The sequence below is a fragment of the Magnolia sinica genome, chromosome 5 (genome assembly GCF_029962835.1).
Source record: "Magnolia sinica isolate HGM2019 chromosome 5, MsV1, whole genome shotgun sequence".
Lineage (NCBI taxonomy): Eukaryota > Viridiplantae > Streptophyta > Magnoliopsida > Magnoliales > Magnoliaceae > Magnolia > Magnolia sinica.
In genome coordinates this window covers 94,186,397-94,258,485 of record NC_080577.1, presented here as the reverse complement: position 1 = coordinate 94,258,485, position 72,089 = coordinate 94,186,397, and the positions used below count along the sequence as shown (strand labels likewise).

The following is a 72,089-nucleotide window of genomic DNA, read 5'->3' as shown; positions in this document are numbered from 1 at the left end:
CATCACCTTTCTCTCTCTCATCTCCCTCTCATTTTTCAAAACTCCATCTCCCAAGCAACTCCAACGTCCATGGCTTCCATGGGGAACCTAGTGTGGCCCACCTTCCTACCTCACATCTCCACCCTCCAAGCCTTATCTCAACTGTTAGATCACATTCTTTGGAGCTATAGAACGCATTGATGGAAGAAGGAAGAAGGGATCTTGAGGTGGGTGATTTTATGTTGTGATTTTATGATTTAAGGGCCCACATATGGTGGGACCCATCTTGATGTATGTATTGTTCAAAGAGGGACCCATAGTGGCGGGTTCCCTCCGCTACTCACGTCTCTCTCTCTCTCTCTCTCTCTCTCTCTCTCTTCATATGTTGTATGCCCCCATCGTCCAAATGTGATTGGTGGGGCCTGCCTTGATGAGGTGTGGCATCCGCACCATCCAAACATGCTGGACGTGGGAGCCCACCATGATGCCTGTGTTTCATCCATGCTATCCACCGTCCCCTGGACGGTGGGACCAGCCATGAGTTATGTGTTTTATCCTAGCCGACCGTGGACCCCACACCAGGTGAGGGGTACACCCAACCATCCATCTGTTCCTGGATGTGGACCCCACACTAGGTGAGGGGTACATTCAAGTCGTCCATCTGTTGTGGGACATTGGAGTTAAAAAAATTATAATAATAATAATAATATAATATTTTAATATAATATAATATATTAGTATTATATGGTGGGCCCACGAGGGACCCACCTCTGTGTATACGGATTGGCTGAGTACCTTCTCACCAGCTATATAGTTGTGGACGTCAATGAGTTTCTATGGGACCCACCTTGATTATATGTGTATTATCCATAGAGCCAATATGTATCGCCAGCTCATGTTAGGTGATGGTCCCAAGATCAACATAAATCTACAGCTAAGACGAGCCACACCATACAGAAAACATGGCATTGAACTCTTAACCATTGAAATTCTCTTGTGGGCCTACCATTATGTACTTGTCATCCGAGCCATCCATTCCATTCTCCAAGTCATTTTAGGATGAAATCCAAAGGACGGACCAGATGTAACCTCAGGTGGGCCATACCATACAAGACAGTGGTCAGGGGCCACCGCCATTCAAATATTCCAGAGCCAATCATAATGCTCATTTGCCACCCAAGGTCATCCAAACTTGTTTTTTTAAAAAAATAATATAATAATAGTAATAATAATAGGAAGAAGGGAGTCAAGGCCTCCAGTGCTGGAGATCCAACGTGATTGTGGGATTCATCCACCGTCCTTGGACCAGTGGAGCACACCCTAATGAATGCTTCATTCTGCTATCCATTCTCTTCAGCTCATTTGTGATGTGGCCCCGCCTTGCTAGTGAACCTGCTCATTGGGCATGGGCCTTAGCTGAAGGAGATTCAAAACTCATGTGGACCACACCATTGAAACCTTCTTAAGACTGCACAATTGTCCGAATGGCCATCTATCTATGGGCCCACTACATTATGTGTATTGGGTTGGGTCATGGACTCGCCTTAGTGTAAAAGTCTTATATTCATGGTTTGGGCCCAACTTCAGAAAAGTGTTGGACTGGTTGTTGGGTCACCCCATTATAATGTATTTGAGGCCCACCGTGATGTATTAGGCCCATGGGTTGTGGCCCATTGTGATGTATATTAGGCCCATATGATGCGGCCCACTTGATGTATTTTTGAACCATTTTGCAAGGCCCATTGTGATATATTTCTGGCCCATTTGGTAAAGCCCAATGAGAAGTATATTCCGGCCAATGTAATGTGACCCAACTGACATATATGGGGCCCATGTATTACGGCCCATTGTGATGTACATGAGGTCCATGAGCGAAGCCCAATGTGATGCATATGCGGCCCATGAGTGAGGCCCATAGTGATGTGTATTAGGTCCTTGTATGAGGCCATGGGCCTACGATTCGTTTAGCTCTATTTGGGCCACTCTGTGGGAATAATGTTGGTTAAATGTCCACATTGATGAGTAATGATGGTTGAATGTCCACATTGTGACCTTCCATTAGGCCTGGTTAAGCACATTCTCGTCATTCTCTTATGGGTTACCCCAAACAATTGGGCCTCATTGATATTACTTGGTCCATCATCGGCTATCCATCCAGGGATCCCGCCCTGCGTAGAGGTTGATTACTGATTCCAATTGTTGAGACCGATTCCGATTGTCGAGACCGATTCCAGTTATCGAAGCCGATTCAGATCGTCAAGGCCAATTTCGATTAGTGAGGCCGATTATTGAGGCCGATTCCTATTCCGATTCTGATTGTAGAGGCCGATTACCAGCTTCAATTATCAAGGCCGATCTCGATTGTTGAGGTCGATTCCGATTCCGATTGTCGAGGCCGATCGTCGAGGCCAATTCCAATTATATAGGCCGATTATCGAGGTCAATTATCGAGGCTGATTCCGATTGTCGAGGCCCAATGTGATGTATATGCGGCTCATATTTGAGGCCCATTTGATGTGTATTCAGCCCGTGTTTAAGGTCCAATGTGATGTATATGAGGCCTATGTGATGAGGCCCGTTGTGATACATTTGAGGGCCAGGCGATGGAGCCCATTATGATGTATGTTAGGCCCATGTGAGAGGCCCATTGTGATAAGTATTAAGCTCTTGAGTGAGGCTCATGGTGTTGCATATTAGGCCCTTGTGTGAGGCCATGGGTGCACTATATGTTAGGCTCTATGAGGGTCATTCATTGGGGGCAATGTTAGTTAAATGTCCACATTGTCGAGGCCGATTGTCGATGCCGGTTATTAATACCGATTATGAGTATGTGATAGCATAGCATCATGATACATGCCCATACACATCATCTACATGTTTGTTATGAGATGTGGTTGACCATTGCATATGTCATTGGGCAGGTTGTTATGAGCCTCCCTGATAGGCGGAGATTGTCTCACATGAGTGCACGATATGCATAGGATTAATGCACGACTGGATTGTATGACTCATGCATCTTGCATTGTGTGTTGTGATCAGTGTACACCCTAGCAACATCAAGGTCATAGCCTCCACAGGCATATCGTGGATGGATAGATGGGACACCAAAAATCTATTCTAGCATCGGGCTACCATAAATGGCCTTGGGCAAAAATTCTTAAACCCTCTTGGTACTAGAGGATGCCCCAACATCGAGACCAAGTGGATATATATGAGCGCATGAGGGCTGTATACCAGTAGGCCGCGTCTCCCACCGTATCATGGTCGGTTGGGAGGGGGTGTGGCCTTATCCGCTTGAGGGAGTAAGCATAACTAGGCTGAGTTTGACCAGCTCGTGAATGAGTCTGCTATCGACGTGTCGAGTTGATATTGGTTGACTACTGGCCTGACAAATAGTGAGGTCTCTTCCACTTACCTAGTTGTGCGCTTGATGGGGCAGAAAGCTGGTGTAGAGTGTACTAGATCCCGATGATGATCCCATAGATGAACAGTACTGATATGTGTACTTATTGAGCAGGAGTTGCATACTCATTCATTCATTCATTCATTCACTATTCACTTGGATTGGTGGTGCGCAACTATTTGTTGTGTACCTTCGTAGTGGCCAAGATTTCTTTTGGGACGCGTGACTAACCTGAGATCAGGAGTTTACCCCATTGAGTCTAACTATCCAAATTAGGTATGGGACTAGTTTGGATAGAAGTCCCTTGTGATGGACCCCATAGCCTGCAATACTACGTACTATCATCCCAACTTCACACTCCAACATGGTCATTCCATTCGACTGCATATTACATTACATCTGCGACATATGGTATTTTGGGTTACTATATTTCTGCATTTGTATAGTCTAGATATGGCTAACAGTATTCGTGAACTCATCAGGAATTGTATATTGCATTGCATCCTTGGCATTTGATAATTGGCACTTTATGGCTCCTCATTTGTATAGCTGATCTGTATTGAGTACGTTGATATTGTTTGATTCATGGACTTGTCAGTATTTCTGATATTATATGATTATGGCATTATATTGAATACTTGGCACTTACCTTATGCACACATTTACACCACCCTCTAAGCTTTCTAAAAGCTTATGCATGATAGATGCGTGCAGGTGATGTTAAGTTGCAGCAGCGTAGAGCTTGGAGCATGTAGCTGACCTTTGGAGCTTTCATTTTGACATTTGTATTTCCCTTTCAGCATTGTATTCAAATATTTTTATTAGTGGATATGTGATGATGATGTTACCTTTGTAATTGGGTAAACTTGTGGTTATACTTATTATGAGTAAATGTACATTGGAAAAAAAAACCTCATTGTATGATCCCAGGATCGGAATCTGGCATATGGACGTTGGGACTGATAATGGGGTACTACGGACGCTGTCAGCATCGAATTTAGTGATCGAAAATTTTGTGAGCCCGGTTTCCGAGTCTGGGGCGTGATAGTAATTGTGAGCGATTTAATTAAAACTTAAGAAATTCAAAGGTGGGAGACTAGGGTTTCTAGGAATCCACTTGTAGCAATTAGGAAACTACCTTATATGATTCAATAGATGTTCACACATCAAGTATAGGGTTGTGATGTAGTAATAATCTCGGTAAGACTGAGGTCAAATCCACAGGGATTGTACCTTGTACATAATCTGAAAGTAACTCGAACTAGAACTAGGCAAAGATGTAATATAAATCAGGTAAATTTAGGAGAATAATGGTGAAACAATTATTTAAAATATGTAACATTCAAAGGTGGGAAACTATAGTTTTCAAAGGATTCACCTGTAGAGATCAGGGAGATATATGCCTCATTCAAGAACACATCTGGACTCAGAGTCCTATCTTCATCTAGATAAAAGATACAATATGAACTTCCTTTGATCCAGTTTTCAAGAGATGTGAGGCATGAGAATTAAACTAATTCCATCACAAAACCATGCTCAAGAGACAAAGTAAACAACAAAATTTAACCAATCCACAACCAATCTGAGAGAGTTATGAACATAAGGAAAGGTTTTGTCATCTAATCATGTCGATGAGACGATTGTGAATAACAGGGTTCCCACGATCATAACTTCTACGTTTGTATAGAAAATACTAGAAGATATCACAGATCCATTGTAATTTAAGTCACAACAAACCATTAAAAACTAAAGGCATTCCTTATAATCAAACTAGAATCAAAATTAGTTCATAAAATAACTTTAAATCAAAGGCATAAAGGAAAGTCTCCTATCTCACTACAAGCTTCACTTCTTAGCCCTAGCTAAGAGGTTTAGCCAGATATGATGAGGCTATAATCTTTAAAAAATTCATAAAAGAAAAGAACTAAAGAAGAAGAATGGAAATTAGAACCCGTCTCCACCCTCGTCTCTCTCTCTCTCTCTCTCTCTCTCTCTCTCTCTCTCCTTGCTCCATGTCCAAAAGATTCCTTTTTCCTCACATCCAACCTTCCTCTTTATAGGCTTTAGGTTGGCTGGAAGGTGCTAGAGTCAGACCAACTCTGTTTCGCAACAAGGTGCGCAACGAAAGCGAAACAACCGCGTTTGGGAGTGATTTGGGACGTGTGATCCACCCATCCGTCGATTCTGGCTTCTTGGCTAGGGTCATGGCCACCTTCTAGACATGTTAGATGGTCTAGATCATGGAAATGCATGATGGATGGGCCCCACTACAGAAAAATGGACGGACAGCATAATATTGAATCCCAGATATACTAACGTGTTCGGTGAGCCCCATATTGATGTTTTCTTTGAAATCTGACCCGTTCATTGGATTCCTGGGAAAAACCTAGTTGAGAAGGAGTTATTTTTGTCAAGTTTTGGTGCGGTCCACTATATAAAATCAAGTCACCGTTAATCTTGCTTTTTTCGACAATCCACATGCGTATACGTGCATGGGGCCAAACAGCCACCTAGGCGAGGGTTGTCCTCCCCCCCAACGCAATAAACAGTCCAGATCGTCCAAATAAGTGATGAGTGGGGCCCACTAAGAAGACCCAACGCCGGACAATGTTAACACTATTATGTTTTGGAAATTCTTAGATTTTTGTCAGTCTACGCCCGCTGACCGACTTTGAGTGCATGGGTGCACGACTGGTGCACGTGCACATTGTGCATATGTAGTGCACATGTGGGGTCCATCATGATGTATGTACAAAATCTCCTCCATTAATCTGGTTCTCCATATAATTTAAGGTGTTGAGACTAAAATTAAGGCAAATCCAGAGATCAGGTGGGCCCTAAATCAAGATTTTAGGGGCTGATCTATCCGTTGGGCCACTTCCACAAAGATCTAATGGCTGAAATTTGACTTGTACGGTTAATTTATGGTCCTTAGGCTATATATAAAGTTTTGAGCCGAACAGATGGTGGAAATCTTATGATCTTGCATTCTAAACAATTTTCGAGCCCGTTTAACGTGAGTGGCCTGATTTTCTCGAATCTCTGGCATGTAATTTTTTCGATCTCGGTCCCCTGGGGTCCATCCCTTGCTTGGTGACTTCAAAGCATCAAATCTATGCTTTTAGTACCCTTTTTCAGTCCACGCCCATAAATTCACCTTGCAACACAAACACGATTAAAATAGGGCATTAAACAGTATCATGTTTATGAAAGTAGGTAATAACTGGCGTTTAATATATAATATCCGACCCTCAACAATAGATCCAACTGGAATCAGAGTCCTATCTTATCCAATTGAATAAATGATAGATTGGTTAGATCTCTGAACTTCTCATGGATCTAATCATCAATGGATAAGAGTTATGAAGATTTGGAAGTGATTCCATTGCCTAATCATGCCTAGGAGACAAGGTAAACCAAAGGATTTACTAATCCCATAACCAATCACAAGATAATTGTGAAGGTTAGGAAGGATTCCATTATCCTACCATGCCCACGGGACGATGGTGAACAGCAGGTCTTACTAATTTCACAATCTCAAATCAGAAAAAGAAGATATTTAAAGCAATTGTAGATCTATTGTAATTTGAGTCACAATAAACCATTAAACACTAAAAATATTTCTTATAATCAAACTAGAATCCAAGAGAGTTTAACAAAACACGAATCAAAACAAATCAAACACCCCAATCACAATACAAGCTTCACCCCTTAGCTTTAGCTAAGGGATCTAGCCAACCATAGACATGATTGAATCTATACTCCTAGAAGAAAGTGTAAAAAAAACTAAGGAGAAGGGAAGAAGAACTCTTGGGTGGCTCCGCCCTTTTGCTTTACTTCTCTAAACCCTAAATATCATAAAAAGACTTAGGAAACCCCTATTTATAGGCAAAGTTCCACAAAATCGCAAAATCGGATCAAATTTACGCAGTCCATGTAAACACTACGTAATCGGTTCAATGTCACCGAACCACCTTCAATGTTATCGAAGGTGTTTAAATCCGGAAGTCGAACCTTTTCTTCTTTCGCACTGCATAAGTCTCTGTGTCATCGAACCATTCTTCGATGTAAGCTTCGATCCATCGAATAAATCTTCGAGTCATCGAGAATGTGTCCAAAATAGTTCAGCGAGTTGCTTCAATTTCTTCAATAAACTCGATGTCATCGAGCACCTTTCTTCGAGTCATCAAACATGTCTTCGATTGATCGAGAAAATGACCCAATACGTCCAGCAACCAACTTTATTCTCTCATAAATTCGATGTCATCGAATGGTTCTTGATGGCACAGTCATTGTAATTTATGCGTCTGTTTCTTGACTTCCTTCCTTTTTCACTTGGTTTTTAGATCTTGGGGTCTTGAAATCTTCAATTTTGGTATCCAAAGATCCATTTTTGCTTTAGCAATTCTTGAGCACTAAATCCATGCTTTTAGCATTCTTTTCAATCCAAGCTCTTAAATTCACCTTGCAACACAAACACATGTAAAATATACCATTAAGCCATATTATGTTTGTAAAATCGAGAAATAAATGGGGGATAATATGCAATATTTGACCCTCAACAATTGCTCACGTAACAACTCTTGAATCGTGGGAATAATAGGAGAATACCACATCAAGTGCATGTCATTGGCACAAATCCCATAAGAAATTTCAGTGGTCTCTTCGGGTTTGAGCATCTCTACTCTTTTCAGTTCCATGCCTTTGAATTTTCGTGTGAGATTGGCCACCATGATTGGTGATGGATATTGAAGGTGGGCCCCACATGATAAACAATAATAATAATAATGGGCTCCACGTGATGGATGACCCATATCATGGAGGGCACCACATGAGGGCAATGCACATTGAAGGCTAACCCCTATTGATGAATGATCCAAATCCAAGGCATGCCCCGCATAATGGACAACCCGCTTCAAAGGTGGGCTTCGCATGATGGACAGTCCACATTAAAGGTGGGCCTCACATGATGGACGACCCACAACCAATATTTGACATGATGGATGGCCTACATCCGAGATAGGCCCTACATTATGGACAACCCACATTGAAGGTGAGCCTCGTAAGATCGATGGTATACATTGAAGGTGGGCTCCACAAGATGGTCAGTTCATATTGAAGATAGGGCCAAGGTGGGCCCAATATACTGAACATTCTATATCAAAGGTTGGCCCCACATTATGGACGGTGGATATTAAGGGTGGATTAAAGAAAATTAAGAGATAAGTAATCATGTGGCGTTGGAAATCAAACATATTTTTTTACTTTTTGGTTGATAAGTATGTCATTTAAGAAATCTACTTTTTGTTAAGTAAGTAAAGATCAAAATAAACTACTTGAGGTATAAATAACTTATGTAAAGTAACTTACGATATTTTCATTGTACCATTATCTCAAGAGTATTTTCTTTCATATGGTAATCTTTTTTATAAGATGCTGTAAAATTTAACATTTTTGGATAGGTTTGTGATTTCCCATGGAGCTCCTCTTGTGAGGGAGAGAAACTATGTGAGACCTGACCCGAGTTTGCATGTGTGTGTGTAAGTATGCATCTCGTGTATTTTGGTCCCGCGGTCCTACTAATCAAATTTCGGCGTCCCGCGACCTTCGGATAGTGATTGCGGTCACCCTCGAGTTTGGTCACATAGACCCGACTCGGATTAACCCAAGACCTATGCCATTGCGACCGCATCATCGCCGCGATTGCAGTGCCGCGTCTCATGCGTAAATCCAGCGTGTCCATCAAAAGTTATGGGCCGCGCATTATTTGGACCGTTGATTGCATTTTTGGTGGGACCCACCTAATTGCACATTTCCCCATGTGCACTATTCCCCATGTAAGCCACCTTTAGCCTAGCAATGATGGCTTCTTTTCTCAAGAAAACCATGATGAGATTGGCTTCTCTAGGCAATGATGAGCCACCCTATCCCATGAGCAATGATTATTTTCTCTTTTCAAAACTCATCTTTTTCTAAGAAAGCAATCATTTCAACTTTAGAAACTCTCTCATCTCCCTCTCTCTTTCTTCATTTCTCTCTTCTCCTCTTTGCAAATGCTCTCCAATGTCCTCCATTGCTGAACTTTTCCAGCCATCTTTCCTCTTCTTTCCCCCTAAATCTAACCATCAAAGATCCATCATCACCATTGAACCTCCTTCCTTGAAGCTTAAGGAGCATGGTGGTTGAAGAATCTTGAAGATCCAACAAGTGGGTGAGCATGTAAGATAGATTGTATGATTCTTATTGTCATAGATCTTTTGTTGCTTCATATGGAGAGTGTAGGACTCACCACATCAATGCTGAAGGTCCACCACTCCTTGGATAAGGTCTTTTTAGTCATCACTTGCATGCATGTGATCTTGATGGGGCCATTCTCCATGGACCCCATCTTGATGAGATTTCCTTTCTTCTTCTCTTCTTCACTTTCTATGGTTTGGATGTAATGATTATGTGGCCCACCTGATGTACCATGCAACCAGAATTTTTAAATTTTGGGACATCCAGGCCCAAGTTGTTGGACACCCAGGCCCAACTGTGCTGCCTAGTTTTGCTGCTTGATTTGGAAAGCCTTTGGGCCTGATTTTATGGATTTTCTTGGGGAGGTGCTGGGCTTGGGAGTTGTGTGACACATCAGGGTGGACCCCACCTTGTGGAATCTATGATTTATTTCCCATTTATTAAATTTTTGGGCTGATCTAGACAGCAACATGTTGCTGTCCAGATTGCTGGAATTTTTTTATGCTGTAATGTATGTGTTGTAGGCCTTGTTTGTGGTCTCCTTTTTCCTGATTTCTTAGACTTCTATTTGAGGTATGGACCCCACCTAAAAGTATGCTAAACCTCAGCTTCAAATGTCCCTATTTGATCACCCAAAAGGGTGGGCCAAGGAGGGTGGACGGTCCAGATTTTTCTGGACTGTCCAGCTACACTGTTTGCTGGAAACTCATAAATATCAGCCTGATTTTGAAATGGTAGGCCACCTTTGTGGACCCCACCTTACTGTATACTTGTATAGGAAGGTTGGTCTTGCATTTTTCTAAATTTACATAGACCTGGGCCCACTCAAATGGGGTGCTAAAGTCAGGGACAGCAGCATTGCTGCAGCAGGAAAATAAAAATCTGGACCTTGCTGTCCATGAATTTCATGAGTTAAATAAAATATTTCTACTATCCCAAAAATCCTAAATTTTTGTAGGGAGGTGTCTATGGTAGGACCTATCCACATAATTTCAGGGCCAAGGAATCCTATTTGGGCATCCAAAAGGGGGGGCCAACATACTGGACTGCCAGAAATTTCTGCTGTGCAGTCCAGCAGCATAGTCCCATAAAAATAATATTAAAAAAATAATTTCTAAGAAGGTGGGCCATATTTCTGGATGCCAACTTGTTTTAGGCTTGATGAGGGACCTTGGGTCCAAATTTCAGGAATTTTGGAGGCCCAGAACCCACCCATTGGATGGCCCAAATTCAGGACAGTTATATTCCAGCAATATTTCACCCTGGATAGATTGTATTATTTAGATTAATTTAAATACTTTTGAGTATCCTAAAATTATGAAAATTTACATGGAGGTGGTCCACCTATGGTGGGACTCACCTACAAATTTTTGGGGCCAATGGAGCCCTGTGTACACCGTGACAAGTGCTGGAATGGCTCACCACGTTAAGGTGTCCCGATTCACTAGATTTTCTTGATGGTTTGTATTATTTAAATTAATTAAAATACTTCTGACTGTCCAAAAATTACAAAAATTTTAAGATTCGTGGTCCACCTATGGGAGGACCATCTTGTAAATTTTCATGGCCATCGGGCCCCTGTACTGATCGTGGTGTGGCCTGCAAACTTGGGTCAGTTTTGGGCCAGATACTCAGGCCCGTAGGACTACCCATCATGGGACGCCCCTACCTTGGGCTGTTGTTGGGCCTGTATTCCAGCGGCATGGCCCACTTCTAATATGTGTTGTGCATTCCCCTCTCATCTGGTGGGACCCACTGTGATATGTGTGGGTCACCATGGGCTAGTAACCCATCTGAATTACATAAATTTCTGGATTCCAGCAGGCCCAGGAAGTGGGTGGGCTGAAATTCCAGTAAGGGGCCCAAATTTACTCCATAGTTGATTGTTTTGGAGCTGTTGTGGCCCACCAGATTTAAGGGAGTATTGCACACACTCCTTACCTTATTTCCTTAAACACTTTTGGGCATAATTAGTTCCTCTTAAGGTCCACCTTTGTGGTGATGCTGGGGGTTAGCCTTAACCAGATTTTTGGTAGTTTATAAGCCCAATGGGCTGGGAACCTATTTCTTGAGCCCAAGATCGTGTAGGGCTTGACCTTATTGTTTCACGGGCCCAACAGGCCGTCTACAGGCTGACCGTGTGTATTTATTAGTCGTGATGCCCTCATGAAATGCTTAATTATGGGCTGACTTGCGGGGCCCACATAAATGTATAGTGTGGAGGGCCTTGCTAAGTCTTTGGGCTGATGTGGTAAGGCCCACACTGTCAGTATATGCCTTGCATATGTGTATTCTTGGGTTTATGGGCTGCCCTCAAGCCCACCATAATGTATGAATTTGATGACTTTTGTTTTGGGCAATTCCTTAGGGCCCATTATGTGATATAGTATATGCATGTTTGTGTTAGCAAGTAGGCCTTGTGGACTCAGTTCTTTTGGATAGGCCCATTGATCTTGGGCCTATACTCTCCTATCGATTGTGATGGGCTTAGGGGCAATGATACACAAGAAGTCGGGCCCTTGGCTGCCCACTAAACTGACCTTGTACTTAGGCCAAAAGTGAGGCCCAACTCACTTGTGTTAAATGTGAAACTTGCCCATGTAAATGAATTACTGGGCTGCCCATGAAGCCCACCACAATATGTGGAATTATGACCTTTGTGGTTGGGCCCAAACCTTACTTGAGGGCCCACTATATGGCTTATGAGTTGGGCTTAGTGTATGGCCTACTAGTCCACACATTGCTTAGGCCTTAGATCTTTCATTATATGGGTAGTGGTGAGCTACCTCTTGGAAACCAGTTGAGGTTGGATGTCCTCCTGGGTGATCCTAAGGTAAGCTCATAGGTTTCTCTATGGGTGGTTAAAGGCCCACCATAGACCTTAGGCTATTTATTTAAGGCTCAATGTGCATGTATGTAGAACCTACCTTAATGCATGTTTGGTCCAGGCCGTCCAAGCCTTGGATCGCCCGATTGTGGAAGCACTCTCTGCCTTGGGTTGCTGCTGGACTCACAATCCAGTAGTAGGCCCACTTGATCTTTTTATGATATATACACACTCTCCATCTGGTGGGGTTCCCCAGTGAGTATAGTTGGCCTTCATGAGGTTATTTCCACATACTCAACTAATTTCTGGACCTTAACAGGCCCAAGAAGTTAAACGGGCCAAAAGTTTATCAAAGGGCCTTCGATGTACAATTTTATGGTTACAACTTTATTTGGCTGTGGGGCTCACCATATTAAGAACTTGTGTACGTGTTACATACTTATGCTTTCTTATAATCTTTGGGCTTAATCAGTGCATTCTTTGGGTCACTTTTAGTGATCTTATGAGGACCCCATCTTAAGATCAGAATTTTGGGACATCCAGTGAGCCCAGATTGGGCAGGGACATCCCAGCTTGGCCTAACCATACATTGGGATGACTTCCACCATTTTGATGGACTTGTGGACCGAGGTAAGGATAGTATTGGGCCCTCGGTTGCCTACTTAAATTGCTAATTATTGGGCTGATGTAGTGGGGCCCATTTCATCCAAACTTAAACCTATTTTTGGGCCGTATATTGTGTACGCGGGCTACCCACCAAGTCCAACTTAATGCATGGATTCTATGGCCATTGGGAATTGGGCCTTGGGCCTTAATTCCCCTCTTAGAGCCATGTTGTTAAAAGTGGTATTATATCTTTTTATGGCCTATTATGAGGAATATATGTATGTGGTTACTTTTATTTTTATCTTAAATGTAGGCCTTGAGCCTTTTATCTATATAGTTCATGGTAGATATGCCTTTTTGGGGAATGGTGGTTAAATGTCCCCATTATGGACCCCTCTAGGTCTGATTGTATTTAAAAGTGATTGGATACTTATCTTAGACAGTTGCTAGGCTCATTTTCTATATTACGTAGACCCGTAGTTGTATGCTTAATCTCGTGGGCTACCCCAAGTAAATGGGCCCCCACTAGAGGTGGGATTCCTTATGGATATTGTCTAAGTACCTAGTCTTGATTCCTTCTTGGATAAGAGGAATGTAATTTACTTTGTATCACCGCATAATGCGCCTAGACCCATCTTCATGGCTCATGTGCATCATTGTATGCTTGGATGACACTGTGTGTGTGGTTATGATTGTGACATTGGGCATTGCATGCTGTCTTCCCGAGGAACGTAATATTCCCTCTTAAGCATGTTGGATGCTTGGAATTGATGCATAGTTGATTGTGTGATTCATGCATCTGGCATTGCATAATATGAGCATTATCACCCCTGCTTCATCAGGGTTGTAGCCTCCACAGATACATCGTGGATGGCCATGTTTGGACACCGAAAATGTTACTTGAGCATACCGGGTGCATAGGATGCCCATGGGTGAAAATTTCAAAACTTCCATGGTACCAAGGATCTGCTCCAATGCCGTGACCGGGTGGAATATATGAGCGCACGAGGGCCTATACCATTAGGCTGCGACTCCCACTGTCGTGTAGTCGGTTGGATAGGGGTGTGGCCTTACTCGCCTGATGTAAGAGGGCATTGCTAGGCTGAGTCTGACCAGCTCGTGAATGAGTCCGCTACCGTCAGGCCTTGTTGGTGATTGGTTGTCCACAGGCGGGTAGTGAGGTCTTTTACGCTCGTTTGACTGTGCGGGGTCTGTAGAGCGGCAGTCATCCAGCAGTGTAATGGACCCCGGTGATTTTCTTATAATTGGAAATATACTTGACATATGGTTTGGTTATGAGCACTGGCATTACTTGCATCGCATTAGTATTGGCTATGTAAGCCCTTCATGCATTGCCTTGGTATGGCGTCCAGTACTCATTGCATCATATTCATGATAAGCCTTGGTAAGGCTAGTGATATTCTCATTGAGCATGTCTCCTTCCTGTATCTCCTATTATTCTTCTGTGCACTATTATCATACACTTACACCACCCTCTAAGCTTCTATAAGCTTATGCACGATTGATGCGTGCAGGAGATCCTAGGCAGGTGTCGCAGTGGCAGAGTTTGGATTAGAGCTGAGCTTGAGGACCCAGTATTGCATCCTTCCTTTCTTTCTTCTATTATCTTATGTATGTCCTTTTGGACCTTATGTACACTTGTAAAAGTTCAAATTCATAGTGGATTTTGTGATATGTGCCTTTTTTTATTCTCAGATTTACTTGTTATGATCTTGGGTATGCTCGTATTGGAAATGGTTATATTGTTATGGAAATCCTCCTTGTAGGATCCCAGGATCGGAACCTGCTTCAGGAGCCGAGAATGGGGTACTACGGAGGCTGTTACGGCTAGAACCGGCCATCGGGTTCCTTGTGAATCCGGTTACCGAGTCTGGGGCGTAACAAACTATTATTAGATCAACTATCCCACGTCACATTGAACAAGGTATATTGTAAACATGTCGTGGACAAAAAATAATATTGCTCTGCTGACCAATAAAGAGACCGTTCAAATCAATATTTGATGAGCTTACTAACCTATCGTTGGTATACTCAATGTTCCCGTGTGTTCTATCAAATGTATTGCTAAAACCAAAATAAGCTACTAGAGGTAAAGTAGCTCATGTAAAGTAATTTTTGTTGTATCATGATCTCAAGGAAAATCTCTAATTTCACATGGCAATCTATTTTGTAAGATGTTGACAAATTTAGTATTTTTAGTCAGGTTTGTGGTTTCAGGGGTAGCTTATAGAGAGAGAGAGAGAGAGAGAGAGAGAGAGAGAGAGAGAGAGAGAGAGAGGGGGTATTATTAGATCAATTGTCCGATATAACATTGAGCGGGTACATTGTAAACATTCCATGGACAAAAATAATATTAGTTTGCTGACCGATAAAGAGACGGTTCAATTAAATGAGCATGTAAACTCATTTGATGAGCCTACTAATCTATGATCAGTACTATACTTAATGTTCCAATGCAATCTATCAATTGGATGGATGTGCAATCTGATTTGAAAATCAGTTGTGCATGGGAGTTGTTATGAAGGCCTGTATTCTATAAAAGTCATTTTAAGTATTCACCTTAGGTCACATATAGCAACAATATAATTAGTACTCTTGGAAGATCTCCGTCTGAGTTAAACTTGTCCCAGCTTATTGTTGATGTAGTTTTCTGTTGGTTCCTGCTGGTTGTTGGTCCGACCTTCTCTCATGGATCAGCCCATTTTTCCCTTAACACTTATCATGATTATTTCATGGGCATGATGCTTGGATTAACTATTATTATATATTCTCCTCACTAGGTCAAGCACTTGAAATAAAGAAGGATTATTTATCACCTGCCATTTGCATGTTGAAAACTTGGAAATGTGGCATGTGCATGGCACTCATAAATTGCCAATGGCACACGTGGCACATGCAGGGTATTAGAAGATGTATAGTGCCACATATAGCACATATGGCACTTGATGATGCATTGTGACAAATACAACATGCACATCTTGACACATGTGGCCACTTAATAACTTAGCACATATGACAAATGCAACATATAAAAGCACATTTAAAGGTTGAACATATCGCATTTACAACACTTGAAAATGAATGACAATTATGTAGCATAATTTTTTGAAAGCATACATGCCACACCATTTTCTTTTGTGGTTGAATGCGAATAATTAGGGAGTGTTTCAATTGTAAGTTACATTAAATAAGCTACTTATGCCATAAGTAGCTTATCTTGGTTTATACTAAATCAGTAGATAAGTATGTTTGGTAAATAATATACTTATCATTCAAAAAGTAGAAAAGCATATATAATTCTCAACATCATAAGTTATTATTCCAAAAGTTTGTTTGGTCTCCCTCACATCCACAAACCATCATGTGAGGCAAACCTTTGACATGGATCATTCATTGTGTAGGCCCTACCTTAGTTACTGGTCGTCCGTCATACAAGGCCTACCTTCGTTGTGGGCGATTCATCATTAAGAGCTGACCTTTAATGTGTTGTGGGCCATTCATCATTAAGAGCCGACCTTTAATGTGTACAGTACATTAGGTAGGGGCCACCTTTGATGTTAGTCATCCATCATGTGGAGACTATCTTCAATATCCATTGCCCATCATGTGGAACTCACATTTTATGAGGACTATCCATCATGTGGGCCCACCTCCGATGTGAGTCGTCCATCAAGGGGGACCCGCCTTGGATATGGGCCACTCATCGTAGGCCGACCTTTGATGTGGACTATCCATCATGTGGGGCCCACCTTGATGTGAATCATCCATCTTTGGGGCCTGTCATTATTAATTTCCCATCATGTGGAGCCCAACATTGTGTAGGTTGCCCATCATGTGGGTCCCACCTTCAATGTGGGTTGCCCATCATGTAGGGCTCACCTTGGATGTGGGCCATATTATGGGCGGACCTTTAATGCAGATCATCCATCATGGGGGGCCACCTCAATATGAACCATCATCATGTGGGACACACTAGATCATCTACCCATTGGTTGGATGATTTTCTAATATCATGAACTTATGAATGATTCATAGCCATAGGGAGCATATTTCTTTAAATGATTTCTTAAGTTATTGTAATACCAATGAAAATGAAATAAATAAGTTATTTTTCAAAGTTGAAAAGTAATAAAAATTAACCAATACAAACAAATTAATTTTTCTAAAAAGCTACTTATTTTAATTTTATAACCAAGCTAAATTATTTAAGAAAAATAACTCATTAACTTACGTAAGTAAAAAAAATAATAAAAAAATAAAATAAAATAAAATAAAATAATACTTATTTGGTAGTATCCAAATGGGCCCATATTGTATTTTCTACATATAAGAACCAAATATTCCTTAATAGCAAGGTTTAAAGAGTTGTCCAAAATCAATACGTATTTCTCGATGGTACTAGTATCACTCATGAAGTATATAGGTGTATCAGCATCGTGTCAGCTGAAACAACAGAGCAATTAGGGCGATGCATAACGATGTGAGTGGTGAATGGTACACTGCCTAACATTTCAAACCTTGCGTCGTAGTGCTTCCCGAGCCAACTATGGAATAAGGTCTCGAGTATTTTGAGAACTATAAAGTTGGATTAGAAATCAAAATATTCTCTCTTCACTTTAGTGGGTAGAAAAATATCAGACAAACCATGACCTTCTGGTTACTGCCTGGCTTATCATTTGCTACTGCCACCCCTTGGCCTAACATATTTTCTCACTTTTAAAAAGAGGAGATTAAACAGCTGTCACCAGCCAACTCTTGATGCTTTTCACGCGTTTTTCTTTCCCCTTGATACGTAAAATCGATTTCATTGTTTTGAAACTCGGACCAGAACAGATGCTTTTCACGCGTTTTTCTTTCCCCTTTGATACGTATAATCGATTTCATTGTTTTGAAACTCAGACCAGACCTGATGATTAGACCGGCTCGGACCAGAACCGCCAATAAAACGTGTCCCTCATTGTGCCGGATTTGACACAAACCAGCCCGGATTGGACGGGATTTGCGGATCCAAATGCGAACCGTTCTCACTATGGCCAGTTTAGCGTACACCGCCGAGTGCAATTAATTAATTTATTATTTTTTAAGTAATTTTGGATCAAGCTGATATTTGTGTTTTCCCTTCATCCATGTCTTTGTGATCTTATGAATGGGTTGGATGACAAGTAAACATCACTGTGGGCCCTAGCAAGGTTTCAACGGTAGAAGTCGTAATTCCAAATGTTTCCTTTAGTGTGGTCCACTTGACATTTGGGCATATATATATTTAGGAATCAACCACAAAAATGAGCTGGAAAAAAGGATGGACCGCGTGGATAAACCACAAACATTCATAGTAGGCCCACCTGAGTTTACTTGGTACGATAAAAGTGAACTGGGCAACTCAGTACGCAATCCGATTTCACTCCTGCATGCTCTGTGTGGTCCACCTTGATGTTTAGCTCCATCCAAACCGTCCATTGTATCTTTCCTCAAATTCAAGACCGAGATTTTTCCTTGGCCATTCATTTGTTTTGATACGCTGTGGTCCATCTGAGTCCTAAAATGACCTGAATTTTACGCCAGAAGATCCAAAGGGTGCAGCTAGCTCACCTGATGTTAAGTTCAAATCTTACACGTATGGCATTGTGCGCATTCCATGGGTGTGAATATCTAGAGCTTCCACACCCGTCACCCGTGCGTCGTTTGCTAACACCTGTCCATACATGTGGGCTCCATGATCTCGTGATCAAGATCTCTAATACTAGCATGCATCATGGTTGGATCATGCACAAAAAGTAAAATCCTACCCATTTAATCCTCCCTTCAATATAACTGTTGCTTTATTTTTTCAACCGTCCAAAGGAAACACCTGTCATTGAATGCCCACCATTAAAACCTTCTGCGGCCCACCGTAATGTTTATTTTCCATCCAACCTGTTGATAAGGTCACACAGATCTGGGTGAAAGGAAAATACAAATATCAGCTTGATACAAAACTTTTGTGGCCGAAGAAAAGCTTTTAATCTTGAACGACCACTGTTTTCCTGTGCTGTGGTCCGCTTAAGATTTGGATTTTCTTCTTTTATGAGACCAGGTCCTGACATGATATGAAAAGCTGATGAACGGCCTAGATATGCAACAGATACAACAAGGTGGGCCCCACAGACAGGGAAATACTTGAACACGGTGTTCACTTGATCGGCTACCAGTCATGCGGTTATCTGACAGGCTCCACGTATTTAGGTAGCCACCTTCAAAAAAAGAAAAAAAGTAGCCACCACGTGACCTAACCGGACTGATTTTTCCATGAAGCAAAGCATGTAAGGGCAACTAAATGATGAACGCCCCAGATCTAGGGGATATAGTATACTCTTTCGCTATCAAGCCCCTCCTTTTTTTTTTTTCCTTGGCTTAAACTTTTGAATAATTTCAGTTCTTCTTATAGCCTTTCCATCCTTCTAATTTTTAATTAAAATATATAGCTGTTGGACGCATGGTCTGTTTTCAGTCATGTGAAGCGTGTGTTTGCCAGAATCCAAAAAGCGGCTCCATCCAAAGTGATCAACTTTAACCTCAAACGTGAAAATAAGCACATAAAAATGTCCGTTATTCAACTAAGGCAACCCATCTTAGTATTAAGATAAGTTGCTTTGTGCTTTAAACAAGAAAAGACTTTTAAAATACCAACGCAATGTAAGAAAAGGAAAACCCTATTATTAATCATCAGGAGAAATTGCAAGAATATGTCGATTAAAAGAATTGCATGATATTGGATAGAGAACAAATTCAGTGTATGAGCTTGATATTGGATATATAACAAATCCACCATATGAGCATAGATTTGGATTATTACCACTGCTCCAAAGATAAGATTAGTTAAAAGATAAATTGATAAATTTGTTTGGTTGTTGTGTTTGTCTTTGTTAGATTCTTCTAATATTTGTAGAGTTCTGTTGCAACTTATTCTTCCATATCATTCTTTCATCACTACAATGGTTGTACTAGTTAAAATGCCTTTCTAGATCCTTCTCTTGTTCAGATCTATTATCACATTTCTTTCTATGACGGTTCCTCTTATGTTGGCTAAACTTTGTTCATCTTAGTGGCCTCTTGGCCACTCGTTCCATTTCTAAAAGTCTCTCAGTTGCTCTTTTTTTCTTTTGTATTCCTCTCGTTTGCTTATTCCAATTCCATACGCCTCTCATCTGTTAGTTTCATTTCTGGATGTCTCTCAGCTACTCAGTTTGCTTTTGAACACCTGTCGGCCACTTTCTGCATGCCTCTTGACCACTTGGTTTACTTTTAAATACTTCTTGGTTGCTCCTTGCCTTTCATCTTGTCAACTGTAATTTTATAAAAAGCACTCTAAGTATCATTGAGTATCTTTAGCATGCTATATGTCTCCCTTGCTATAACACGTGTCATTTCCAATTGAGTTTTCTAAGAACAATTAGAAATAAGGAACAATATTGCCCCCATGTTACTTCACCTTTGGTAAAAGATGAATACAATGTTGATTCGTTGTTTAACACAATAAATGTGACTACTCGGGCGTGTCAAAACATCAATTTCGGCCATCTTGCTCAAATTTTGCCATTTTGATTGGAAAATATTAAAGTCGACTGACTTGGCCGAACTTAGTCATCTTGGTTGAATTCGACAGTTTTGGTCGGAAAACATCAAATTAGGCTATCTTGGTTGACCTCAACCATCTTGGTTAAAAAACATAGAATTTGGTCTTTCTATTCGAACTCGACCATCTGGGTAAGAAATATTAAATTCGGTCATCGTGGTCAAACTCTGCCATCTTGATCGAGATACGACAATTTCAATCTTCTTATGTCGAACTCAACTATCTTGATCGTTAACGGAAAATCCGACCATCTTGGTTGAACTCGACTATCTTGATCAAGAGACGAAAAATTCGATTGTCTTAGTTGAACTTGGTCGTCCTTATCGAAAAATGGCAAAATAGGCCTTGAGAATGGAGACTAGGTTAGTCCATTCTCAATGATTAATAGACGTAGTAATACGATTGAGAACTTGGTCTGCTACTTCCTGAATCATTTAAATAATTCATTCACAATTTAAACAGTGAGATTTAACCATTGGAGATGGTTCAGGGCCTAACTAGTTTTGTCTTTTATGACACAATGGATTCCCAATGAAGGGTTGCCCCCCAGGTATACCCTGGTTTCCTTCTTTAGGAACAACATTCCTAACCTCGTGTTCTGGTCACCTAAGTTCAGGAGATGCCGGAAGATTTCACACTTACTATACTAGAAGAGGTGTATTCCATTGTAAGAGAGGTACTCATATAGTGTCGGTTGTGGTGTTGGCGCCACGGGTTATACCGGTAGTACTAGTGCGAGATTTTCGACAGAACTAGTATTGACATGTTACTAAGGCACCACATGTGTTATTTTGGCAAAGAGAGCCATCATCTGATTCTATTTTCGACATAATTGGTCATCCATCTACCTAAAGTTACAGCCTGAATTTGTTACTGTTTGGCAATATGCTAATTCCATATTGCATATCAAGCATTTTAGCCAACAAAATTTAAAGAGGATCAACCCGAGATTAGGATGCCCTATTTGGGTTTAATGGAAAGGATACATGATTCGGTAGCAAACTTAACTACTCGGGTGTTTGATAAACCTATCTTCAGGTCATGATTTCATAAGTGTATTTCACTAGTAAGTATACTAATACTTAGAGTCCCACCAGTTATACCAAAAATGTTGGACACTCGATTTATTTTTTTGCCACATATAATGTGCATGGGTGTACCCGAATCTATAAAGCGGCTCGATCCAAACCAATCAACTTCGACCCCAAGCACCAAAATAAGAAGATAAGTCTAATATGAACATATATGACCAGATTCTAAGAAGATCAGGTGCTTACTCAGCCACTTGGAGAATTTTATAACGATCAGGCGATAATCGAAGGGTGGGGTTATTCCTTCGTAGATGGGTTTCTTTGTTCCTTCCAAAAAAAAAAAACTTTCAAAATACTAATGCAATCAAATAAAAGGAAAAACTCACAAATAGTCAGTAGGAGTAACTGCAAGAATGCATCTTTTGAAAGAATTGCGTGATATTAGATAGAGAACAAATTCAGCGTATGAACATAAATTTGGATTACAACTAAAGATTATAGCTAAGAATTACATTTCCTGTTAGGATAAGCTGAGATAAAATATAAATTGATAGATTTATTTGGTTGTTGTTAGATTGGTTATTGTGTTTCTTTATTAGATTCCTCTACTATTTATAGAGTTATGTTGCAGCTTGTTCTTCCAGATCCTTCTTCCATTACTACAACGGTTGTAGTAGTAAAAATGCCTTTGTAGATCCTTCACGTGTTATGTTTCTTTCTATGATGGTTTGTCTTCTATTGGCCAAACTTTGTTCCTCTCAGCCACTTCTTGGTCGCGCATTCCATTTCTAAACGTCTCTCAGCCACTCTTTCTGCTTCCGTATGCCTCTCGGCCACTCATTTTGTTTCTGGATGCCTCTCAGCTGATTAGTCTACTTTTGAACACATATTGACTGCTTAGTCTGCTTTTGGATACCTCTCGGCCACCTTCTGGATGCCTCTCATCCATTTGGTTTACTTTTGAATACCTCTTGATTGCTCCATATCTTATCATCTTGTCATTTATGATTTCATAAAAAGCACTTCAAGTATCCTTGAAGGTATTTAGCATGTTATATATTTCTCTTACTATAACTTGTATCTTTTCCAATTGTGTTTACTAAGAACGATCGAAATATGCTATAATAATAGTGACGTTGGCCTAACGTCATGGTTAAAACTGGTTAAAAACCAAGTTCGAATAGGCCCTGACCATGGGGCCCACCTTGATATATGTATTGTATATCCATGTGGTCCACACATTTTCCAAATAATGACATGAACCCAAAAATAAAGTAGATTTAAATATAAGGTGGACCACTCCATGCAAAATAATGGTGATTGGAAGCCCACCATATTAAACCTAGATGAAGGGGAAAAAATTCAGCTTTATCTAATACTTTTGTGGCCCACAAGAAGCTTTTAATGGTCATAATCATTACTATTTTCTATGTTGTAGTTCACCTGAGATTTAGGTCACCTTTAATTTGGACCCATGCCCTAAAATGACCTAGCACTACCAGAAAAATGGACAAAGGCTACAGATTTAATCCGTAGCCATAGACCTATAGCTACGGATTAAATCCGTAGCACGTCCGTGGCACGACCGTCATCGTAGGTCCCGAAACAATAGGTCTAAAACCTATGGCTACGGATCTAATCCGTAGCAATAGGTTAAAATAGCTACAGATATAATCCGTAGCAAAGTTTTCTGTAGCAAAAAAAACCTACAGCTACGGATACTATTGGTAGCTAAAAGTAGTGTTGGATCCGTAGCAATATCCCGAATTTTATAACAGCTATGATTAATATCCGTAAATATAGCCTACATTAAAAAAAATTTATAATCATTCATTCATTCATTCAATTACCACCTGCATAATCATTCATTCATTCAATTACCACCTTCATAATCATTCATTCATTCAATTACAATCATTCATTCATTCAATTACCACCTGCATAATCATTCATTCATTCAATTACAATCATTCATTTATTCAATTATCACCTGCATAATCATTCATTCATTCAATTACAATCACATATGAGATGCATCAGATTGAAGCAATTACTAATGGTGAAGAGTTACAAGACCATTCAGCAATAGTGAACCAAGAACCATTCTCTGGCCTTATATGAGTTGCCTCAGATTGAAGTAAGGCAAGAGAAACACTTTCATTTTAGTTGCGGATGACTTCCATGGCCAGCTAGTGAGCAGTTTTGTTCTGCAACTTTTCAAGTTCATCCATGGCTTCATACGTGTCTTTGTCAGCAAAAAGCTTTAGATTAAATCGTGCCGGTGCCTTTATTATGCCCTCTCACTTCTCAACTGTCTCTTTCAGTTTGTCAAAGCCCTACATAGGACATGAAGAAACTTAATGTATGCTTACTTTGTCGGTATAGAACCGTTCGGATTTTCTATTAGTTGCCTCAGGAATGATATGTAGATGAAAATGGGGCAAAACCAAGCATTAAGGCACTGCTGATATAGAAATTTTCTATGGTAGTGTTATTTTAAAAATGGTTAGATATTTGCTAAATTTCAGATCCCAAAACCCATGAAATAATTCAAGTTACAAGTATGGATGGAAGAAATTCAGATGTTGTAAATAACATGACCCAAATACAAACTTCGGTACTCACTAGGCGGGTTGTGAAATCGCTGAAAGATTCTCCCTGTTGGCATTTTCGACTCCAATTGTAGGTTTAGGGATTTGAGAATACATTTACGTTTTAGGTTTTACGTTTTAGGTTTAAGTTTAACTTTTACGTTTAGGTTTAAGTTTAGGTTTATGTTAAGGTTTAGGGAATTGAGTTTAGGTTATAGGTTATAGGTTTAGGTTAAAGTTTATAGTTTAAGGTTTAGTCTATAGGTTAAGGTTTAGTTAAAGGAAATCGGGTTCATGTTCGGGATCGAGTTTATGTTTGAGTTTTCAAGTTTAGGTTTATGTTTAGGTTAAGGTGTTGAGATTAGGATTAGGTGTATGTTTAGGTTTAGGGATTTGAGAATACATTTAAGTTTTAGGTTTAGGTTTAGGTTTTAGGTTTTAGGTTAAGGTTATAGGTTTAGGTTAAGGTTTAGGTTCAGGTTTAGGTTTCGGTTATAAGTTAAGGTTTTAGGTCATAGGTTTTGGTTTTGGTTAAGGTTATAGGTATATGTTAAGGTTTAGGTTTAGGTTTAGGTTAAGGTTTAGGTTTAGGTTATAAGCTATAGGTCTAGGTAATTGAGAATAGGTTAAGGTTTAGGTTTAGGAAATCGGGTTCGGGTTCGGGTTTAGGTTTGGGATTTCAAGTTTGGGTTTAGGCCTAGGTTAGAGAGTTGAGATTAGGATTAGATGTAGGTTTAGGTTTAGGAATTTGAGAATACATTTAGGTTTTAGGTTTAGGTTTATATTTTATGTTTTAGATTAAGGTTATAGGTTTAGGTTTTGGTTTAGGTTAAGGTTATAGGTTTAGGTTAAGGTTTGCGTTTAGGTTATAAGCTATAGGTTTAGGGAAATGAGAATAGGTTAAGGTTTAGGTTTAGGAAATCAGATTCGGGTTCGGGATCGGGTTTATGTTTGGGTTTTCAAGTTTAGGTTTAAATTTAGATTAGGGAGTTGAGATTAGGATTAGGTGTAGGTTTAGGTTTTGGCATTTGAGAATACATATAGGTTTTAGGTTTAGGTTTAGGTTTTAGGTTTTAGGTTAAGGTTATAGGTTTAGGTTAAGGTTTAGGTTTAGGTTTAGGTTTAGGTTATAGGTTAAGGTTTCAGGTCATAGGTTTTGTTTTAGGTTAAGGTTATATGTATAGGTTTAGGTTTAGGTTAAGGTTAAGGTTTAGGTTATAAGCTATAGGTTTAGGGAATTGAGAATAAGTTAAGGTTTAGGTTTAGGAAATTGGGTTTGGGTTTGGGATCGGGTTTAGGTTTAGGTTTTCAAGTTTAGGTTTAGGTTTAGGTTAGAGAGTTGAGATTATGATTAGATATAGGTTTAGGTTTAGGGATTTGAGAATATATTTAGGTTTTACGTTTAGGTTTAGGTTTTAGGTTTTAGGCTAAGGTTATAGGTTTAGGTTAAGGTTTAGGTTTAGATTTAGGTTAAGGTTGAGGTTTAGGTTATAGGTTATGGTTTTAGGTCATAGGTTTAGGTTTAGGTTAATGTTATAGGCTTAGGTTTAGGTTTAGGTTAAGGTTTAGGTTTAAGTTTAGGTTATAAGATATAGGTTTAGGGATTTGAGAATAGGTTAAGGTTTAAGTTTAGGAAATCGGGTTCGGGTTCGGCATCGGGTTTATGTTTGGGTTTTCAAGTTTAGGTATGGGTTTAGGTTAGGGAGTAGAGATTAGGATTAGGAGTAGATTTAGGTTTAGGGATTTGAGAATACATTTAGGTTTTAAGTTTACGTTTAAGTTTTAGGTTATAGGTTAAGGTTATAGGTTTATGTTAAGTTTTAGGTTTAGGTTATAGGTTAAGGTTTTAGGTCATAGGTTTTGGTTTAGGTTAAGGTTATAGGTATAGGTTAAGGTTTAGGTTTAGGTTTAGGTTTAGGTTTAAGTTTAGGTTATAAGCTATAGGTTTAGGGAATTGAGAATAGGTTAAGGTTTATGCTTAGGAAATCGGGTTCGGGTTCGGGATCAGGTTTAGGTTTGGGTTTTCAAGTTTAGGTTTAGGTTTAGGTTAGAGATTTGAGATTAGGATTAGATGTAGGTTTAGGTTTAGGGATTTGAGAATACATTTAGGTTTCAAGTTTAGGTTTAGGTTTTAGGTTATATGTCAAGGTTATAGGTTTAGGTTAAGGTTTAGGTTTAGGTTTAGGTTTAGGTTATAGGTTAAGGTTTTAGGTCATAGGTTTTAGTTTAGGTTAAGGTTATAGGTATAGGTTAAGGTTTAGGTTTAGGTTTAGGTTTAGGTTATAAGCTATAGGTTTAGGGAATTGAGAATATAGGTTAAGGTTTAGGTTTAGGAAATCGTGTTCGGGTTCGGGATCGGGTTTAGGTTTGGATTTTCAAGTTTAGGTTTGGGTTTAGGTTAGAGAGTTGAGATTAGGATTTGATGTAGGTTTAGGTTTAGGGATTTGAGAATACATTTAGGTTTTAGGCTTAGGTTTAGGTTTTAGGTTTTAGGCTAAGGTTATAGGTTTAGGTTAAGGTTTATGTTTAGGTTTAGGTTAAGGTTGATGTTTAGGTTATAGGTTAAGGTTTTAGGTCATAGGTTTTAATCTTGGTTAAGGTTATAGGTTTAGGTTTAGGTTTAGGCTAAGGTTTAGGTATAGGTTTAGGTTATAAGATATAGGTTTAGGGAATTGAGAATAGTTTAAGGTTTAGGTTTAGGAAATAGGGTTCGGGTTCGGGACCGGGTTTATGTTTGGGTTTTCAAGTTTAGGTATAGGTTTAGGTTAGGGAGTTAAGCTTAGGATTAGGTGTAGGCTTAGGTTTTGAGATTTAAGAATACATTTAGGTTTTAGGTTTAGGTTTAGGTTTTAGGTTATAGGTTAAGGTTATAGGTTTAGGTTAAGGTTTAGGTTAAGGTTATAGGTTAAGGTTTTAGGTCATAGGTTTTGGTTTAGGTTAAGGTTATAAGTTTAGTTTTAGGTTTAGGTTAAGGTTTAGGTTTAGCTTTAGGTTATAAGATATAGGTTTAGGGAATTGAGAATCGATTAAGGTTTAGGTTTAGGAAATCGGGTTCAAGTTCAGTATCGGGTTTATGTTTTGGTTTTCAAGTTTAAGTATTGGTTTAGGTTAGGGAGTTGAGATTAGGAATAGGTTTAGGTTTAGGTTTAGGGATTTGAGAGTACATTTAGGTTTTAGGTTTAGGTTTAGGTATTAGGTTATAGGTTAAGGTTATAGGTTTAGGTTAAGGTTAAGGTCGAGGTTTAGGTTTAGGTTTAGGTTAAGGTTGAGGTTTAGGTTATAGGTTATGGTTTTAAGTCATAGGTTTTGGTTTAGGTTAAGGTTATAGGTTTAGGTTAAGGTTATAGGTTTAGGTTAAGGTTTAGGTTTAGGTTATAAACTATAGGTTTGGGGAATTGTGAATAGGTTAAGGTTTATGTTTAGGAAATCGGGTTCGGGTTCGGGTTCGGGATTAGGTTTAGGTTTTGGTTTTCAAGTTTAGGTTTAGATTTAGGTTAGAGAGTTGAGATTAGGATTAGATTTAGGTTTAGGTTTAGGGATATGAGAATACATTTAGGTTTTAGGTTTAGGTATTAGTTTATAGGTTAAGGTTATATGTTTAGGTTGAGGTTAAGGTCGAGGTTTAGGTTTACCTTTTGGTTAAGGTTGAGGTTTAGGTTATAGGTTAAGGTTTTAAGTCATAGGTTTAGGTTTAGGTTAAGGTTACAGGTTTAGGTTAATGTTTAGGTTTAGGTTTAGGTTGAGGTTTAGGTTTAGATTATAAACTATACGTTTGGGGAATTGTGAATAGGTTAAGGTTTAGGTTTAAGAAATCGGGTTCGGGTTCGAGATCAGGTTTAGGTTTTAGTTTTCAAGTTTAGGTTTAGGTTTAGGTTAGAAAGTTGAGATTAGGATTAGATGTAGGTTTAGGTTTAGGGATTTGAGAATACATTTAAGTTTTAGGTTTAGGTTTAGGTTTTAGGTTTTAGGTTAAGGTTATAGGTTTAGGTTAAGGTTTAGGTTTAGGTTATAGGTTAAGGTTCTGGTTTAGGTTATAGGTTGAGGTTTTAGGTCATTGGTTTTGGTTTAGGTTAAGGTTATAGTTTTAAGTTTAGGTTTAGGTTAAGGTTTAGGTTTAGGTTTAGGTTATAAGATATAGGTTTAGGGAATTGAGAATAGGTTAAGGTTTAGTTTAAGGAAATCGGCTTCGGGTTCAGGTTCTGGTTTATCTTTGGGTTTTCAAGTTTAGTTATAGGTTTAGGTCAGGGAGTTGAGATTAGGATTAGGTGTAGGTTTAGGTTTAGGGATTTGAGAATATATTTAGGTTTTAGGTTTCGGTTTAGGTTATAGGTTTATGTTAAGTTTAAGGTCGAGGTTTTGGTTTAGGTTTAGGTTAAGGGTGAGGTTTAGGTTATAGGTTAAGGTTCTAGGTCATAGGTTTTGGTTTAGGTTAAGGTTATAGGTTTAGCTTAAGGTTTAGGTTTAGGTTTAGCTTAAGGTTATTGGTTTAGGTTAAGGTTTAGGTTTAGGATTATGTTAAGGTTATAGGTTTAGGTTTAGGTTATAGGTTAAGGTTGAGGTTTAGGTTATAGGTTACAGTTTAAGGTCATAGGTTTTGGTTTAGGTTAAGGTTAAAGGGTTAGGTTTAGGTTATAAGATATAGGTTTAGGGAATTGAGAATAGGTTAAGGTTTAGGTTTAGGAAATCAGGTTCGGGTTCAGGATCGGATTTATGTTTGTGTTTTCAAGTTTAGGTATAGGTTTAGGTTAGGGAGTTGAGATTAGGATTAGGCGTAGTTTTAGATTTAGGGATTTGAGAATACATTTAGGTTTTAGGTTTAGGTTTAGGTTTTAGGTTATCGGTTAAGGTTAAAGTCAAGGTTTAGGTTTAGGTTTAGGTTAAGGTTGAGGTTCAGGTTATAGGTTAAGGTTTTAGGTCATAGGTTTTGGTTTAGGTTAAGGTCATAGGTTTAGGTTAAGGTTTAGGTTTAGGTTTAGGTTAAGGTTTAGGTTTAGGTTATAAGCTATAGGTTTAGGGAAATGAGAATAGGTTAAGGTTTTGGTTTAGGAAATCGGGTTCGGGTTCGGCATCGGGTTTATCTTTGGGTTTTCAAGTTTAGGTTTAGGTTTAAGTTAGGGAGTTGAGATTAGGATTAGGTGTAGGTTTTGGTTTAGGGATTTGAGAATACATTTAGGTTTTAGGTTTAGGTTTTAGGTTTTAGGTTAAGGTTATAGGTTTAGGTTAAGGTTTAGGTTTAGGTTTAGATTTCGGTTATAGGTTAAGGTTTTAGGTCATAGGTTTTGGTTTAGGTTAAGTTTATATGTTTAGGTTAAGGTTTAAGTTTGAGTTTAGGTTAAGGTTTAGGTTTAGGTTATAAGCTATAGGTTTAGGGAATTGAGAATAGGTTAAGGTTTTGGTTTAGGAAATCAGGTTCGGGTTCGGGATCGGGTTTATGTTTGAGTTTTCATGTTTAGGTTTAGGTTTAGGTTAGGGAGTTGAGATTGGGATTAGGTGTATGTTTAGGTTTAGGGATTTGAGAATACATTTAGGTTTTAGGTTTAGGTTTAGGTTTTAGGTTTTAGGTTAAGGTTATAGGTTGAGGTTAAGGTTTAGGTTTAGGTTTAGGTTAAGGTTTAGGTTTTGGTTATAAGCTATAAGTTTAAGGAATTGAGAATAGGTTAAGGTTTAGGTTTAAGAAATCGGATTCGGGTTCGGGATCAGGTTTAGGTTTGGGTTTTCAAGTTTATGTTTAGGTTTTGGTTAGAGAGTTGAGCTTAGGATTAGATGTAGCTTTAGGTTTAGGGATTTGAGAATTCATTAAGGTTTTAGGTTTAGGTTTAGGTTTTATGTTTTAGGCTAAGGTTATAGGTATAGGTTAAGATTTAGGTTTAAGTTTAGGTTAAGGTTGAGGTTTATGTTATAGGTTATGGTTTTAGGTCAGAGGTTTAGGTTTAGGTTAAGGTTATAGGTTTAGGTTAAGGTTTAGGTTTAGGTTATAAGATATAGGTTTAGGGAATTAAGAATAGGTTAAGGTTTAGGTTTAGGAAATCGGGTTCGGGTTCGGGATCAGGTTTAGGTTTGGGTTTAGGTTAAGGTTGAGGTTTAGGTTATAGGTTAAGGTTTTAGGTCATAGGTTTTGGTTTTGGTTAAGGTCATAGGTTTAGGTTGGGGTTTAGGTTTAGGTTTGGTTATAAGCTATAGGTTTAGGGATTTGAGAATAGGTTAAGGTTTTGGTTTAGAAAATCGGGTTCGGGTTCGGGATCGGGTTTATGTTTAGGTTTTCAAGTTTAGGTTTGGGTTTAGGTTAGGGAGTTGAGATTAGGATTAGGTGTAGGTTTAGGTTTAGGGATTTGAGAGTACATTTAGGTTTTAGGTTTAGGTTTAGGTTTTAGGTTTTAGGTTAAGGTTATAGGTTTAGGTTAAGGTTTAGGTTTAGGTTTAGGTTTCGGTTAAGGTTTTAGGTCATATGTTTTGGTTTAGGTTAAGGTTATATTTATAGGTTAAGGTTTAGGTTTAGGTTTAGATTAAGGTTTAGGTTTTGGTTATAAGCTATAGGTTTGGGGAATTGAGAATAGGTTAAGGTTTAGGTTTAGGAAATCGGGTTCAGGATCGGGATCGGGATCGGGTTTATGTTTGGGTTTTCACATTTAGGTATGGGTTTAGGTTAGGAAGTTAAGATTAGGATTAGGTGTAGGTTTAGGTTTAGGGATTTGATAATACATTTAGCTTTTAGGTTTAGGTTTAGGTTTTAGGTTTAGGTTTAGGTTTAGGTTTAGGTTATAGGTTAAGGTTTTAGTTCATTGGTTTTGGTTTAGGTTAAGGTTATAGGTATAGATTAAGGTTTAGGTTTAGGTTATAAGCTATAGGTTTAGGGAATTGAGAATAGGTTAAGGTTTAGGTTTAGGAAATCGGGTTCGGGTTCGGGTTCGGGATCGAGTTTGGGTTTGGGTTTTCGTGTTTAGGTTTAGGTTTAGGTTAGAGAGTTGAGATTTGGATTAGGTGTAGGTTTAGGTTTATGGATTTGAGAATACTTTTACTTTTTAGGTTTAGGTTTAGGTTTCAGGTTTTAGGTTAAGGTTATAGGTTTAGGTTAAGGTTTAGGTTTTGGTTTAGGTTTCGGTTATAGGTTAAGGTTTTAGGTCATAAGTTTTGGTTTAGGTTAAGGTTATAGGTATAGGTTAACGTTTAGGTTTAGGTATACGTTAAGGTTTAGGTTTAGGTTTTAAGCTATATGTTTAGGGAATTGAGAATAGGTTAAGGTTTAGGTTTAGGAAATCGGGTTCGGGTTCGGGTTTAGGTTTGGGTTTTCAAGTTTGGGTTTAGGCTTAGGTTACAGAGTTGAGATTAGAATTTGATGTAGGTTTAGGTTTAGGGATTTGAGTATACATTTAGGTTTTAGGTTTAGGTTTAGGTTTTAGGTTTTAGGTTAAGGTTATAGGTTTAGGTTATGGTTTAGGTTTAGGTTTTGGTTTTGGTTATAGGTTAAGGTTTTAGGTGATAGGTTTTGGTTTGGGTTAAGGTTATAGGTATAAGTTAAGGTTTAGGTTTACGTTTTGGTTAAGGTTTAGGTTTAGGTTATAAGCTATAGGTTTAGGGAATTGAGAATAGGTTAAGGTTTAGGTCTTGGAAATCGGGTTCGGGTTCGGGATCGGCTTTAGGTTTGAGTTTTCAAGTTTAGGTTTAGGTTTAGGTTTAGGTTAGGGAGTTGAGTTTAGGATTAGATGTTGGTTTAGGTTTAGGGATTTGAGAATATATTTAGGTTTTAGGTTTCGGTTTAGGTTTTAAGTTTTAGGTTAAGGTTATAGGTTTAGGTTAAGGTTTTGGTTTAGGTTTAGGTTAAGGTTGAGGTTTAGGTTATAGGTTAAGGTTTTAGGTTATAGGTTTTGGTTTAGGATATGGTTATAGGTTTAAGTTTAGGTTTAGGTAAAGGTTTTGGTTTAGGTTTAGGTAATAAGATATAGGTTTAGGGAATTGAGAAGAGGTTAAGGTTTAGGTTTAGGAAATCGGGTTCGGGTTCGGGATCGGGTTTGTGTTTGGGTTTTCAAGTTTAGGTATTGGTTTAGGTTAGGGAGTTGAGATTAGGATTAGGTGTAAGTTTTGGTTTAGGAATTTGAGAATACATTTTGGTTTTAGGTTTAGGTTTAGGTTTTAGGTTATAGGTTAAGGTTATAGGTTAAGATTTAGGTTAAGGTCGAGGTTTAGGTTTAGGTTTAGGTTAAGGTTGAGGTTTAGGTTATAGGTTAAGGTTATAGGTCATAGGTTTTGGTTTAGGTTAAGGTTATTGGTTTAGGTTAAGGTTTAGGTTTAGGTTTAGGTTAAGGTTTAGGTTTAGGTTATAAGCTATAGGTATAGAGAATTGAGAATAGGTTAAGGTTTTAGTTTAGGAAATCGGGTTCGGGTTCGGCATCAGGTTTATGTTTGGGTTTTCAAGTTTAGGTTTAGGTTTAAGTTAGGGAGTTAAGATTAGGATTCGGTGCAGGTTTTGGTTTAGGGATTTGAGAATACATTTTGGTTTTAGGTTTAGATTTCGGTTTAGGTTTTAGGTTTTAGGTTAAGGTTATAGGTTTAGGTTAAGGTTTAGGTTTAAGTTTATGTTTCAGTTATAGGTTAAGGTTTTAGGTCATAGGTTTTGGTTTAGGTTAAGGTTATAGGTATTGGTTAAGGTTTAGGTTTAGGTTTAGGTTAAGGTTTAGGTTTAGGTTATAAGCTATAGGTTTAGGGAATTGAGAAGAGGTTAAGGTTTAGGTTTTGTTAATCAGGTTCAGGTTTGGTATCGGGTTTATGTAATGCCCCGGTTTTCAGGACCCGAGTATACGACCTGTGTCCCAAAAATCCAAGTGTTAACTTTAAAGGATGGTCGAATTCGAGTGTACATTTTTTTTTCCTTCATCAGAGTAAGCAAATGAGCGTAGTGTGGACAAATCGACATAAAGAAAAATTTCATTATCATTCAAATTTACAAGAAGCTGCCCATAATGACTTATACAAACCAATGTCTCTGAATTTAATAAGTACAAGATTTACAAGAATTTAATACATGAAAAATAGCAGAAAGCATATAAATATAAGCCGCAAGATCACGCAGCTCCTCCAGGTAAATACAGCCACGCATCCCTGGCAATCGTACCCTGCTCCTCATCAAGTCTGAACATACATATCACTAAAGCCACCTGTACTACCTGTACGGTTGTATATTTGATGGATGAGTGGCCAACTCAGTGTGAATTCCCCTCAAGATTACACACCGCCACATTAGGTAAGAGATAGTACAAAACATCTAGACAACCAAAACAGAGTAAATGCAGTCTTATTATGTGCATGGATGTATGAATGCAATCATCGACCCGGGTAAATCATCCGGACGGTCGGTGCCCCAGGAAAAATATCCAGACAAGCAATGGGGTCGTCACCCAAAGATGTGAGTGGTCATCAGCGCAACACGCAGCGTAAGCATATGGGCATGAGTGATCTAAGTCATCATCATAAATCGATCGGCTGGTCATTAGCGCAACTCGTAGCGTAATCGTATGGGCATAAAGATCCAAGCCGTCGTAGTATGTCATGCATGCATGATTAGCCAAGTCATTATTAGTCCATTTACAACCAGCCGATTTAGATAAGCTCAAAGGTCACTACGGGGAGCACATGGCCTAGCGTAGGCCGACAGCTCGGGCATAGTGTCCCATTACCACTATCTCCGGCTCATGAGGCTACCATCTTAGGATGTTTAATGGAAACCCGTCGACTAGTGGCCAATCATATTACAATATATGGGGCTTACCATCGTATGGTTACACAGTATAAAACATCGAACCCATACAATGAAAATATCATAACAAAGCCACATAGGGCGATATCAAACAAGCCACATAGGGCGATTATCAAAATAGGCCTCATAGGGCGAGTGTCAAAACCATGTGATAAAAGACCATCCTTGAAAACCATTTGGACACAATAACCCTGGATGGTAGGCCCACATCAATGATCCATTTAGACCACTACTCAATAACCACTAAGTCGAAGGTCCATTTTAATCACAACTAGTTGGGTTACATCCCAAGTATGGGTGTACATTTATAGGTGGGGGTTTCCCACTAATGTACCAGTTTAAAGTCCATAAGCAATACACAAATAATTCACAAGCATGAACAATATACAGGATGAACATTAAGCAGGCAATATAGCAATTCAATTTTCACCAGCTAATACATGTGATCATAAGAGAGAATATCAATTATAATTTGTAATAAAAACTATAACTTAAGCTAATGAGAAGATGAAAAGCTCAAGGGGAAGAATCATCACCTTATATTTTGAACCACCTACCAGTGTTGCTAGAGAATGAGTATTTCCTTAGAATCAATCCCTATCATAAATCAGGAACTTGTATAATAAGATCTAAGCTCTACACACTTCCTAGGTTTAAGATCATATCTTAGGGTTTGAGTCATCTATCTTAGGGTTTTTAATGTGGAATTAGGGTCTTCATCCTAGAGTTTGGGTTGAGGCTAGATTTTTAAGGTTGAACCCTAGTGGTGTGTAATTATTTATAATGTTAATTTAATAGTTATAAAATATTTACTAACATTAGTGTTATAGTTAATATTTGTTAATAATTATTATGATGATAATTAATATTATGATATTCTATCTATGATAGGACAACGCATTAGTTTTAATTTCTTGTATATAATAACTATCATTAGAATAGATAATTTACTAATGGTCATTCATCTTAATATTTAACAATCCTATTAATAATGAAAATAGTAACCATGTTAATTTAATAATTAGAAAATAACTGTTAACATTAGTATTATAATTAATATTAGTTAATGTAGCAAAATAATCATTGTGGTGACACCAACGACTATCCAAATGAATATTTAAGAATAATAAACAGGATACTAATATTTAATAATTGAAATTTGTTTGTAATAATCAGTTTAGCATAATGGTCCACTAATGGCTAACCATATCTAATATTAATAATCCTAATAACAACAATGGTAACAAATGATAATAGTGCATCAGAACAAGGCTAGAATGGAGAGGAAAGGTTGACTCACCTTGATGACTCGGCTCAACACAAACACCAACACCTCTACATTCTCTCTCTCTCCTTCTCTCTCTTTCTTCTTTTCCTTCCTTTCTTTTCTTTCTTTCCTTCCTTTCTTTTCTTTCTTTCCTTCTTTTCTGCTAGAGAACTCCGACAAGAATCTGGACTACACCAGATCTGCCCAACTCGCACGGCAAGCTCCAGCGAGTTCCAACCGAGTTCAGGTGAGTCGAGTTGGCTCTCTCTTTCTCTCTTTCGTTTACTCCCCTTTCTTCTTCTATTTCCTTCTCCTTTCCTCAAACTCATCCAGCAGGGGCCTGGATCGAGTTGACTCAGACGCAACTCGTCAGCAGCCTAAATAAGGCCCAGCTACTTGGTCAGTTGGATATGGTGCCAACAGCCACACCTCACCATCACCTTCTTTCTCCTTTCTTTCTCTACTCCTTATCTCATTCTTCTTCCTGTCTCCCTTTCTCTCCCCTTCACTCATCAGTGTTGACGAGAACTTGGCCAGCAGTGTGACTCGGGTCGCGACTCGGTTTGGGTCGGGTCGGGCTGCACAGCAGCCACACTCTCCCTTCTTCCTCTCCTATTTTCTCTTCTTTCCTTCTCTCTATCTCCTTCTCTTTCTATCTTCTTCCTTATTCCTTGCTGCTGGAATGCCCAGCAATGGCCGACAGACCCAGCCTAGCTCGGCCCGCACTTGGCTCGGATCAAGTTGTGGTGCAGCTGCCTGGTGCAGCAACCCATCATGCACCTTCATCTTCCTTTCTCCTTTCTTTCTTTCTCCCTTCTCCCTGGATCCCACTCTCTGTCTGATGGAGACTTCCAGCATGGTTTGAACCAGGCCCGAGCAAAGCCACCCGACAACCCAACAGGTGCGGTGGGGAAGACGACCGCTGACAATGGCGGATTTGGAAACACCACTGCTCCCTTCAATCTGCTCCATTCAGACACCCCATATGGGTCCTAGAAGGCTTATGAATGGGCTCTTTTGAAGCTTGGATGAGGTTTATATGGTGGGTTCGGACGTTAGAAGAAACGGCCGGTTCCCAAGCAACGGTTGCAAAGATGGAGGGTTAGCTCCCATTTTCTCGATCCTCATGCCTCTTATACTTTCCCTGATCCCTCCTAAACCGTCGGATCAATAGCCAATGGCCAGGATCTCCTCTGGTTGAAACCGCCTCCCAAAACAGTAGGCGGAATGGGACCGGTCGTGTTTTTGAAGCCCTAAACCGCTATTGGAATGAACGACTGAGATCTCGCTAAGAAGGATGGCTGCGATTGGAAGGGGAGAGGGCACGCGGATCGCTGAGCTGGAAGGAAGACAGGTTTCCATTTTCGGAAACATTGTCTTTGTAGGTCTTGTTTGGGTCGAAGATGGTGCACGTGCACACGTTCGCCAACACGTGAAAAAGGTTAGGTTTAGGTTGTACCTATTCCGTGCACACGATGGACGGTCTGGATCATCAAGGTGGGTCCACATTTGTGGGCCATGGTGGATCCAAAACGGACGTTGTCCATCAGCTGGCGCAACGAGAGGGAGAGAGACTCTCTCTCCGCTTAAGGAAATAGCGGGTCAGCCCGCTTTGACCGAGCTGGGCCGGCCAGTGCACAGCGGGTGTGCATCGGCTGTGCACATGCAATGTCTGTGTGGGGTCCACCGTGATGTTCATGGGAAATCCACACCGTACATTAGGTTCTAGGGGTCCACTTAAGGCCTTAGACCAAATATGGAGCAGACCCAAGGTCCAGGTGGGCCATACACTCAAATTTCATGCCCTAATGGTGGATTCCCGATGATCTGCTGGTTGGATCAGTCCACAATTGAACTTTGACGGTTAAAAGGATTCAAGGGTCCATTTAAGGCCTTCATCATGCATTATTAACTAATACTAACATTAATATGGATTTACTTGTAATTAAAATAATTAAAAACTCATACATATATATAAATATAATTCCTAATATTGACATGTTACTATATACATGCTATTAGTCACATATTTATTAATATAAAATTCCTAATATACAATATCATATTACACATATGTATGGATTGAAATTGTACAATATCTCTTTTAAGATCACCTTGTTGAATAATATACCATCTTATAAAATATCTCATAATTTTTGTACAAAATATTTCATACTAAGTTTATATTTATAATTTAATTAAACATTGTAAAATTACCATCCATCATGCTTAGTTAATATAATATTATTTACATAATATTTTATGTACATTAAATATATAGGTGCAGGCTGTTTTTCAACGGTCAGATTAACTAGGATGAACATTAGTGTTTACTTAGGCCAGGCTTGTATTTATACTAAGTTTGGTTATACGGTAACACCCAAGTACTGGAAAGTACGGGGTGTTACAATCTACCGCCATTAAAGAGAATTTCGTCCCCGAAATTCAGTGCTTCTATTATTATTAGGGATGATGATAATATCCATTATTTTCCTACATGTACAAACGTATGCCACTAAGCACCCAAAACTGAGGTCGTTACAGTTTAGGTTTGGGTTTTCAATTTTAGGTTTAGGTTTAGGTTAGAAAGTTAAGATTAAGATTAGATGTAGGTTTAAGTATAGGGATTTGAGAATACATTTAGGTTTTAGGTTAAGGTTTATGTTTTAGGTTTAGGTTAAGGTTATAGGTTTAGGTTAAGGTTAAGGTCGAGGTTTAGGTTATAGGTTAAGGTTTTAGGTCATAGGTTTTGGTTTAGGTTAAGGTTATAGGTTTAGGTTTTGGTTATAGGTTAAGGTTGAGGTTTAGGTTATAGGTTAAGTTTTAAGGTTATTGGTTTTGGTTTAGGTTATGGTTATAGGTTTAGGTTTAGGTTTAGGTTAAGGTTTAGGTTTTGGTTTAGGTTATATGATATAGGTTTAGCGAATTGAGAATAGGTTAAGGTTTAGGTTTAGAAAATTGGGTTCGGGTTCGGGATCGAGTTTATGTTTGGGTTTTCAAGTTTAGGTATAGGTTTAGGTTAGGTTGTTGAGATTAGGATTAGGTGTAGGTTTAGATTTAGGGATTTGAGAATACAATTATGTTTTAGGTTTAGGTTTAGGTTTTAGGTTATAGGTTATGGTTAAAGGTTTAGGTTAAGGTTAAGGTCGAGGTTTAGGTTTAGGTTATAGGTTAAGGTTAAGGTTTAGGTTGTAGGTTACGATTTTAAGTCATAGGTTTTGGTTTAGGTTAAGGTTATAGGTTTAGGTTAAGGTTTAGGTTTAGGTTTAGGTTAAGGTTTAGGTTTAAGTTATAAGCTATAGGTTTAGGGAATTGAGAATAGGTTATAGTTTAGGTTTTGTTAATCGGGTTCGGGTTTGGTATCGGGTTTTGGTTTGGGTTTTCAATTTTAGGTTTAGGTTTAGGTTAGAGAGTTGAGATTAGGATTAGATGTAGGTTTAGGTTTAGGAATTTGAGAATACATTTAGGTTTTACGTTTAGGTTTAGGTTTTAGGTTTAGGTTAAGGTTATAGGTCTAGGTTAAGGTTAAGGTCGAGGTTTAGGTTATAGGTTAAGGTTTTAGGTCATAAGTTTTGGTTTAGGTTAAGGTTATAGGTTTAGGTTTAGGTTATAGGTTAAGGTTGAGGTTATAGGTTACGTTTTAAGGTCATAGGTTTTGGTTTAGGTTAAGGTTACAGGTTTAGGTTTAGGTTTAGGTTAAGGTTATAAGATATAGGTTTAGGGACTTGAGAATAGGTTAAGGTTTAGGTTTAGGAAATCGGGTTCAGGTTCGGGATCGGGTTTATGTTTGGGTTTTCAAGTTTAGGCATTGGTTTAGGTTAGGGAGTTGAGATTAGGATTAGGTTTAGGTTTAGGTTTAGGGATTTGAGAGTACATTTAGGTTTTAGGTTTAGGTTTAGGTATTAGGTTATAAGTTAAGGTTATAGGTTTAGGTTAAGGTTAAGGTCGAGGTTTAGGTTTAGGTTTAGGTTAAGGTTGAGGTTTCGGTTATATATTAAGGTTTTAGGTCATAGGTTTAGGTTTAGGTTAAGGTTATAGGTTTAGGTTAAGGTTTAGGTTAAGGGTTAGGTTTGGGTTATAAACTATAGGTTTGGGGAATTGTGAATAGGTTAAGGTTTAGGTTTAGGAAATCGGGTTCGGGTTCGGGTTCGGGATCAGGTTTAGGTTTGGGTTTTCAAGTTTAGGTTTAGGTTTAGGTTAGAGAGTTGATATTAGGATTAAATGTTGGTTGTGGTTTAGGGATTTGAGAATACATTTAAGTTTTAGGTTTAGGTTTAGGTTTTAGGTTTTAGGTTAAGGTTATAGGTTTAGGTTAAGGTTTAGGTTTAGGTTGTAGGTTAAGGTTGAGGTTTAGGTTATAGGTTTAGGTTTTAGGTTATTGGTTTTGATTTAGGTTAAGGTTATAGTTTTAGGTTTAGGTTTAGGTTAAGGTTTAGGTTTAGGTTTAAGTTCTAAGATATAGGTTTAGGGAGTTGAGAATAGGTTAAGGTTTAGGTTTAGGAAATCGGGTTTGGGTTCAGGATCTGGTTTATGTTTGAGTTTTCAAGTTTAAGTATAGGTTTAGGTTAAGAAAATCAGGTTCGAGTTCGGGATTTGGTTTATGTTTGGGTTTTCAAGTTTAGGTTTAGGTATAGGTTAGGGAGTTGAGATTAGGATTAGGTGTAGGTTTAGGTTTAGGGATTTGAGAATACATTTAGGTTTTAAGTTTAGGTTTAGGTTTTAGGTTTAGGTTATAGGTTTATATTCAGGTTTAGGTTAAGGTTGAGGTTTAGGTTATAGGTTAAGGTTTTAGGTCATAGGTTTTGGTTTAGGTTAAGGTTATAGGTTTAGGTTTAGGTTATGTTTAGGTTTTGGTTATAAGATATAGGTTTAGGGAATTGAGAATAGGTTAAGGTTTAGGTTTAGGAAATCGGGTTCGGGTTCAGGATCTGGTTTATGTTTGGGTTTTCAAGTTTAGGTATAGGTTTAGGTTAGGGAGTTGAGATTAGGATTAGGTTTAGGTTTAGGTTTAGGGATTTGAGAATACATTTAGGTTTTAGATTTAGGTTTAGGTTTTAGGTTTAAGGTTAAGGTTATAGGTTTAGGTTAAGGTTAAGGTCGAGGTTTAGGTTTAGGTTTAGGTTAAGGTTGAGGTTTAGGTTATAGGTTAAGGTTTTAGGTTAAGGTTATAGGTTTAGGTTAAGGTTTAGGTTTAGGTTTACGTTAAGGTTTAGGTTTAGGTTATAAGCTATAGGTTTAGGGAATTGAGAATAGGTTGAGGTTTAGGTCTAAGAAATCGGGTTCGGGTTTGGGATCGCGTTTAGGTTTGGGTTTTCAAGTTTAGGTTTATGTTTAGGTTAGAGAGTTGAGATTAAGATTAGTTGTAGGTTTAGGTTTACGGATTTGGGAATACATTTAGGTTTTAGGTTTAGGTTTAGGTTTTAGGTTTTAGGTTAAGGTTATAGGTTTAGGTTAAGGTTGAGGTTTAGGTTATAAGTTAAGGTTTTAGGTCATAGGTTTTGGTTTAGGTTAAGGTTATAGGTTTAGGTTTAGGTTAAGGTTTATGTTTAGGTTTAGGTTATAAGATATAGGTTTAGGGAATTGAGAATAGGTTAAGGTTTAGGTTTAGGAAATCGGGTTCGGGTTCAGGATCTGGTTTATGTTTGGGTTTTCAAGTTTAGGTATAGGTTTAGGTTAGGGAGTTGAGATTAGGATTAGGTTTAGGTTTAGGTTTAGGGATTTGAGAATACATTTAGGTTTTAGATTTAGGTTTAGGTTTTAGGTTTGAGGTTATGGTTATAGGTTTAGGTTATGGTTAAGGTCGAGGTTTAGGTTTAGGTTTAGGTTAAGGTTGAGGTTTAGGTTATAGGTTAAGGTTTTAGGTTAAGGTTATAGGTTTAAGTTAAGGTTTAGGTTTAGGTTTACGTTAAGGTTTAGGTTTAGGTTATAAGCTATAGGTTTAGGGAATTGAGAATAGGTTGAGGTTTAGGTCTAAGAAATCGGGTTCGGGTTCGGGATCGCGTTTAGGTTTGGGGTTTCAAGTTTAGGTTTATGTTTAGGTTAAAGAGTTGAGATTAAGATTAGTTGTAGGTTTAGGTTTACGGATTTGGGAATACATTTAGGTTTTAGGTTTAGGTTTAGGTTTTAGGTTTTAAGTTAAGGTTATAGGTTTAGGTTAAGGTTGAGGTTTAGGTTATAGGTTTAGGTTTTAGGTCATAGGTTTTGGTTTAGGTTAAGGTTATAGGTTTAGGTTTAGGTTTAGGTTAAGGTTAAGGTTTAGGTTTAGGTTATAAGATATATATTTAAGGAATTGAGAATAGGTCAAGGTTTAGGTTTAGGAAATCGCGTTCGGGTTCGGTATCGGGTTTATGTTTGTGTTTTCAAGTTTAATTATTGGTTTAGGTTAGGGAGTTGAGATTAGGATTAGGTGTCGGTTTAGTTTAGGAATTTGAGAATATATTTAGGTTTTAGGTTTCGGTTTAGGTTTTAGGTTTAGGTTATAGGTTTAGGTTAAGGTTAAGGTCGAGGTTTTGGTTTAGGTTTAGGTTAAGGATGAGTTTTAGGTTATAGGTTAATGTTTTAGGTCATAGGTTTTGGTTTAGGTTAAGGTTATAGCTTTGGATTTAGGTTTAGGTTTAGGTTTAGCTTATGGTTATAGGTTTAGGTTAAGGTTTAGGTTTAGGATTAGGTTAAGGTTTTAGGTTTAAGTTTAGGTTATAGGTTAAGGTTGAGGTTTAGGTTATAGGTTACGGTTTAAGGTCATTGGTTTTCGTTTAGGTTAAGGTTATAGGTTTAGGTTTAGGTTTAGGTTTAGGTTTAGGTTATATGATATAGGTTTAGGGAATTGAGAATAGGTTAAGGTTTAGGAAATCGGGTTCGGGTTCGGGATCGGGTTTATGTTTGGGTTTTCAAGTTTCGGTATAGGTTTAGGTTAGGGAGTTGAGATTAGAATTAGGCGTAGTTTTAGGTTTAGGGATTTGAGAATACATTTAGGTTTTAGGTTTAGGTTTAGGTTTTAGGTTATCGATTAAGGTTATACGTTTAGGTTAAGGTTAAAGTCGAGGTTTAGGTTTAGGTTTAGGTTAAGGTTGAAGTTTAGGTTATAGGTTACGGTTTTAGGTCATTGGTTTTGGTTTAGGTTAAGGTCATAGGTTTAGGTTAAGGTTTAGGTTTAGGTTTAGGTTAAGGTTTAGGTTAGGTTATAAGCTATAGGTTTAGGTAATTGAGAATAGGTTAAGATTTTGGTTTAAGAAATTGGGTTCGGGTTCGAGATCGGGTTTATGTTTGGGTTTTCAAGTTTAGGTTTAGGTTTTGGTTAGGGAGTTGAGATTAGGATTAGGTGTAGGTTTAGGTTTAGGCATTTGAGAATACATTTAGGTTTTAGGTTTAGGTTTAGCTTTTAGGTTATAGGTTAAGGTTATAGGTTTAGGTTAAGGTTAAGGTCGAGATTTAGGTTTAGGTTTAGGTTAAGGTTGAGGTTTAGGTTATAGGTTAAGGTTTTAGCTCATAGGTTTTGGTTTAGGTTATAGTTATAGGTTTAGATTAAGGTTTAGGTTTGAGTTTAGGTTAAGGTTTAGGTTTAGGTTATAAGCTATAGGTTTAGTGAATTGAGAATAGGTTAAGGTTTTGGTTTAGGAAATCAAGTTCGGATTTGGGATCGGGTTTATGTTTGGGTTTTCAAGTTTAGGTTTGGGAGTTGAGATTAGGATTAGGTGTAGGTTTAGGTTTAGGGATTTGAGAATACATTTAGGTTTTAGGTTTAGGTTTAGGTTTAAGGTTTTAGGTTAAGGTTATAGGTTTAGGTTAAGGTTTAGGTTTAGGTTTAGGTTTAGGTTTTCGTTAAGGTTTTAGGTCATAGGTTTTGGTTTAGGTTAAGGTTATATTTATTGGTTAAGGTTTAGGTTTAGGTTTTGGTTAAGGTTTAGGTTTTGGTTATAAGATATAGATTTAGGGAATTGAGAATAGGTTAAGGTTTAGGTTTAGGAAATCGGGTTCGAGTTCGGGATCGGGTTTAGGTTTGGGTTTTCTAGTTTAGGTTTAGGTTTTTGTTAGAGAGTTGAGATTAGGATTAGATGTAGCTTTAGGTTTAGGGATTTGAGAATTCATTAAGGTTTTAGGTTTAGGTTTAGGTTTTAGGTTTTAGGCTAAGGTCATAGGTTTAGGTTAAGATTTAGGTTTAAGTTTAGGTTAAGGTTGAGGTTTAGGTTATAGGTTATGGTTTTAGGTCATAGGTTTAGGTTTAGGTTATAGGTTTAGGTTTAGGTTTAGGTTTAGGTTTAGGTTTAGGTTATAAGATATAAGTTTAGGGAATTAAGAATAGGTTAAGGTTTAGGTTTAGGAAATCGGGTTCGGGTTCGTGATCGGGTTTATGTTTGGGTTTTCGAGTTTAGGTATGGGTTTAGGTTAGGGAGTTGAGATTAGGATTAGGTGTAGGTTTAGGTTTAGGGATTTGAGAATACATTTAGGTTTTAGGTTTTGGTTTAGGTTTTAGGTTTAGGTTAAGGTTTAGGTTTAGGTTTAGGTTATAGGTTAAGGTTTTACTTCATAGGTTTTGGTTTAGGTTAAGGTTATAGGTATAGGTTAAGGTTTATGTTTAGGTTTAGGTTAAGGTTTAGGTTAGGTTATAAGCTATAGGTTTAGGGAATTGAGAATAGGTTAAGGTTTATGTTTAGGAAATCGGGTTCGGGTTTGGGATCGAGTTTAGGTATGGGTTTTCATGTTTAGGTTTAGGTTTAGGTTAGAGAGTTGAGATTTGGATTAGATGTTGGTTTAGGTTTAGGAATTTGAGAATACTTTTAGGTTTTAGGTTTAGGTTTAGGTTTTAGGTTTTATGGTATGGTTATAGGTTTAGGTCAAGGATTAGGTTTAGGTTTAGGTTTCGGTTATAGGTTAAGGTTTTAGATCAGTGGTTTTGGTTTAGGTTAAGGTTACAGGTATAGTTTAAGGTTTATGTTTAGGTTTAGGTTAAGGTTTAGGTTTAGGTTATAAGCTATAGGTTTAGGGAATTGAGAATAGGTTAAGGTTTAGGTTTAGGAAATCGGGTTTGGGTTCTGGTTTAGGTTTGAGTTTTCAAGTTTGGGTTTAGGTTTAGGTTAGAGAGTTGAGATTAGGATTATATGTTGGTTTAGGTTTAGGGATTTGGGAATACATTTAGGTTTTAGGTTTAGGTTTAGGTTTTAGGTTTTAGGTTAAGGTTATAGATTTAGGTTAAGGTTTAGGTTTCGGTTTTGCTTTAGGTTATAGGTTAAGGTTTTTGGTGATCGGTTTTGGTTTAGGTTAAGGTTATAGGTATAGGTTAAGGTTTTGGTTTAGGTTATAAGCTATAGGTTTAGGGAATTGAGAATAGGTTAAGGTTTAGGTTTTAGAAATCGGGTTCGGGTTCGGGATCGGCTTTAGGTTTGGGTTTTCAAGTTTAGATTTAGGTTTAGGTTAGAGAGTTGAGTTTCGGATTAGATGTTGGTTTAGGTTTAGGGATTTTAGAATACATTTATGTTTTAGGTTTAGGTTTAGGTTTTAAGTTTTAGGTTAATGTTATAGGTTTAGGTTAAGGTTTTGGTTTAAGTTTAGGTTAAGCTTGAGGTTTAGGATATTGGTTAAGGTTTTAGGTCATAGGTTTTGGTTTAAGTTAATGTTATAGGTTTAGGTTTTGGTTTAGGTTAAGGTTTTGGTTTAGGTTTAGGTTATAAGATATAGGTTTAGGGAATTGATAATAGGTTAAGGTTTAGGTTTAGGAAATCGGGTTCGGGTTCGGGATCGAGTTTATGTTTCGGTTTTCAAGTTTAGGTATAGGTTCAGGTTAGGGAGTTGAAATTAGGATTATGTGTAGGTTTAGGTTAAGGGATTTGAGATTACATTTAGGTTTTAGGTTATAGGTTAAGGTTTAGGTTAAGGTCGAGGTTTAGGTTTAGGTTTAGGTTAAGGTTGAAGTTTAGGTTATAGGTTAAGGTTTTAGGTCATAGGTTTTGGTTTAGGTTAAGGTTATTGGTTTAGGTTAAGGCTTAGGTTTAGGTTTAGGTTAAGGTTTAGGTTTAGGTTTAGGTTATAAGCTATAGGTTTCGGGAATTGAGAATAGGTTAAGGTTTTGGTTAAGGAAATCGGGTTCGGGTTCGGCATCGGGTTTATATTTGGGTTTTCAAGTTTAGGTTTAGGTTCAGGTTAGGGAGTTGAGATTAGGATTAGGTGTATGTTTTGGTTTAGGGATTTGAGAATACATTTAGGTTTTAGGTTTAGGTTTAGGTTAAGGTTATAGGTTTAGGTTAAGGTTTAGGTTTAGGTTTAGGTTTCGGTTGTAGGCTAAGGTTTTAGGTCATAAGTTTTGGTTTAGGTTAAGGTTATATGTATAGGTTAAGGTTTAGGTTTAGGTTTAGGTTAAGGTTTAGGTTTAGGTTATAAGCTTTAGGTTTAGGGAATTGAGAATAGGTTAAGGTTTAGGTTTTGTTAATCAGGTTCGGGTTTGGGTTCGGGTTTAGGTTTGGGTTTTCAATTTTAGGTTTAGGTTAAGGTTAGAGAGTTTAGATTAGGATTAGATATAGGTTTAGGTTTAGGGATTTGAGAATACATTTAGATTTTAGGTTTAGGTTTAGGTTTTAGGTTTAGGTTAAGCTTATAGGTTTAGGTTAAGGTTAAGGTCGAGGTTTAGGTTATAGGTTAAGGTTTTAGGTCATAGGTTTTGGTTTAAGTTTAGGTTTAGGTTATAGGTTTAGGTTTAGGTTATAGGTTAAGGTTGAGGTTTGGGTTATAGGTTACGTTTTAAGGTCATAGGTTTTGGTTTAGGTTAAGGTTATAGGTTAAGGTTTAGGTTTAGGTTAAGGTTTAGGTTTAGGTTTAGGTTATAAGATATAGGTTTAGCGAATTGAGAATAGGTTAAGGTTTAGGTTTAGGTTTAGGTTATAAGATATAGGTTTAGCGAATTGAGAATAGGTTAAGGTTTAGGTTTAGAAAATTGGGTTCGGGTTCGGGATCGAGTTTATGTTTAGGTTTTCAAGTTTAGGTATAGGTTTAGGTTAGGGTGTTGAGATTAGGATTAGGTGTAGGTTTAGGTTTAGGGATTTGAGAATACATTTATGTTTTAGGTTATAGGTTTAATTTATGGTTAAGGTCGAGGTTTAGGTTTAGGTTATAGGTTAAGGTTGAGGTTTAGGTTATAGGTTATGGTTTTAAGTCATAGGTTTTGGTTTAGGTTAAGGTTATAGGTTTAGGTTAAGGTTTAGGTTAAGGTTTCGGTTTAGGTTATAAGATATAGGTTTTGGGAATTGAGAATAGGTTAAGGTTTAGGTTTACTTTTAGGTTATAGGTTATAGGTTATAAGTTTTGGTAATTGAGAATAGGTTTAGGTTATAGGTTTAAGGTGTGGTTTAGGTTAAGGGTATGGTCCCTGCTAATATAGATATAAACACGGCCACTAGCGTAAATGGTCAGGCCCTTCCAATGCTATTAATAGGTAATGGACAGCTTCATCATGGTCATAACACCGGTTCCCACCTTCCAGGAACCCCCGCTCATCTGGATAGCTCCGACACACATCCGAGTCTGCTCCATTAATTTCAAGCAAATACATAAACATGGCCTATCCAAGTGGCCAGGCCCCTCCAATGCTGTCCATAAAAAATGGACAGCTTCATCATGGTCATAACAGCAGTTCCCACCTTCCAGAGACCTCCACTCATCCGGATAGCTCCGATGCACATTCGGGTCTGCTCTATTAATTTCGAGCAAATTCAATGGAGCAAATACATAACCACTTGGCCCCAAATACTTACTTTATAAAAGAAAATTTCTCCTATTTTCTCAAATTTTCCATTTCAATATTTTTTGACCCAAATCCATGTCAATGCATGAGAATCATGCATAAACATGGATTTTAAGCAAAATGCATGAGGAAAATTACAACATAGATATCATGCACATGATATCACATAATGTATTGTTTGATGAACTACACATGTGCATTCTTGACAAGAGACATACCAAATGCTTGAATCTGAAATACGCAGCTCCAACCCTCCCACATGCAACATCCACTTGAAAGAATGTGCATTACTATCATGCTTGAGTAATCAATAAAGGAATGTACAAGTAAAACCATAAAACCAGAGATACTCACTGCATTTTCAGCATCTCCTCCATAGTTGACGATTCATTTTAAAGCTCTTCTCCCTCCTCCTTTACCCGGGCTTGGGACTGACAATGTAAGGAGTTGCATTGGCGGAGTTAAAAAAAGGCTTAGACTCCATTTGGTTTTCAAAAAAACAATGTTTTCATAGATACTAATGCGATGACCAAATGGAGCCTACGACTATAAATACTTTCAAATAGAGAGTACAAAATTCATTCAATATTAAAAAAAATTAAAAAAATAAGTGCCAAATTAGTTCAAAATGCACACAACAAGTTCAAAATTAGTTCAAAATGCACACAACACATGTTCAATTATACAGTACCAAATTTGTTCAAATTATTGAATTCTCAAAGCCTCTTTCCTCCATTGCACAAATGATCCTAGACCGGCTTCTCCAAGTGTAGATGCGAACCCATCTTCTTTCCACAAAGGAGCGTGAGGTTGTATAACCTTAGTCAGGACAACAAAAAAAGCTCCATCCTCCAACGGATTGCAATGGACAGTTGCATTTGGATTAACTTCGTGTACTTCACCACAACCAACTACACCACGTTTTCCAAAACCAAGCAAGTCGAATCTCTTACCGATATATATAATATCCAGCTACATTTACACATAAAATGGCATTGGTATTATTAGTGTTTATAATATAATTGTAAGCTTAATACAGTAAAAAAATTATACTTGCATACCGACGATGCCTGAGTAGATTTAGTGATTGTTGGTGATGAGAGATTTTGAGTATACTGTCTCTCTTTCTGCATATCTACCAATGTTTTCTTCATCTCAACTATATCTTGAGTCATACCATCCAATTTTTTCTTCACCTGAGATAACTCTTGAGTTACACTCTCTTTTTCTTTTCACACTCTACCTTTGAACGAGCAGGGGCTGACTTCTTCAGTCCTACCTTGCTTATTGAGCAACCTATACCCCGCATTCGCCCTCTATTGTTAGAACCAACTGTAAAACATTATAAATCAAGTTATTAGGATATTCATAATTACCATAAAACTTAAGTAATTTTTAAATTTTATTAGTACCTCTGTAAGGGCATCATCCATGCCTGTCATCCTAGAAGCAGGATTGCTACTATATAGTTCATCTAGTTTTACCTGTGAAAAAATACAAATGAATGCAATATAATTCAAAGTTATACATAGGCTTTTCATAAGGGTACTAGTTAGTGGTACGAGGAATGCACTTACAGCAAGGTCAGGATACTGGACAACTTTGTCCTTTCTTGTATGGGCTCTTAAGAACACTTCACATCTACCTATCTCGACATCAGAGGTAAGATTATTCTCCATCGCCTTTGGCACATTACATATCATTCAAATACACATCATTAATAGATTTAGATGAATGATAATTCAAATTTACATTCAATTTTAAACTATAATATATATTTTTAAATACATACCATCTTATGGCGAGTAACAGCCATGCTGTGCCTCCTAAGACACGCAGGTCCTTTTACCTTAGCCAGATTGACTTTATTCCTTGCGCTTACCCTCTTGAATTCCTCGGTGGTACGTTGATCCACGAAGGCCCTCCAATCCTCCATAGGGATACCTGGGGGGCAGGACCATCTCTCACAGCAATAGGATCCTTGTTTGTAATATTTTTTACAGTCAATCTTCTCTTGTAATTCCTCCACGCTTCATTGATGCGTTTTGTAACGTAATCAAGACTTGCAGCCCAACTTTGACCTTCAAACTCATAAAACTGTGATAATCTTTCTATGACCATATGAATTTGTTCATGAGGCACCTGGCGAAAGTCCAGGTATATGATCGGGATATGAGAACGGGTGAGGACACCGACATGCGATGCAAAGTCTCTGTGATCGGAACAGTCCTCATTCGTGCCCAAATTCATTCGTCTTTAGGACTTTTTTCCTATTAGATAGCACAAGTAAAGAGACTCCCCTAGTAATGCCTCTTTTTTTAGATGAAGAAGAAGCTGACACAATCACATAAAAAGAATAACAGTTATATATACACATCATTGATTACTGCCAATATATAAGGAAAAAAAATTTACATATATAATTAAGGAGAAGTATCTTATTACCTTTGGTGTTGCTTGAATCTTTACTCCCAAGCACCTGTGCACCCAATACCTCTGGTTGTGAATCCATGTGCTTATTTCTTTCCTAATATGAAAAGAAAAGAAAAAAAAAAGCTAATGGTTAAGAAATAATTTAGATCATAAATAAAGTACAAAAAATTCACTATATTATCCAAACCTTGATTAGATTTCCTCTAATAAATATCATTCTGTTACATGCTTAGAAAATACAAACAAATCAGTAGATTCTCTTCGATCATTTTCTTTTCTTTGTTTTCTCGACCACAACACTGACATCTTCAAATTCATTAAATATCAACTCATTAACCATTGCTAATGAGGTGAGATCAGGTCCTGCATCAGCATTACTTACAGCCTTTAATCATTTCGATAGAACGCACGTCTCTTCTTCGATAAATTTTTTTTTTGAAACCTCCAAGACCACATGCCAGTCAGGATTTTTGGATTTCTGGAGTAGAAAACTTGTGTGGCATACTCTGCAAGAATGAAGGGCTCGTCAACGACTTTGTCTGAACTGTAAAGACTAGACAAATTTACTAATCTCAAATTCGCTTCTGCATCAAAAGAAACACCATGATGTGTCACATTCACCCAATCACACTTAAATAGGATGGGCTTGTACCCTGTTCGGTACTCCAATTGGATAATTCTATGAAGGACTCCTTAGTAAGGTTGATTTTCATCCACTGTATTGATATCCTTAGCACTTGATCGAAAGGTTGTCATACCCTCTGTCATAACCCCATTGTTTTAGTTCATTTTATTCTCCTCATAGTCCTTAGTGACAAAGAGGAAACCATTAATACAATATTTATTGTATTGCATAGAAAAAGCTAGAGGTCCTCTCACAACATCTTTAAATTCATTATCGTCAGATTCAATGAACTCTGGTTGCCTCTTCAACCAAGATATAAATTCGTCCTCGCTAGGCACCCTATTGGTCCTCTTATAGCATCGTTGCAAGAAATCTTTATGCTTCCTGCGCGATATTCGATAACATTGTTATATTAAAATCGCATAAAGTAAGGAAGATATATATATATATATACATATATATATATATATGAGCTTATTGTACATACCCTTCCCACTCCTCGTAGCTGGGATGACTCTTCAGTACCCATCTACGAGCTTGTTCGTATTCGATACCCGCTAGGATAACACTTTGACCCGAACCTACTAGACCAACATCGTCATCATTAGGGTCATCATCAACGATATCCTCCAACTTACATAGTCCTGGAATGACTCTGTTAAACTATTTTTCTAGCTTTTCCAGTAGGCTTGTTTTCTATTTTTCTTTATATTGGTTACAGAATATAACTGTCTCCTCTTGGATGTACTGCTATGTAATACAATCCTCAGGTCGTGTCTTGTTACGGACATAGGCCTTAAATGTCTTCATAAACCTGACAAAGTTAATGATACATTATATATACATGCAAATGTAGATGTTAAGCCGATTTATTCTTATTAAGCTTACAACGTACCTTTCGAATGGATACATCCATCGATAGTATACAGGACCACATATGCGAGCCTCGTAAGCTAAATGGATCGACAAATGCATCATAATGACAAATATCGATAGTGGGCATATAGTCTCAAGCAGACATAACGTCCTAGCCATGCCCCTCTCGAGAGTAAGGAGTGTTTGAAGGTCTACGATTGTCGAGCACAAGGCATTAAAGAAGGTGCAAAAGCTTGTAATTATAGGACGAATGACCTTTCTATCCCTAAATGCATGCTGGATGAGAACTGGGAGCAGATGTTGCATCAACACATGGTAAGAATGAGACTTCATTCCCTTTAAATCCACGCAATCTTCCTTTACGATGGTCCTCCAATTCGCACAAAAACCGATTGGAACACGCAGTTCACGCAAAGTCTGGATGAAAAGTTTTTTCTCTTCTTTTCTTAGACAAAAAGGACCTTGTTTCTGAATCACCTTGCCATTGTTCTTTTTCAGCCATAGACCCTTCTTACTTCCTAATTGTTTCAAGTCCCTGCGTGCATTAGTATCATCCTTGGTTTTGCCAGATGTGTTCAACATTAAGGCAACAAGGATTTCACATATATTTTTCTCAATATGTATGACATCAAGATTGTGACTCACGGGAATATCTTTTCAATACTCCAGATCAAATAATATAGACCGTTTGAAGAACCACGGTGATTCAACATCATCTGCTAGCTCTTGTAGGCCTCCATCAATACCCCTTATATTGCTCTTCCCAGTCTTCCCCCACAGCATATTCAAGTTTGCGGTTTGTCTTTTGATGTCAATCCCATCAAGACGGATCGGTTGACGTTGTATCTCCACCTTCTTGTTGAACGTGTCAGCACTTGTGTCCTTCCTAGCCTGTTCTGACATTGGCAACCATCGTTTGTGGCCCATATAAACATGTTTCTTTTCATATTGGAGTCGCAAAGAATCTGTGTTAGGACCACATACAGGACAACCATACTTACCCTTTATCCTACAACTAGAAATGTTACCATATGCTGGAAAGTCATGGATTGTCCAAAGCAGAACGGCATGCATGCTAAATTTATTTTCATGGTATGCATCGAACGTTGTGACCCCTTCTCACCATAACTTTTACAGTTCATTAATCAATGGCTGTAAATAAACGTCAATATCCTTTCCCGGTTGTCGCGGTCCCTCAATGAGTAAAGTCAACATAGTAAATTGAGGTTTCATACAAAGCTTTGGTGGAGGGTTGTACATCACACACATAACGGGCCATGAACTATGTGACATACTAAAAGTGCCAAATGGGTTAAACCCATCTGTAGCCAAACCCATACGAACATTGCGAGGCTCAGCTGAAAAATCGGTATACTTGTCATCAAGATTCTTCCATGTAATAGAATCAGCCGGATGCTCCATCTTTTCATGTTGAAATTTTCTGGTTGAGTGCCAAGACATTTCTTTCGCCAACCATAGCACACTATACATTCTTTGTAGCCTTAGTGTTAATGGAAAATACCTTAACACCTTCCTAGGTATTGTAGATTATTTTTTCTCAGAATCCATTTCAGTCTTGTACCTACAAGTTTTACAATTTGGACAAATGGTTTTCATCTCGTTCTCTCTCCAGTATAAGATGCAGTCATTTGGACAAGCATGAATTTTCACATAATCAAGACCTAACTTTGTAATGATCTTCTTTGCTTGGTAGGTATTAGTTGGGGCCTTGCTACCGGAAGATAACAACTTCTTTAGTAGTTGAAGGAGCTCTGTAAAGCTTTTTTCACTCCATCCATGATTTACCTTTAATTTGAAAAGTTGTACAATGAAAGTCAACATGGTGAAATCTTGGGCCCCAGGGTATAGCTCAGCCATTGCGTCTCGTAGATTTGCTTCAAACTTATTAGTTTCATTTTCTCCAAAGACGCCTTCAACTATAGGGGTCATGTTGGGCTCATCCTGTACAACTTCATCGAGGTTATTACCACCAAGTTCTTGAACGATCGCGTTGTGAACCTCATTTAAGTTCGGGACACTATGGTATTGTTGGGAATTTGATTCATGTACAGTACACTTAAGTGATACATGCTTCCTATGCATGTTCCAAACCCTATAGCTTGGGTCGAATCCATTTTTCATTAGATGTATTTCCATATCATCATAAGAAACTGGAAAACGTGCACATCTGCAAGTGCTGCATGGACAAGGAACGAATTCTCTACCAGGAAGGTTTTCTTATGCAAACTTTGAAAAAATTCTGATTTCAAAAAGAAAATGTGGGTCTGGGAAACTTAGTGTCATCCACTCCCTATTCATTACAGCTAAATCTTGATTAACCAACGGGTCCATTTTCAACCTGCACCTTACCAAAAATTAAAGTTGGAAATTAGCCTAATGCACCATCCTCCTCAAAAGTTGGAAATGAAGGAAGTGCTATCAGATGATTGGACCCATACAGATATTGTCTACCAAATACAATGTATTAAGGAGTTTGCAATCATTGTATTTTTATAATAAATTAATAATGTAATTTATAAGTAAAATCTTAAACCACTTGCATAGATGAAAAGTCTCGCATACAATTCTAATATATCAAGCTAAATGTTGGATCGTACCAGTTAAAGACTTCACCATACAAGGGCAATGGAATACTTACAAAGACCTAGGATGAAGAAACCACACAAATATCAGCTCTATCCAAAATTTCTTCAGCCCACATTAAGTTTTAATGGTGAATTACCACTGTTTCCTATACATCCAATCCATTCATATAGTATTGACTCATCATGATGAAAAAAACTACCCAAAAATTGTATTATTCCGAGATTGAAGTGGACCATACGGTGTATATTTAGAATTTTTAGGTATAATTTTATAAGTGGCTAGACTAGGAGTTGAAACAGCTTGATTTTTTGAATAAAAGCCAAAAATGTTTACCCCCAAGCTAGTAAAAGAAACCCAAGGTACCCAGGCGAGGTACCTAGGCATGTTCTAATTTTATAAGTGGCCAGACTAGGAGTTGAAACAGCCTGATTTTTTGAATAAAAGCCAAAAATGTTTACCCCCAAGCTAGTAAAAGCAACCCAGGATACCCAGGCAGGGTACCTAGGCATGTTCCAATTTTCTCTCTTCTTCCTTTCTCTTGCATCATCACACCCTTCTTTTCTTTTTTCTTTTTTCTATCAAGACTCATTATAACAGGCCAATAGTCTTACCATCCAGTGCGAATAAAAAATAAATCATCCGCAGTTATAGACACTGAGGGAGATTTCTTTTGAGGATTTTCAATTAAAAGGTTTATAACTCTGTAGGGGCCGTTTGGATGCCTTTTACTTTTATAAAATGTAAAAAAGTCAAAGTAGGGCTGAAAGTCACGTCAAATTGGTCAGGTGGATACATGCTAATATTTTTGTTATCAAATTAATCCGTTATATTTCAATACCCATCTTATTTTTTATACTTATGATTTTATTAATTATATATTCATTTATTTACAGTAAAAAAGCTTCATTTTTTCTAAACAAATAAGGTAAAATACAGGATAACTACTCCTTTAGAAGTTATGTTGTGTAGCATGCAATTTATTTGGGAGAGAGAAATCTGACATACTTTGTTAGCTCAAGTCATCTGAAATGGCATGGACCAATGAGACCCTATGAGGTCAGGAAGGGCTCATATATTTATAGATCGCCATTACAAGTAATTGGGAGACGAAGAGATTTAGTATAATTACAGCACGCCTGAAGCCAGATCATTTTATATAGCTGGGGATATAAGGGAGAAATCCGGATAGAAAATATTTAGAGTGGGGAATTATCAAAAAAATAAAAATAAAAATTCTTCCTATTAAGAATATCAATATGGAGACATAAGAATTTCATGTGCCTTTAAGAAAGACAATCCGCACTCAATTATAATTTATATATCGATCAGGTTCGGGCAGCCTGATACCTCAACTGCGCCGGACCCAAGTTTTATCGGGTTGGTGTTTATATACCCAAGCTTGAGACCAAACCCAATACATCTTGCCCGAGCCCAACCTAATGTCAGAACTTTCAGCCCTAGTTATAAGAAAGTGAGTTAGGATGATGCAGCAGCCAATAAGTTCTCCAACTACACTAAAGGGATGCCTTAAAACCCTCTCTTCATCTTTTTTTTATAATGTATTTTATATCTGGCAAGGCTTTAGATGGCACTGGTATAGCCACATGGCGGCTACTGGTTAGTGCCCTGTGAGGCAGACCATCTTGTAGGTGTTTTGGACCACACCATAGGGAAACAGTCATAATTGAATGTCCACCATTAAAAACCTCCAACCCAATGTAATGTTTGGTTGACATCTGACTTGTTGATTAGGTCATAAGGACTTGATGAAGGGAAAAAACAAATAACAATTTGATCCAAAACTTTCAAGGCAGCCAAGTTCAATTATAATGGTGGGCATTCAATTAACATTGTTTCATGTCATATGGGTCACTTGAGATTTACACCAGTGTTTAAAAATCAGTTTTTAGGGCGTCCTATTTGCAATGCATTTCTGGCATTGTATTAGGTTTATATGGTTTCGCATTGGCCAATATGAACCATACTAGACAAGCCAATACGGTTCGCATTGGCCCTCAATAGTAAACATCAACCCATCAGACGGGCCATACCCAAAAATCCCCTCAATACAAGCCCTCCCATTGCAGCAGTGGTCTGTATTTAGCTTTAATGGTGGGCATTCAATCACCATAGTGGTGAAATCCCACGGCGTGCGTGTGTAGAGTGTGTGTGCGTGTGGCGTGAGTGTGTAAAAAAAATCACCACAGATTTCAGAAACAGAGAGAGAGAGAGATAGACTTATCGTCCTTCTTTTTCTTCTCCTTCTCCTTCTTCTTCTCCTTCTTCTTCTCCTTCTTGCAGTGAAAGGGGGTTTTGACAACAGAGATAGGGGAATGCGGCCAATAGACAGGGAGAGAGGGTGAGGGAGAGTGGGAGATCGAGAGAGGCTGAGTGTGAGAGAGAGATGGAGAGATGGGTTTTCATCTGCCTGCGCGTGGGAGAAAATGGCGGACGGAAAGGTTTTGAGGGTATTTTGGAAGTGGATTGTGTACTGAGTAACTCAGTACGCTTAGCATACGGACTAAACTCTATGGGTCCCACAGTCATTCGTGAATCTTATCCACTCTGCCCATACATTTTAGAAGATAATTTTAGGTCTTTAGCCTAAAAATGAAGCATATCTAAAGCTCAAATGGACCATACCACCGGAAACAGTGTGAATTCAACATCTACCATTGAAAATTTCATGGGGGCCATAGAAGTTTTAGATCAATATGATATTTGTGCTTTCACTTCTTCCATGTCTTTTTGATATTATGAACAGGTTGGATGATAAATGAACATCACTGCAGACCATAGAAATGTTTCAACAGTGGAAATCATTATTCCCATGGTTTCCTATGGTATGTATCCACTTAAGTTTTAGATATACCTCAATTTTGGTATCAACCACTAAAATGATTTGAAAAAATGGATGGACGGAGTGGATACGACAATTGCATTCATGGTGGGCCCAATTGAGTTTACTCAATATGATAAGAGCGTACAACTCAGTACGCAACTCCATTAAGGGAGTTTCTGAAGGGGCGCGTGATGGACGGCTCCTTTGGGAGTTGAGTTTTAGGACCATGGGGCCCACTGGATATGTATTTTATATATCCACTTTATTCATTAATTTTAAATTATTATTTTAAACGCTGATACAAAAAATGAGTCAGATCGAATTTGTAAGGAAACCACAGAACATATTAACAGTAAATATTTAATTTTTATTATTTCTTATGGTGTGGTCCACTTAGACATTTAATTTATATAATTTTTGAGTTCATCTACTAAAATTATATATCAGAATTAATGGGCGGCTTAGATGACCCCATAGAGCCCCATAAGCACCATCTATGTTTAATACCGTTTAGAAGAGAAGTTATGCTTTAGCTACAGATCAGCTAGGAATTAGCTACGGATTAAATTCGTAGCTAAATGCTTTCAACTTCCATAGCCTTTGCTTGATTTTTTGGTAGTGTAGAAAAATAGATAGACTGTGTGGATATACAACATATACATTAAGGGCCTATTTGGACACATCTTTACCTCGGTAAGGCAAAGAAAATGAGCTATCATGACTTGCACATAAGTTGACAATGAATGTTAAAAAAATAATGACTACACTGCGGACTATTTAGATGATGGAGTAAATACCACATACCTATTTGAGTGATGGAGTAAATACTATAGGCTTTAGTATGATAAGATAATTCACATGTTTAGGTGACCTCTCCATCAAAAACATGTATAGTGTCATATCGAAGTTTAATGGTACTACCATACACCACAGACAAAAAATTTATAATAATAATAATAAATAAATAAAATCTGTTATTTGGATAAAATGCCTCCCACAAGTTATAACCGGATGTGTGTAAAATTTGAAATCACTCATGTAAGCTAATATCTCAAACGGTGATTTCATCTTAATTTATTTTATCCAAACATATTATTATTTACACCCGACTTGCCATAGCCAAAGATCCAATTAGTGCGATCCAACCATGTGACAACACCTTTATATGGAATATCAAAAAGTTACTTGTGGAGCAGTAGAGAAAGATCATAAGGATCATAAAGACATCTTTAGTGTAGATGCATGTCTCCCTAGGGGTCTTATAGCACTTGGAGACATATTCACAACTGAAATATAATTCTCATAAAACTCAACACCCGAGTACGGGGACTCAGACCCCGAATTCAAGGGTGTTAAATAAATAATGAAGGAATGCTTCATAATCAAGCCTTTTTTTTTTATTCAATCAACTTTTCACATTCGAAGGATATACATCAAACAAAATTAAAATAAACCAAAATTTGTAAATATAAAAAAATTATTATAATAAAAGCTAAACATGAGTAGAGCTAGCTCGAAAAACTCGCTCGAACTAACTCAGTTGAACTCAATCCGACTTGACTTGCAGACTGGTTTGCGTTAATCCGATCGCCTAAACCTGTATCTTAGAAAAAATCGAGTCAAGTTTAAGCTCGGTCAAGCTCGAATTGACTCGACTTGAAACCAAGCTCGAACCTAACCCACTTGAATTTTATATATTTTATATTTTATATATTATAATAATGTATTAAAAAGTAAAAAAGTAAAAATCTAAATCTACCCTACCCGACCTGAACCACCCCTCTTTCCCCCTTCCTTTTCTTTTTACCCCACCCGAGTGATAGGTCGGTAGGGACCCCACTCGACCCCACCACTCGACAAGCAGTGGTGACTCCACCTCTCTCTCCTTCTTTGATTTCTATCTGCTTTAGTCATTCTCTTCAAGATTCAAAGAAGTATTTTTATCTTTATGGTTGTGCTTGAGTTGAGTTGGGTTGGGTCAAGGTTGGGTTGCATCGGGTTGGGTTAAGGTTGGGCAGGGATGATTAGGGAGCTGCTTGGGTCAGGGTTGGGTTACATCGGATTGGGTAGAGTTGGTCGGTTTGTTTGCATTGGGTTATGTCAAGGTTGGGTTGGGATGCTCAGGACTCAGTGGGTTGGGTTGGGTTGTGTCGGGTTGGGTTAGGATCGGGTTGTGTCGGGTTAGGTCAGGGTTGGACTAAGATGGTCAGGGGCTGCTTAGGTTAGGGATGGGTTGGGTTGATTACTTAAACTATTTAAATTATTTAAATTTAGAAATTTTAGAATTACTTGAACTTGATTACTTTAACTACTTGAATTAGGAAATTCTAGACTTGTTACTTAATTACTTGAATAATTGCCTATGTTAGTTGATTACTTGAATTTTATTTATGCTTAATTAAAATATTCAACTATAAATCACATATTAAATATATGATTTGTAGTTGTATACTTCAGCTAAACACAAATTAAATACATTTAGAGTGACGCCACTTGACAAATGAATGTAATAATCTACATATTTGTTTAAGAATTCATATATAATAATTTGTATTCAAATCAATTATTGGTTTGATATTCTTTATCACTTCACAGGGATTCTTACAGAAATTAGATTCCAAGTTGGAGAGAAGAAACATGAAGCTTCTTATTTGAAATTGCCCATGCACAACTGTATAAAAACCCATGGATTTCTATTTTAGGTTTGCACATGCTGACTCAGTTGTCCACACATGGAAGTCATTTGAGATTAATACAAAAGATGGTCATAGATCACACTATCCATGGCCATTCTATGGTCATCCTAATGTTTTACAACTTGATCTTCGATCGATTGTGAAGTTCAATGGCCGATCTTCTAATCTGATTATTGATCTTTTAATCCAATGATCGATCTTATAATACAATGGATGGATTGTTTCAAATCATTTGTTTAACAGTCCTATGATTCTTGAAAAGTGTCTAAGCAAAGTTAAATAGACATGTCCACAATTGGATGGTTGGATTTGTGTGAATTCAAATAGATGTGATACAAGTCCAATTAATGGTGGATAGAGCTGGGCATATTTGACCCGATTCGGTCGATTCGACCCGATCAAACCCGATCTGACCCGTTCCAAACCGAACCGACAGCATGGATTGGTGCGGATCGATTAGGGTCATTCAGATCCGACTCTATTTCGGATCGAGATCGGGTAGTGGTCAATCTGGACCGATCCGATCCGAAATCCCGATCTGAATGGATCTGGACTGATCAGATTCGGCCCGATCCTGAGAGAAAATCATTACTTTTTTATCTCCTATGGTGTGGTCCACTTGAGCTTTAGATATGCATTTTAGGTTCAACCACTAAAATAATCTAAAAAAATGAATGGACGGCGTGGATAAACCACATGCATTCATAGTGGGTCCCAATAGAGTTTACTCACCTATGAGTTATGTGCACGGCACGTCAACAGGCAATAACAGTTGTATTACATGCTGTGCACGTCAACACGGGTAGGCTGTTAGAGTATCGATTAAAGTGACAAAACCAAGTTCCCTAGGCCCCACCATGATGTATGTTTTGTATCCACACCTTGCATCCATCTTGAGAGATCATTTTAGGGCAATATCCAAAGAATGAATTAAATCTAAAGCTCTAGTGGACCTCAGCACAGAAAGCAATGGGGACAGTGACGCCCACCATTAAAAACTTCTAAAGGCCACAAAATTTTTAGATCAACCTGATATTTGTGTTTTCCATTATTTCTATCTTTTTCTATTTTTGAACAGGTTGGATTTCAAATAAACATTACGGTGGGCCTTAGGATAGTTTCAACAGTGGGAATCACTCTCCCCACTATTTTTTGTGGTGGGGTCCACTACAGCTTTTTATCTACATCATTCTTTGGCTCATGCCCTAAAATGATATCTCAGAATGGATGGATGGTGTGGATACAACACATACAACATAGTGGGGTCCACAGAACTTGGGGACGTTACTTCAGTAACCCGACGGGACAACACAAGCAGCAGTTGGCGCCTGGCAGGCGCATGTAAGGTGTAGATACGTGTCGTGCAAAGGCTAGGGGAGACGCGCCTCGAGCTCCGAGTTGTACGAATGGCTCAAATGAGATCACAATTACATGGGCCCCACAATGATGTATTTATTATATCCATACCGTTTATCTATTTTCGTGATCATTTTAGAGGATTTGAAAAAAAAATCGAATCATATCTAAAGCTTAAATGGACCACACCAAAAATAGCAGCGAGGATAATGATTTTCACCGTAAAAAATAAAAATAAAAATAAAAATAAAAGCGATTCGAATACTACCCAACCCAATCCAACTCGGTTTCCCTAACCGAGTCGGAGTCGGTTCGAGTTAGCCTAACCATGCATCGGATCAGATCGAGTCAGACGTTCCAGACTCGGTCTTGGATCAGATCGAGTTCAGGTCCACCCATGTAGATTTCAGACCGAATCGAGTTGGATCCAATCCGATCCGTCTCGGTCTGATGCCCTGCTCTAATGGTGGATCTTACGATTTAGGACTTGAACTTGATGATGTACGGTTATATTAATTGAACAAAGCATCGTCTGAATTTTTTTGTGAATGGATTCCTAAAAATAGGTTTTCTTAGGATCAGGGTCAAGTATAAAAGCTTAAGTGTACCTATTCACTAATTCACAATGATATGATGGCCTATCTTTAATAGTCAAATGGTGAAATTTCTTATTATGTCTGTATAAAAATCACTTCAATGGTCAAATCGAAAAGTAATGAAGTATTTTATGAATTTTTTTTTACTATAGATGTATGTAACTATATCTACACATATTATCACAAGAAATTTCACTTTAACTACACCAGATATTACACAAAACCCTACAAGTGGTCATTCTCCCAGCAACACGTGGTAGAATGATACTGGCTAGTCTATGTAGAGTCTCTAAAGAGCATGTATAACCCAACATAATTCTAAGGCAGTGATGCACACTATCACATGCCCAAATATAATTACAAAGTGTATTCACAAACTTTTTTGTGGTACACCAAGAAGGTAAGTCATCAAGAAATATAAATATAAATAGATATGACAATATTCTAATAAGTTAGTCTCATTTTGAATTAAAATAATAGCAGGTCAACTTCACTAATTAATCGATAGATCAATCCCACAAGTTAAGGAGACCATACACATGGCTACCACCCATCTAAGCCTATAAAAGAAACATAGAATGAAGAGCTCTGGGCCCTCACCAATTTAAATAAATAAATTTTTTATTCAGCTTAATGCAACTTATCTTATCTTTTCATCCTACATGGACACCTATCTTAGTTTAACTTAGCCTAGTTTAGCATCTATATTTCTGTTAAGCACAATGTTGTAGCAAGTTTAGATCAATTAGCACAGATTTAATTTAGTTTCATCCACTTCTGTCTAATGCAACATTACAGCAAGTAAGAATTATTTTAGCTCTTTATCCCACAACCTTGTTGTCAGATATGAGATCCCCTAAGTCCTTTGTGATTTCTCCGGGCCACGATTATCTCATGACCGTTCAGGTCCAGATGACCATTTAATCGGCGTTATGGTTGCCTCGATGTTTTGGCATTTTTCTCTAGGTGTATTTAGCGAGTGCAAATCAGGGGTCAATTCCCTTGAGATCCACAATAGTCCATCATATGTCACTCTTGTGATTCTTAAAAGTGGCAATCAACTTGCTTGCTTGCTCATCATCCAAGTAGGAATTAAGAAATCACCACTAGATATGTATCTCTTTGACCCAAATAAGTGTATTTCAGCTCGAATGGCAGTTTTTTTTAGGTCAAGCTTTGATACCTTAATGCCAGACGGTAGAGGCTTTGAGTCCTTGAGGGGTGATTTTTCAAAGCATGTCCTCCATCGGTTAGTTTTTGGTACAGGCTTAAAATCTAATAAAGTGCTCACTATATCTAACACCATGTGATCATCGAAATCCATAAAGTGATCAAGATAGGCTTTTAAAGGGTTGGAGATTGTAGTTAATATTAACTCATCCTCCATGAGTATATTGATCATGTTTACCTCATAGATCTCATCTACATCCTATAATTGTTTGCACAAATTGAACATATTCACCTCTAATTTCATATTCTCAAAGGACAACTTCATCACAACATTCTAACAATTAACTATTGCATTTGAATTAGCCAAGAATGGGCATCCTAAAATGACCAAAATTTAAGTGTTATCATATATAATCGGCTGTGTGTCTAAGAGGATGAAGTCTACCGGGTAATAGAACTTATCAACTTAGACTAACACATCCTTAACTACCATCGTCGGTATACGAATCGATCAGTCAGTAAGTTGTAGGGCCATCTTTGTGAGTTTTAATTCACCAAGCCCTAACCGATATTTGTACACTGAGTGAGGAATGAGGTTAACGTTTTCCCCCAGGTCTAACAAGGCTTGTTTAATTTGGAATTTTGTAAGTGCCATAGTTTATAGCCCTGTGTGTTGTCAAATTTGTGGTGCCAAAGACACTACTATGAAGCTTGCATATATGAAGAACAATGCTCTACTCAAGATCAATTTCGATTAACAATCACTATTCACAAGTCAAGACTCGAGAAAGTGAGATTGTTATCAAGATCTCAAGATGCATTCAAGTTCTACCTCAAGATCTCAAGAAGCTTTCAAGTTTGAGCTCCATCAAGACTTCAAAGGTCACATGTCTCCTATGATCAATGTCCTTACTTCACTCCTGAAGTATGACTGACCTTAGGTTGACCTTTAGAGTAGGTCATTTTGGATACATAATTCATATGTTTTCTATAAGTGAGTTTGGTTTATTCTAAGACTAGTCTTGGACTTTGTTCGACTAGTCCTAGCACTGCTTCGACCTATCTAAGAAATTCTTAGATCAGTCGTAAGTTTGTTACAAAAATCAAAAATTTTCTGTTAGGCTTCGACTAGTCCTGGGGACTGTTCGACCAATCGTAGGAACAGTGTCGACTGCATCTTCGATCTCTCGTAGAGCTACGACTCAATGTACAATGCTGAAAATCAACCTTCTTTGACCAGTCGTGTGAATCTACGACCAGTCGTAAGAGACCCACGACCAGTCGTAGACCACCTATGACCAGTCGTAAAACTGTCAAATCTTATCGCGCCCGAATTTTTTAAATATCTGTTGGTTCTACGATTAGTTGTAGAGGTCCTTAGACTAGTCAAAGGTGTGATTTGCTCACCTATAAATAGAGCACGAATCTCAGAATAAAAGATAAACTTTAAGCTAAATTAATTCGGTCTTCTGAGAGATAAGTCGGTGCTTCATATAAGCTAAGTGTGCATATTTAATATTCTCTTTCTTTAGCTTTCTTAATTGATTTTGGTTCTTGCATTCCAATCTAATCTGAAAAAGAGGAATTGTTGTTTTCCGTTCTCTGGAATCAAAAGCAATTAGAGCTAGCCCTTTTGTTTTAATTTAAAATCTATTAGAACCTAGAACCATTATAAAGTGAGTATTGGACATTGAACTTTGACATTCAAATCTCTACTCCGACTTGGTTCTTCTGGGTTGCTACAACAAAGGAGAAAATCAAGTATTTTATAATTTGTGTAATTTACATTGTTTGGTTTTATTTGAGGTTAAGTTAGAAAAATCTCAAAGTTGGTGGTTATCTGAGGAGAGCCAGAAAACTCAGAAGTGAGGGTTTTTGAATTGTGTAAGCCCTTTGAAAAAGACACAATTGTGAATGTTTTGGGTGAACATGTGAAAACCTATTTGATAGTGAACGCTAATATCCCCTGTGTGAGGATATTAGGAGTGGAGTAGCATTCTGTGTGGGTGTTGTTTAACAGTTGGTGAACACACAGGTGAATCACTATAATTCTTTGTGTTGTGGATGTGTGATTTATATTTCCTATCTTTTATCATTCAAAATTGTGGAATGTATGTGTGAATGTGAATGTTGTAATCATTTCATTTCAAGCACAGTGGGGAATGTTGTAATAATTTAGATTTACATTTCAGCATTATATTTTTACAATCTCTTTATTACGTTGAGTTTCTGTTTCACTATTTGTTCTAGAAATAAGGTTGTCCTACCATAAACCTTGGTTTTTGGTGTAAGGTTGTCCTTAGAACAATTTGTGTTTCTATTTCTCTATTTTAGGTTGCTTTCCATTCCTATTCTATGATTGTTATCTATTCTTTATTTCATATTCCGCTGTATTTATTCCCCCCCCCCCCCCTTCTAGGACATATAGCTTGGCCATTTCAAATTTTCCTATGATGCATGAGATCATGGGGCCACCCTAGTCTTTATAGCTAGGAGGAGCATTCTTTTTTATAATCACATTCAGTTGTTCCATCAAAATGCATTCCTTTGCACATTTTATTTGCATTTAACTATGCAGAGGTTCTTAAGGAATTTGGAAGAGGATGGAATTTTTTAATCGCACCAACAAGGGAATGTTGATTTAGACTTATAGGAAAATCTCTAAGATGTCCTAGTTCTCAAATGGAGCATTTTGATGAGACAAGGCATTGGTGAAATGGACAAGTGGCCTTGTACTCATGCACCAGCTCTTTGTCATGTGGAGTAGGGCTAGGTCTATCATCATCTTGAATTTATCTGAATCCTTAACCATGTTGGCCTTCATCAGGATAGTCTTATCAGTTTCCTTTCCACTTCTAAGAGTGGTGATGGACTTGGCTTATTCCACATGAGGGTTAGGAGGATTTGAATCGTTCACTTCGTATTATCCTTTTATGTTAGGCAGAGGTTGGGATGGAAAGGTCTCTTTCTCCCTAACAGTTAAGTGCGGTTCAATCATCGAAACCAATGTTTTAAGGTCATTTATGGCGTACATGGTGATTTGATTGAATTGCATTTTTCCTTGCATAAATAGTTGCAACATATCCTTAAGGGTCCTATTTTGCGGTTGCACTTGTGGTGCGCTTTGACGTGCAAGGAGAGGCCTTTGAGGAGGAGTTCTTGTATTAGAGGTTGGCCCATTTTTCCAACTGAAGTTGGGATGATTCCGCTAGTTAAAATTGTACATGTTAGAATTTATTGCATTGAATGGGCATTAGTAAGCATTCATGCCATTTAATTGAACTTACAACACATTCTGAAAAGTTGAGCTTGTGGGACAATCCTTTGTAAGGTATGCATCACTCTTGCATATGCCACAAGCACTCTCAATAGCCACATTAGTAGGTTGGACCGCTTCCAGCTTCCTTAGTTCCATGGCCTCAACTTTTCAAGTGAGACCCATGATCTTAACATTCACATCGTCCTCCTTCTTGAGGACATATAATCCTCCTTTCTCTTTAGGAGTACACTTGGAATTACTTGATTTGTTGGTGGTGTCTCACGATTGTGCATTGTTCACAACCCCAAGTGTAGGGTTGCGATGTAGTAATAATCTCGGTGAGATCGAGGTCAAATCCATAGGGACTGACTTGTACATATCTTATGAAAGTAACTTGAACTAGAACTAGTTGAAGAACTAAAAATAAATCTGAATAATTGAAGATAGTAATTGTGATTTAAGTAATTAAAACTTGTAAATTTAGAGGTGGGAACTAGGGTACCAAGAATCCACTTGTAGCAATTGAGATGCTACCTTGCTTAATTCAAGTGATCCAACTAGAATCAGAGTCCTATCCTCTCTAGTTAGAAGAAGAGACGGTCAAATCTCTGAACTTCTCATTGATCTAACCTCAATGAAGGAGAATTGTGGTGAATTAGAAAGGATTCCATCACCCAACCATGCTTAGGGAATAATGGCAAACAACGGGGATTACCAAATCCACAATCTCAAATAAAAAAGAAGATATTTAAAGCTATTGTAGACTTATTGTAATTTGAATCACAACAAACCATTAAAAATTGAAAATGTTCCTTAGAATCAACTAGAATTCAATAGAGTTCAAGCATAAACATGGATCAAAGCAAAGTAAATATCTCAATCATGCTACAAGCTTCACCTCTTAGCCCTAGCTTAGAAGTTTAGTTAACCATAGACATGATTGAACTAAAGTCTCTTAAGAAAAGCATAAAAACAACTAAAAACAACCAAGGAAAAGGAAGAAAGACTTTTGGTGGCGGCTCCACGCTTTTAATCTACTCCTCAAACCCTAGATGATGCTTAGAAACGCCCTAAGGACTCCTATTTATAGGTGTGCATCCCCCATCCCCCTCTTATGTACTGAGTTGAAATTTTCAGAAACTGCTTGCGAAAGGCCTCAATTTTCGCAATCTACGTCAGCCCTGTGCAATAACTCTGTGCAATTTTGATATCACCGAAGTCACATCTGAAATTATATTTGTAGAGTGCTTAGGTAGTAAAATGTGCTACCAAAGTTGCAACTGAAATTGACTTCAGTGGTACCGAATTAAGCTTAGGTAGCACCGAATTAAGCTGTTTTCTTGTTGGACTATTTTGTGCACTTTAGATAGCTACCGAAGTTGGCTTAGGTAGCACCGAAATTGGTTGTTTTATTGTTATTTTACTTGTGTTGTTGCCAATCTTTTCTCCATCCTTTGTACTTAGTTTCCTTAGATCTTTGGCATGAGAATTCTCTATTCTTAGTCTCTTAAGATCCCTCATTTGCCTTTGTGATTCTTGAGCATTAAATCCATGCTTTTAGCATCTTTTTCAATTCAAGCTCTTAAATTCACCTTGCAATACAAACATGATTAAAATAGAACATTAAGCATTATTATGTTCATAAAACCAAGTAATAAATGGAGAATAATATACAATATTTGACCTTCAACACAATCCCTAACCAGCATTTTGCTAGTCCTGAGCAAAGTATACGAAAAAATATTTTGAAAACTATTGTATAATTTCCACAAACTCAAGAGGTTTCAAAAACAATCCAGATAATAGAGTTTCAAAAAACATCAATGTTGAGCATTATTCTCTCCTAAACTCTAGCACTTGGTAACTTCATAATCAAGTTCAAAGCATTAATCCTCTAATTAGAACCATTCGAAACATTTTCTTCCATAGGTGCATAATGAAGTCTAGACTTATCACAATCAAAGGGTCAATTCTTCGTTTTCATGATAACATTGATAATCAAAAGAGAATTCAGGACAACCAAAACCTAAAACGAAACTTACCTTAAAGTTCATCTTTTAATTTCCCTTTTCTTCCTTCAGCCTATGATTTTTCCATCGATGGTTATCATGCTGTAAGCCCCGTATCCTAGACCGTACCGTTCCATAGGCTTCCGCGGTCTTCCCGGTCGAATTTCGGCAACCTTCGACCCTTAACCGGTATTTGCGCGCGACCTGGATTCTCGTGCCATCAACCTGAGTTGACTCAACCCAGGGCTTGTACCATAGTGACCGCGTCGTCACCGCGGTTCCGATGCCGTGACTTGCGCGCCGAGGCGATACCCTGGTTGGGAGTTGTGGGCCAGCGTTCGGTGCGAGGAAACGCCGCGCGTGCGAATTCCGAGGGAATCTCTACAAGGTGTCACATCAATCAATCAATCCCATCGATCCCATCATGTTAAGTACACATCACTTTTCACCCTTTCCCAAGCAAGCCCCAAAGTCAAAAGTTCTTACACAAACCCATACCTCTCTTACAACTTTTGCCAAAAAAGTCAAAAAGTCTCTTACACTCCCATCCCTCTCTCCCATCCATCACTCCATCACCCATCACTCCCTCTCTCTCTCTCTCCCTTACAAGTCTCTCTCTCATTTTCAACTCTCCCATAAGCAAGAAATCCCCTACGTATGAACCTCTCCAAGCCCTCCCATGGTGAGAAAAATGCTCATGTGTGGCCCACCTTTTCATCCCTAGATCTCTCATCTCAACCATCCATTTCTCATCTTCCTCTATCAAAGAGAAGCACAAGGAGCTACGGAAGCCAAGGGAGCAAGAAGATCAAGTGGTGGGTGCCTTGATAGGATAGATTTTGATATTTTTAAGATGGGCCAAGTGAGGCCAACCGATCAATGGTTTGGATCTCACTTTGGACCCTAAGATGTGGCCGATGGCCCACTTAGATCATCATGATCATTCCATGATGGGGCCATTCTCCATGGACCCCATCATGATGTTTATTTCCTTACATGCTTAGGGTCATCTAGACCGTCTATTTTAGTGGAGAAGGGATCTCCACCGTTGGATTTCAATTCCATGGACCCACATGTAATGGGACCCACTTGTTGTATGATTTAGTGCAAGGGAGGGCCCATAGTGCCGGGGCCCCTCCATCACGCGGATCTCACCCTCTATCTCTTTATCCCTCTCTCTTTTATTTTATTTATTTTTTTTTGTAATGATAATGAGTTTGTGTGGCCCACTTGAATGGACCCCACCATGAGGTAGGTATTTTATCCAAACCATTTATAAGTGGGGCCCATCTTATATGTGTAGTACCCATGACTTGGTGGCCCACCTAAGCAGGGCCCACCTCCAAGTATGTGCCAAGTCCAGCGTCCAGGGACGCTGGACGTTTGCTGGAAAAGAAACACAAATATCAGCTTCTTCCCAAGCTTGGGGATGGTCCACTCATGTAGGCCCCACCTTGATACATGTATTCAATCCATGCCGTCTATTCCCTTCCTAAGATTGTTTTAGGCGTTGAGCCGAAAGATGGGACCAATCAGACTTTCAGGCGGGCCATAACATGGTAAATAGTGGGCTTACCATTGAAACATCCCCTATTGCTTTTATACACTGAAACAGGCCCAATATTGGGCTTGTTTTGCTTGTCTTGAGCCATGGAAGGCCATTGGACAGAGTGGATTTGCAAGAAGTGGACCCCACCTGTAAAATCCTTAGAAAAATAAAAATAAAAATAAAATAATAAAACGTAACACAGCAGCAACGCTGCTGTGTCAGAGAGGGCAGTAGGCACTGCCTGCGCGCTAGCGCCCAGCGGGCGGACGCCGGACGTATAGCCAAGCACGGCTGTAGCCGTGGGCCCCACCTTGATGCTTATCTAACATCTGACCCGTCCATCGGGTGGGCCATCCCCTGACGTGGGCCCACTCCAAAAATCCTCTTGATCCAAGACTCAGGTGGCCCACATCATTGGAAACAGTGGGATTGAACCTTTACCTTTGAAACCCTTTTTGGGCCCACAGAAGTTTTGGATCTGGGTGGAATTTGTGTTCACCCTTCATCTAGGCCTACGTGGCCTTATCAAGGAGTTGGATGGAATATAAACATTATGGTGGGCCCCACATGGAGCCCACAGTGATGCAAGTGTTTTATTCCCACCATCCAGGGACGGTGGGCTGGCTGTGGGCTGGCTGTGTACGTGTGCGTGTGTGTGGGCACGTGTGTGTGTTGGTGTGAGTATATATATTTATACATATAATATTATATTACATATAATATTATATGTTATATATATATATATATATATATATATTATATAAAATTTATTGATGGTTGTGGCCCACTTTGATATATATATAAGGCCCATCTCAGTTATTTTTGGCCCATGATTGAGGCCCACTTTGATTTATATGTAAGGCCCATGGGTCGAGGCCCATTTGGTGTATTATGGGCCCATGGGTCGAGGCCCATTTGATGTGTTAGGGGCCCATGGGTTAAGGCCCGTTAAGATGTATTAGGACCTATGGGTTGAGGCCCATTTGATGTACATATGGGGCCCAATTGGCGAGGCCCATTTGACACACATAAGGCCCATGTGAGTAGGCCTATTTGATGCATTCTAAGGCCCACGGGTCATGGTCCATTGCAATGCACATAAGGCCCATTGGTGCGGCCCAATGATGTGGCCCACTTGATGAATATAAGGCCCATATGATATGGCCCATTTGACGTATTTAAGACCCAAGGGGATGTGCCTAAGGTCCATTGCAATGTACGATCCCAACATGGGTTATGTAATGATGTTTATGTCGGGCTGTACCTTGGGAGCAATGGCGGTTTGACGTCCCCATTGCAAGTATAGTGTTGGTTAAATGTCCGCATTATGACTTCCCCTAGGGCCCATTGTTAGGCTCGTACATGTTATGTGTAGGCCGTCTAGGCCCATCTTCGTTATGCACATCATCCATCCTATACAACATGTTTAGTTCCATGATTCATGATCATATGCATCATACGTATGCTTGATAGGAGAAATGACCGATCATAGCATATGCCTTCGGGTAGATTGCTTAGGGGCTCCCGTACAGGGGATGTTACCCTACATGAGCACACGATACGCGCAGGATTGCTGCATGACTGAATAGTGTGATTCATGCATTCGCATTGTGTGATATGGTTACTATACGCCCTAGCAACATTAGGGTCGTAGCCTCCACAGACGTATCGTGGTTAGCAGGATTGGATACCGAAAATATTGTTCTACATGGGGTGCGATAGATATCCCTGGGTGAAAGTCCCTAAACCCTTATGGTACCAGGAGGTTGCTCCAACGTCTAGACCGAGTGGATGCATGAGCGCTGAGTGCCGATTACCAGACGGTTGCGCTTTCTACTGTGTCGTGGTCGGTTGAAAGGGGGTGCGGCCTTACCCGCCTGAGAGTAGGGGGCAATGCTAGGCTAAGTCTGACCAACTCGAGGAATGGGTCCGCTATTGACGAGCCGAGCTCGATATTAGCAGGCGGATAGTGAGGTCTTTTTCACTCACCTCATTGCGCGCGATGGGGCGGCAATCTGGCTTGGAGTGTACTAGACCCCGGTGATATTCCAGATCTTTAAGCTGTATTGATATGTGGACTTAGATGAGGATTTGTATGCTTGAGTTGCATTTCGCATTGCATGGCCTTGGTATGGCCGACATCATTCTTTGCACCGCATGGCCTTGGTACAGCTAATGGTATTCTTAGCATTCATCAGCATGTTCCGCATTACTCTGATACTGCATAGCTGTGTTATCACCTTAAGCATACACTTTCACCACCCTCTAAGCTTTCTATAAGCTTATGCACGATCGTTGCGTGCAGGTGACGTTGGATCGCAGCAGCGCTAAGGCTTGGGCGCGTAGCTGATCTTTTTGGAGCTTTTGGTCTATCATCATTGTATTTCCCTTATGCTCATTGTACTTATAAAGTTTTTGATTGTAGTGGAAAGGTGATGGAGTTTTTGGTTGTTGTTTATGGGTTATGCCTTTGGTTATGCTTATTATGAATCAAACTGATGTTGAAAATCCTCCTTGTAGCATCCCAGGATCGGAACCTGGCGAATGGGCGCTGGGAGCCGGGAATGGGGTTCTACGGAGGCTGTCGGCGCCAGATTCGGCGATCGGGAATTTTGTGAGCCCGGTTTCCGAATTTGGGGCGTGACACATGCTATGTTAACCTTTTTAAAGATCTTTAATAGATGGCCTTTTCGAAGACAACTGTTTTTTTTTCGAACGTGATGGACAAATTCCCAAAGTTGGTTCCTTTCATGCTAAATAATCACCCAGTTAATAGTTCAATGTTGACTGAAGCTTTAATGTGAAAGCTAGATGTGACATATGACATTATGACTCGATCAACATTTAAAACTCCTAATCATGGATTAATAATTTGAACTCACTTTGAAATCTCCAAATAACTGAATTTAAGAGACATTGTAAGACCCGCATCCTAGCCCATTCCATAGGCCTCCGCAGTCCTCCCGGTCGAATTCTGGTGACTCGCGATCTGTTATCGGCATTAGCGCTTGATCCTGAGTC

The 72,089-nt window shown here is 38.5% G+C and overlaps 2 long non-coding RNA genes across 3 annotated transcripts; one reads left to right on the top strand and one right to left on the bottom strand.

The window, feature by feature from the left end:
* The first annotated feature begins 30,185 nt into the window (after positions 1 to 30,185).
* Positions 30,186 to 45,652, top strand: LOC131247399 (uncharacterized). 2 transcript variants are annotated; one of them, XR_009171705.1, is made up of 4 exons: positions 30,186 to 30,260; positions 38,518 to 38,574; positions 44,900 to 44,944; positions 45,594 to 45,652. It is a non-coding gene; the product is annotated as an uncharacterized LOC131247399 (long non-coding RNA). The 2 variants fall into 2 exon arrangements; XR_009171704.1 differs by lacking the exon at positions 30,186 to 30,260 and having other exon boundaries at positions 38,472 to 38,574.
* Positions 45,653 to 48,627: 2,975 nt separating this feature from the next.
* LOC131247397 (uncharacterized) lies at positions 48,628 to 49,273 on the bottom strand. Its single transcript, XR_009171703.1, has 2 exons — positions 48,843 to 49,273; positions 48,628 to 48,732 (listed from the first exon to the last, which is right to left on the bottom strand). It is a non-coding gene; the product is annotated as an uncharacterized LOC131247397 (long non-coding RNA).
* Between the last annotated feature and the right edge of the window lie 22,816 nt (positions 49,274 to 72,089).